At 42.5% G+C, this 72,089-nt stretch overlaps 1 long non-coding RNA gene across 1 annotated transcript; it reads left to right on the plus strand.

The window, feature by feature from the left end:
• Positions 1-27,038: 27,038 nt before the first annotated feature.
• On the plus strand, positions 27,039-27,890 carry LOC142379463 (uncharacterized). The gene is made up of 3 exons (XR_012769693.1): positions 27,039-27,430; positions 27,550-27,602; positions 27,703-27,890. It is a non-coding gene; the product is annotated as an uncharacterized LOC142379463 (long non-coding RNA).
• Positions 27,891-72,089: the final 44,199 nt, after the last annotated feature.

A 72,089-nucleotide genomic window follows, 5' to 3' on the forward strand; every position in this document is an offset into this window, starting at 1 on the left:
TTGCATTACTTAATTTTTAAAACAGCAAGTACATTTTCAAGGTAAATCTAACCTTTTCTCTTCTTTTTTTTTTTTTTTTTACCAGGATAGAAACTATTTAAGATAAAACAAGGTCTCTTATAAAAAAAATTCTTAAACAGCAGTCCATATACATATGAAAAATGTTTAACTTTATATACATTGATTGTACAAAAACAATGTTGTGCATTGTAAAGCATTTACTGAGATGCTATTAAAAAAAAAAAAAAAAAAAAACACTGCTGTCCATCTGGACAAGACAGAAGGTGATTGGAAAAATGAAAAACAAGGACTTTTTGGAGTAAAGTTACAATGTGCAAAATTTAGCACAGTCCTTTGGCAGAAATTAAATGTAGTATTCAGAAATTCAGTATCTTTATACAAGTGTATAATTGTTATGTGAAAATAGCAGTAGCTCATAAGAGACAAACCCACAGTGGCTGTTACACGTGTTTTACGGTTTCCCTCAGCCATCATAGTTTGGGGATAAATCAGAGGTATGCAGTTTGATCCAAATGTAGTTTGATTCAAGCAAATATTGCTACATCCTACATGCTGTAATTAGAATGCTACACAAGTGTTGAGTGTTATATCTCAACGAAGACTCTTCATTCCAGCATTAGAACACCATGTGTGAAACATTGCAGTGGGTCTGACATGGTTTCCACTTGTACTTGCACTTTCTGCATAAGGGCCAGGTTGACTTGTATCTTAAGTGAAGCATGGGTTGAAGGTTTCCAGAAAGAATGGGCTGACATACCTTCATTAAGGATGAACAGGACTGATCTACAAATGTCTGTTTTGATTTAATACTTAAGCAGATAGTGTAACCAAAGGTTCAGATGCTTCTGTAGGATCAGTCTCTGTCTGTAAATGATAACAAAAGGGCAGTGTTCATTTCTTTATTTGGGTTACTTTTCGAAAATCTAAAAATCTGTAAAAAAAAAATCATAAAAATATAGTGGGTCAAATTTGAGTAAATTGCACACACACACAAAGACAAAAAGATAAATATGATTAAAGGCAATAAGTTGCAATAACCGTGTTCTACATCCAGGGCTGTACATACTGTGTAATTATATCTCAATCATGGCCTAGAATGCTAATAAATGTTCAGATATATTTAGAAATGCAACATATTTAGACTTCAATTGAGACGGACTTTATTGTCATTCAAAAGAACATTCACAATGTACATTTGAGCGAGATTACATTTAATTACTTTTAACATTAAAGAGGATTAAAACATTTTTGAATGAAATGAATTTTTTTTTGCACATGGTTCAAATTAATATAGTTAAAAAACAAAACATCTTTCTTTGACAAACATTTTGCTGTTCACATAAGTCATTGTGCATGAGCATTTTCTGTTTGCAACACAAGTTTCTAAATGTCTTTGCTATGAGACACAAGAAATTTGAACGTGCGTGTGCTTGCATGCATGTATGAGTGACCGTTTGTTTTCCCTCTGTCCTGAGTTCGGGGAGTAATCATTAAAATGACATGAAGCTAGGTTGCTGCTTCTAGATTTGTCCCTACTCTAACCTGTCACTCAACTGTGTGTGTGTGTGTGTGTGCGTGCGTGCGCAGGGTTGTGTTGTGTTTAGATCTGGGTAGTATGGCAATTTTTCAAAAGCAAGGCATATACTTTGTTTTCATGTAAATTTGTACACATGCATGTTTGAATATTTGTTTGAAAATAAAGATTAAATAAAGACCTATATTCATCAGAATATTAGTGATCATTAAGCAGAATCATCTGTTTCAGGATACTGATGGTAGGAGTTATTATTTACACAATACAATTTATTCAGCACCTTAAGAACCCTTGAGCCAGTTGATTGTTTTTTGATTAAACTTGTCAAACATGCTGTAACGCTGAATGTGTCATTACAAATGGCACTAATTCAATTAAAAGATGTAAACATCCTCACTTTGCTAGACAAACATGTCAAGCCATTTTTAGAATAATAAAGCTTCAACCACTTATCATTTTAATCACTCTCCCCACAGTATTTAGTCTCCCGGTTTTTCCTTAGCATTTGTCAGATCCCCTTGTAACTTTCCGAGAGTCTAGTCAGTCTGAAGTTTTTGTTTTCCCTAGTTGTTTTTTTTTGTAGTTTGTAGTTCATAAATAGTTTTCCATTTGGGCTGCACGGTGGTGTGGTGGTTAGCACCGTCGCCTCACAGCGAGAGGGTTCCAGGTTCAACTCCCAGCTGGTTCTTTCTGTGTGGAGTCTGCATGTTCTCCCCGTGTATGTGAGGGTTCTCCTGGGTACTCTGGCTTCCTCCCACTGTCCAAAAACATGCATGTTAGGTTAACTGGTGACTCTAAATTGTCCCTAGGAGTGAGTGTGGTTGTTTGTCTGGTTTGTCTCTGTGTGGCCCTTTGATGGACTGGCAGCCTGTCCAGGGTGTACCCCGCCTCTCGCCCGATGACAGCTGGGATAGACTCCAGCCCCCCCGCGACCCGACCGACGAATTAAGCAGGTATAGAAAATGGATGGATAGATAGTTTTCAAATCATTTTTGCCTCCTGGCTCCTGCTCTGTGTCTAAACCTGGGTCCTCTTTCCTCGCCTCCACAACCGAACCGTGACACATGTAATATGACAGTATGATTTTCTTATCCAGCTCTTTTCACTTCCAAAAATCAAATAATATTCTTTACAAATAGTATTTTTTTTTTTACTCTTTTTAAAGTCACCCACCCCCTTACAACTTTTGGAGTGCATTGTGCCCCCTGATCGCCACCATAGCCTGGACCTGAACACCTGAAAACACTTGTGCACAGGGAGCTGTGCAATGTTTAATAAATTCCCTTAAATAATGAAAGCACCACTTTGTTCTGAAGACTATGATTGAGAAATGTTTAATTTATGTGGCGTTCGAATAGTTGCTTTAGAGACCAGTATAACCTGCTCCTCATCTCCTCTTCACAGTTGCAGCTTCCCCTCTGAATGAATTGTCAGCAATGAAGTTGCATTCTTGGAGGAGGTGTAGTTCTGCATGTCAGCAGGCATGCCCACCTCTGGGCTGAGTGATTTACTAAAATCTTACTACAGAAGAGCAAGATTGCAGTAAGTCATATACCATTCCAGATATTTAAGTCTGGAGCTTCAGTGAGGCAACATTAATATTCCAAAGATAATATAAAGAAAGCTCAATATAGTCCTACAATTCTATCCCTAACATACCTTTTTTTTCAGTGGAGCTGGAGCAAAGAAACCCTTTCTCCAGACCAGCAACTGTTATCCCAATCGACCACCATCTTAATGTCTGTAAAATTATTCACAAGAACTGCAAACATGGTTTATTTTCACTATTTCTGTTTTGATATTTGAATCCAGGGAGGCTTAACAAATCTAAAACTTTTAGAGCTGTAAAACTCATAGCCTAAAGGCTCTAGCATGGTTGCTGCGTCTGCTCGCGCCACGAGTTCGTGCCCGCCATAGGACCCTATATAGTGGCGCAAGTCATTGCGCCAGTAGTTGCAATTTTCTCCATCACAGAGGTGTCGTTGCTACGTGAAGATTACCGCTACTCTACAACGAAAAAAGTCAAGAAGAAAATGCCAATAACACCAACAGGACTACTGACATCCATGATACTGCTGCAGTATCTAGAAGATGAAATTAGAGATGAAATGCCGGCGAAAAGAAGACGACGAAAGAGAACATGGGATGTTCGCCCTCTGCATGAGGACCGACGTAACGGGGTGAATTTACAGTACTCGTTAAACCGATGCGTTTGTTAGACGAAGAGAAACACTTTGTTTACTTTAGGATGTCTTTACACCGGTTTGACGAGTTGCTCCGTCGTGTCAAGCCCTATATTCTTCAAAAAAGAAACCATCGACAACCTGTTAGTTCGGAAGAGAGACTTGCAGTCACACTGAGGGTCCTGGCGTCCGGCAGCACCCAGACATCGGTCGCTGCAAGTTATAAATTAGGAATCTCAACCGTCTCTAAAATCGTCTCCGCTACCTGCAGAGCAATCTGGCTGGCACTGAGAGAGGAATACGTTTCATTTCCCAAAGCAGATGAATGGGAAAACATCAGTAAAGACTTTTGGGATGGCTGGAACTTTCCCAATTGTCTGGGGTGCATCGATGGGAAACATGTCACTATTAAAGGCCCACCAAATGCTGGAAGCGACTATTTTAATTACAAACGCACGCATTCGATTGTGCTAATGGCGGAATGCGACGCAAGGTACCATTTCACCATGGTGGACGTTGGTGCCTATGGTCGTAAGAGTGATGGAGGGATTTTCCAAAGCAGCCGCTTCGGGTCAGGTCTTCTGGAGAGGACCCTCCACCTGCCACAGCCTGCAAACCTGCCTGGGACCACCACTCCTTTGCTGCATGTGTTCTTGGGAGATGCTGCCTTTCCTCTCCATAGGAACCTCATGCGACCTTATCCAGGTACAGAAATCAAGCATAATATTCTATTTCTTAATGTTTTGCTACAATTGTATGCATGGCCATGAACTTAGGATATAGTTCAGTACAGTGTGGAACAGTTTAGCATTATTAAAACTGTTTTTTGTTTTCAGGAGCTAACCTGGAGGATGACAAGGCCACATATAATTACCGGCATTCAAGAGCTCGCAGGATCATCGAGAACAGCTTTGGCATCCTGGCTGCACGCTGGAGGATTCTTGGGAGGCCCATGGAATTCCACCCAGACAAAGTTGTGGATGTCGTGAGGGAGTGTGTTGCTCTTCACAACATGCTTTTAGAGACAGATGCTGTCTCTAGACACCAACTTGTAGCTACATCCCGCCCAACTTTGCTGATGGAGAGTCGGCATCAGGTGATGTTGTGCCAGGAGAATGGCGGGCACATGTTGCTGGGGACAGTAACTTGTGCAATGCTGGGAGACTGAGTGTGGCACGTGCTTCCTGTGAAGCAATTTCTGTTAGAAATGACCTCAAGGACTTTTTCAAAAGACCGGAAGGACTTGTCCCCTGGCAGGTGTAGCGTTATGCACTTATTAATTAATACGGGGCACCACCTCTCTGTTGTTTTAACTTGTTTTAAGTTACAGTCCAAGGAGGAAAACTGTTAAGACAATAAAATGAGAAATCTCATGAGTCCTGTGATTGAAGTGACAACCGGCTTAATAACTGTCCGTGACGCTATGATGAATTACTTACAAATATTTATTCAACATTCCACAAGTATATGAACAGTTGACTCAACTCATTGGATTAGGCATTGCAATAATGGAAACATTATAACATACAGGGTAAATTCAGTTCCTAATTACTTGGCTGACATAGTGAAAAGTGTCCGTCATCCATGTCCTCTGGGTGGCGCTGTGGTTCCACCGGAGAATTCCTATAAAATCATGTTTTATTATAATTCCTTGAATATTACATGCAGAAGAATGGAAAAAGTCTTGAAATGACCTGTGGATTTGTCCAGTAACGATTTTCACACTTTTAGTCCAAGAAAACCGAGGGTTATGGTGAAACTTTCACTCTCTGGGAAATGGAGATTTGAACATTCCTTTCGTAACATGCCAGGCCAAAGACGCAAGCCTGGTCTGTTTCTTTATCCTGAAGGTGTCGAGTTTTAATTTATTATGCATAGATGGCATGGGGGAGAGAACTCTTAGGCTGCGGCTACACGGAAACGTTTTTCACTGTAAACGATACTTTTTCTTATCGTTTCACTGTCGCGGCCACACGGAGCCGGCGTTCCCACTACCCCAAAACGATAGTTTTTGAAAACGGGTTCCAGAGTGGGAAAGTTTGAAAACGGCCTCGTTTCGTTTCCATTGTTACAGCTAAAACGTTTTTGCGTCAGTCACACGTTGACGCTGGGAGCCAATTTTAACACTTCTCTATTGTCTCACAGCGTGGCGTGACACAGTGGCGTGTGTACTGCCTCGTTTCATCGTTTTCGTCTGGACAGCAGCGCGTTTCCGTGTGGTCGCAAGAATTTTCGAACCCGTTTTCAAAAAAAACCTCGTTTCGTTTTCGTGTAGCCGTAGCCTTAGACAAAGGACCCCATTTGGCTAGATTCACATCTGGCACCGTTATCTTCTTTGAGTTAATCCGTTGAAAGGGTCGTAAAAAGGGGAATGTCTCTTGATGTCAAGAAAGGTTGGATCTTAATGTAAACATTCTCCTTCTCTCTCTGGGAGCACGCTACACAGGAAACTGTCATCCGCAGAGGTTTTCTGCACTGATCCACAGTGTTTTTTTATTTTGTAATAACTACTTTTTTTTTTTTTAAATAAAACTTCCTTGTATATGCAATGGTTTCGGTGCTTTTATTCCTTTATTCCTCAAAAATCAAAGTCAAAATTTCATGTGGTCTGATTTTCATGGTAAGTTGAAATCTCTATAGGTATGCTGATGTCCAGCTGCACCCCAAATGCCAAGGCATTCTCACCTGTAATTACATAATGGCTGAGGCTTATATGATGATTATATTGCTGTTTTCATTCGCTTCCAGTGAAAGAAACAACGAATTCCAAACGACATTTTCCAAACCTTTATTTTCAAATAATGTACATAACATAGTCACTCCTCTGGACGAAAATTTGAAACAAAGTCCAACAACCCGCATTTGAGTTGGTCGTGGTGGTCAACAGGAACCACATGCGTTGCTATGTCAGCCAACGAGAGAAAGAAGGACTGCATCGGCGTGTGGTTTGACTGCTGCAGGTTCTCCTTTAGCATGACCATAAGCTGCTGTCTATGTTCAACAGCAGCAGGGTCACCTATGTTCCTTTTCCTCTTGCGAGGTGGCGAGTGCAAGGACACGCTAGATGTGCTAGGTGCCGAGGGTGCGGGAAGGCATGCCGATGTGGATGCCGTTGCAGGTGGCTGGTCCTCGGGTGTCAGGAAGGACGGCGGACTTCTTGGCGCAATGGGGGACACACACACGGACAGCCTCGGTGGAGTTCTGTGTGGTGTATCAATCTGGGTGCTGTTCATCTGCGTTTCCTGGAGAGTCTACATTAAACAAACATAAAAGAGACGTTTTTAACATACGAGTCAGATAAAGTTGATATAGCTACCAATTGATTGTTTTGCTTTTAAGAAAGGGGACACAAAGTAGCTTTTTACTCACCATATTTGTTTCGGTGTCTCAGTGTTTCACGACTCATTTAGACAATTCGCCTAAAAGAGGTGACGTCTGTAGCCCCCGGCATCACCACTTCGAGCCTCTGCCCTTTTCTTCGCCTTCACCAGTCGGTCCCGTAGCTTCTTCCACACACTCTTGCATATATCTCCCTCTTTCCCCAAAGTTTTGCCGATCTCAGTCCAAGAGTTTTGGGCGTTTTATGTGGTCCCTGTGCTGTTTGAGAGAAGTGTCGTACAGGTGTCTGTACAAACGCACTTCCTCACTGAGCCTGGTCTCGAAATGGTCCATCCGGTTTGGCGCCGCCAAGTTACAAAAATTGACTGGTGCACTACAACGCGCAGCGCCGTCTTTTCAAGGGAAGCTCCAGGCCTGAAACGTCATTTTGATGTCACGGTGCGACACCGCCGTGACAGACGCGTCAACCATGCTAGCGCCTTAAAGGCTCCAGCATGGCTGCTGCGTCTGCTCGCGCGAGCGGTGTTGATGACGTCACGAGTTCGTGCCTGCCATATATAGTGGCGCAAGTCGTTGCGCCAGTAGTTGCAATTTTCTCCGTCACAGAGGTGGCGCTGCTACGAGAAGGTTACCGCTACTCTACAACCACGAAAGTGAAGAAGAAAACAATGAAGAGCAGGAACACTGTCATTAATGATACTGCTGCAGTATTTGGATAATTTAAATTTTTTAATTCAGTTAAAAGAGGTGAAGGTCTGAAGCCCCCGGCATCAACAGAGTCTTTGCCCTCTTCTTTGCCTTCACGTATCTGTCCCGTAGCTTCTTCCACACATTCTTACAGAACTCTCCCTCTTTCCCCAAAGTTCTGCCAATCTCTGTGCACCAGTTTTGGGAGTTTACGTGCTCCCTGTGCTGTTTCACTGCAGTTTCTTACAGCTGCTGTACAAACAGACCTCCTGACTGAGCCTGGTCTCACATCGGTCCATCCGGTTTTTCGTTGGTGGCGCCGCCAAGTTACAAAAATCGACTGGTGCACGACAACGCGCTGCGCCGTCTTTTCAAGGGAAGCGCCAGGCCTGAAACGTCATTTTGACGTCACGGTCCGCCACCGCCGTGACAGACGCGTCAACCATAAGCGCCTTAAGTGTAAACATGCAGGCCAGGTGCATAAAAAGCATAGCAGAAGATATCTCCCCTCCCACAGTGAACATGCATGACATTTTATCCAAGTTAGTTATGTATCCTTAATTTAACAAGTAGTTTTACATTTTTACTTTAAAGATATATAAGCATTGTTTTTCTTTTCATTACAGAACACATCCAAATACATCAAAGCACTTTGTCAACAAGAGAAAACATTGCAGTGATAAATATTTGGTAGATGGATATCACAAAGAGGATAATACACTAGACAAGACAATGTAAACCACCACAGCATTGTCAGAGGGAAGGATGCATGTAGTACAGACACATACTTGCCTGGCTCTGGTGATGTAATTGTTGATTTATTGTCAACGACATAGCCAAAATTTTATTATGAAAAATTCTGAGATATTTTCTCCTTCAAGCTTCATTGCTTTAAAAGCAATTTACTGGATATGAATGTCAGTATGTGGAAACAAGTCTTTAGAATCCAAATGTCAAAAAGTCTTGCTGAGATGGAGAAAATAGAGATTTGCAGGGGACAGACAGTCGTTGTTTTTGAGCTTCCCCTTTGAGCCTTTGATAGTTGAACAACAGACTGTTTGACAGAATAATAAGGAAATTATGACTCGTGAGTGTTTCCACATTAGAGAAGATGTCATTCTCAAGCTTTTCATTGTGAAGCCACAAATCCTCTTAATTAGGAAGGGGGTGTGGGGTGAAGTGAGTAAGACAAACATGTTCCGTTGATCACACTTTACTAAAACACTTTTACAACTTGCTGGTTGGACTTGGGCAATAACAATACTTGGTTAGGATTAGGTTAGGCCTATAATACATTCTTCTTACAATGCAGTTGTCACCCACATAGGATTAGGGTTAGGCCATTTTTCTGGTAATCTTGATTACACGTAAACAAAACATGTTAAATTTAATTTTCTGGTTAGCTTTAGAAAATACACTAGGGTTGGAAAATTAGGGTTAGAAAATATCCTTTTTACAAAGCAGCAGTATTACCATGGGTGCCATTCTTACCCCTCAAATGCAGTTAATCTCACAACCATTACACATTTTTGGAATGTTAATTATTTTCTATTTCTGCCTGAATGAATAAAAGCCATATGGGCGCGTTTTGTGAAGGAGGATAGTCTCCTCTCTTTCTTGCTCTCAATCTCCCGATCTCTGTCTGTTATCTCCCACATACACACACAGCTTCATGCTGCAATCTGGCGTCTGCAGTTCATTGCCTGCCTGATGACAGTGCTGACATCTTGCTCCATACCCCCTACACACCACTACTGCATTAGCCATGACAGGTGTGTGTGCAAGAGTGTGTGTGAGTGTGACTGAGAAAGAGAGAGCAGGACATATAAAAGGCTTGACTATTTACCACTTCAGCTAATGTGTGCTCAGGTTGCATTCTCTTCCTCATAATCTCTTCGTATATCTTGCACATACTGTTGCATACACCTTGTAAAAGAATGTATATATGCTATGTATATTTTAATTGTGTGTTCAGTCTGGTATGGGCGAGCTCTGACACTATCCCTCGTACAGTTCCATTGGCCCTCTTCCCTGTCCTGACAACTGTAAGTTGCTTCTTCTCAGCGTATGAATGAAACATGACAAAAGAAGAGATTTTTTTATTTTCTTTAGTAAGCAATGCATAGAATGACCTGAAGTTATTATATCTAATATATAAGTATATCTTAAAGGAAGGAGAAAACAGTACTTCTGGTCAGTGTTGTTTAAAAAAAAAAGAAGTAAATACTGCAAATTCTTCTAACTTAATAGAGAAGTTTAAAAAGTCGTTTTGAAAATATCTGTATATTTTAAATGAATTTTGTCTAAACCCTTTTATTTCTTTTCGCGGGGGTAAGGCTGCACAGAAAGGAATATTGTTTTATGTTTTATCTCCCAGAGCTTCTGGCAGCATCCATGATTGTATGCTTAATAGTTTTTTACACAGACCAGGGACAATGCCATGAACCTTTTAACCACATTTTCATACCACTGCCTGGATTTTCCTCTGTATATTTAATTTGATTAAAAATTCAAAGTTCCAATATATAAACTCAGAAAACCACGGGGTGTCATATAAATATATGGCACACCCAAAACATATTCACATACATATATATAGTTGCAAAATTGTTGCACCAATATCTAGCCTGTAGGGCTGTCTTTGTTTATTGTCTTTTTTAAATGATTATAGAACAATGTTTGTTCAAGTAAATGCCAATAAAAATCAACCATTAAAACACTCATTGTAAATGTATTATATTAATTGCATAAGCAGCTTTTAACAAACTAAATAAAATGCATGCTCATTGTTGCAAAAGCCATTTTTACAAAACTAAAATATGACAATGATCTGACCAGGTACATGAGTATGGTATACCGCTGGCCTATATATTATCAAAATAAAACACCTAAATTTTATTTGATTTTTTTTTTACATATATTTTGTTACATACATTTATTCACCTTCTTTTTCACTTGCCTTGGCATTAATACAACAAACAATAAATATTGTTGTATTTATATGTGAGGAAAATATTTGAATCATCACGTGGTTCATCATGTCACAATCTCCTGTCCCCCCTGGCAGTGCCTGAAGTTTGACACCTTAGTCTGCTATTCTTGTTGAAGAGAAGACATCAGCAGGAGGTTAGCCTGCTGTCAGACCTGTCAGTGTTAAGCACCTGACGGCAAGAGAACTCAACTGAGGCCATCCAATGCAGAGAGCAAGGAAGTGGTGGCCTGCTTTTCGTCTCACAATTGGCAAGCACTGAGTAGGACGAGGCTCTCACACTGAATGACACACATGTCAGGCCTGTAACAGAAAATAACTGATTTGAATGTAGAAGTGTAATTATAAACAAAACCACAGTGATTAGATGCTTAAACTACGATCGCCATTAACCATTGCTGTAAGTTTGATTCACTCATTATGAAGCCTAATTCACCAAGGACCACAAATCGGGAGAATTAATGTTATGTAGAAACTAACCTCCCACATCTATGTTTGAACAGGATGACCAAAGACAGTGTTTTACAAAGATATAGACAATGGGCCTCATGCAGCAACCGTTCGTACGCACAGATTTGTTCTTAAGTCGTGCGTACGAGTGATTTAAGAGAATTTGCGCATTCACCAATCTTTTCGTATTTTACGTTTTCTTTCAGGTACGAACAGAATTTACGAGTGATCCAGACCTGTCGTAGGAGTTTCCTAAAATAGTCCGCTGTTATTCCAATCAAGTTTGCTTGACTAATGGATTGTATATTTAATTACTTTGAAGCAATCATAAATAGATATATACATTATACCCCATAATGATGCTGACATTATTCTGTTTGACTTCAATTATGCACTAATTGAAGGTTAATTTGACTCTGTATATAAAAAGGTCAATGGGAAGTGTAACCAGCGGCTGACTTGCTACTTTTGGATGCCTTAGCGCGTCAGGCTCTTGGAAGAGAGCGTGTGTTCCGAGACCGCGTAGATATCCTTGTGGAGACAGACGAATTGCTGTCATCGCGATTAAGATTCCCAAGGACTGTGCTGCTACAAATATGCAGCTCGCTGGAGCCACAACTCCAGAGAAAAGCACGCCGATCAAACCCAATTCCACCACACGTCCAGGTCCTCACCACCCTTGGATTTTTGGCCACTGGAACCTTTCAGAGGGAGATTGGAGACAGATCGGGGGTGTCCCAGTTCTCTGTGAGTCGTGCGCTCCCCTTGGTCATCAAAGCTCTCATCAGTTTATCACCCATTGTACATCAGATTCCCATACACCTCTGTCCAACAAGTACAAATTAAGAGGGACTTTCATGCCGTGGCTGGACTGACAAACATAATCGGAGCAATAGACTGCACACATATACGCATCAAAGCACCCGTGCTGTTGTGGAGCGCACTGAGCTGAAGGCCAGGTGGGTGTGTCTCCATACAGTGAGGGGGCAAACTGCTCTATAGCCCAGAGAAGGCATGCCAGATTTGCACAATATTGCCATGAATGAGGGTCTCCTACTTCCTGAACCAGCCCAGGCAGACCAGAAGGTGTGGTGCCAGAAGACCCCCCTCATGGACTGCGCCATCAAAGTGCCATCATGATGAGGCAACAACTGATTGCACAACTTTAGTTACAGTCATCGAGCACATTTTTAAGCCATTTTCATATCAAACCATTTCTTCTTTATTTCGGTGACATTACGAACTTACAGGTGACACGGAATTAACAGCACTCGTAATAACTTCCCATTTCTTGGCTTTAGCAGGTCCCGTAATTCCACTGCTGACTGTTAAAAATGACAGATTTTCCTTTCTGGATCTCTGAAAGCAGAACTTCAATCTCAGAGCCCCTAAAGTTGTTCTTTTTGCGCCTTGATGCCATTCTCATGACTCAACTTTTCCTGGCACAGGAGAGAGGAAGCTTGGCATTGATCATTTACGCAGGTCGTTGACACAATTTTCCGAAGTTAAGAGCGTTTGTTGAATCTGACGTGGCGTGTTCGTACGAGACTTTTGTAAGAAAAAAGTGAGACAAATTGATAATAAAAATATGAAAATGTTCTTGAATGAGTTTCCATTGTTCTTCGCTTTGAGAAGGGTGAATCCAGAGCCATGGCCTGTTCAAGTTGTAATTTTGGAAGGTTGATGTTACTAAGAAAATGATCAATGTTACTGTCTGGTGGATCATGTGGTGTTGAGTATAAAGTTTTATAGAAGTCCCTAAAAGTGGTGTTGATAACATCAGAGTCATGGGTGATATTTCTGAGTCCCTAACAGAAGAGATTGTTGTTTTCTCTTTGTTTATCATTAATTGATTTGCTAGGAACCTTCCAGATTGATTGCCATGCTCAAAGTTCTCCAAGCAAAGTCTTTTTATCAGGAACTGTGTTTGTTTATAAATTTAATTTAACATGAGTTTAGCTTTCTTTTTTTTCTTTTTTACCCTTGTCCTGTCCAGCATTATGGCAGCAGAATTGTAATCTGAATACCGTTTATGCTAAACACATTTGCTATGCCAAGGGAAGCTTTATGAATGTAAAGCTCCCCTTGATGCCCATCAACTCCTCATTTGTATTTATTTATTTTTGTTACAATATTTAACATGATATGATAATAGTGCCGAACCGGACCAGGGGACAGAGAGAGAGAGGGAGAGCGAAGAAGAGAAAAAAGGAACAGAAACATGAAGAGACAAACATAAAAAACAATGAAAAATCAGACAACCAGCTACACCTGTAAAAACAAAACTGAAGACGATTCACGGCTTTTGTGGGGAATCCAGCCTTAGAAGCACCAGGAGCACCTGTAAGCAGACAAGCAGAGAACAAACAAATAAAAAAACACAAGCAGCAGCAATCTCATATAATACACAGATGACCTTAAACCACAGGACAGCACAACAACTGCTTAGTGAGCATGCTACTGGGCTAATGAATGTGTGTGTGTGCGTGCATGAACATGCAATACACATAGATGGTCCCACATAATAACCATGCTTAAATATCAGTGTATAGGGCCACAATCCCCCCCCCCCCCCCCCCCCCAGCAATCAGAAGCAGGCTGAGAGGGCCCCCAGACCCAGGCCACCAACAGCCCCCAAGGAGCACAGAACCCGGGAAGCCCACCATAGGGACAACCACACATTCCCCCAGAAGACAGCAGAGGAAGCTCCCGGACAAAGCCCCCACAAGCATCCAAAGCCCCCCCGGCGACCAGAGGCGGCAGCCTACCAGCCCCGCCAGGCCCCCGCCACCCAGACATGGGCCGCGCGCCGGAACCGGCCCCCGCGAGCCCGAGCACCACCAAGAGGCCCCTCCCAACACCCGAGAGGGCCAGGCGCCCCAGACATGAAAATTAATAATATAATTTTCATACGCACGAAAAGTCCTTGAAAATAAAGAATTGTGCGTATACTTACCGTATTGAACCTATGAATAGCTTATGGTCAGCGTATTGACAGCGAATGTTAGCAAATGTCAGCGTATGGCCAGCGTATGTCAGGGTATGAACAACGTATAACCAGCGTACTCTGCGTATGACTAGCGTATGAGTAGCATATGAACTGCGCATGCCCAGCGTACGTTTCAACGCGCCTATATCAGCAGCCTTTCCACATTGCTCCATTATTGCAGTAGACAACGCGCTATCAACATCTCTCGAGACATTCATCTCGATCATGCCTCCCAAGAAGCAATCGTCGTTTGCCCGGGCCCTGGGCCGAGGTCGAGGAAAAGGCAAAAAAACACAAGAATCATTCTCACCCAAACCTGCTGAAATGCCTGATGCACCTGCGGCTGATGAGTTACATGCTTCTGAGCGATCAAGATCCCCAACTCCTCCTCCTGACCGCTCCCGTGAATCGTCGGTTGCCTCAGATATGTCAGTTGCCACCTCCATCTCCGCCCGTCTGGCTGATGACAAGGGGAAAAAGAAGACCTTCATGCCAACGTATGGCAACTTATGTCCAGCGTTCTCGACCTATCAGTAACGTACCTATATCGTACCTCTAGCGTATTCAGCGTATGCCTAGCGTATGCTTAGCGTATTAACCATACGCTCGCATACGCACAAAAGTTTTGAGCATGTTCAAAAATTTATTTCTGCCTCAGCGTATGCCAACGTATGCCAGCGTGCTTGAAACGTATACAACCTATGCCTAACGTTCCCCTAGCGTATACCAGCGTATGAGTGATAATTTTCATACGCTGGCATACACTAGTGCCATATGCAACAGTGTGACAGGGCCATTACATGTGTTACTCAAATCTCCTTCTGTGCCGTGCATGTTAATATTAATATGACATACTGAGGTGGAAATGCAGCAGGTTGGGGAAGAGAGAAAGAAGAGAAAAACAGTGCAAAAGAGTAGAAGTGTGAGATAGAAAAAAAGCCCAAAACAAACCCAAATAGACGCAACAACAACAACGAAAAAGAATATGGAGGTGATGAGGGGTGAAATGTTCACAGCCATAAAGCAGTGACCTACCTTTGTGCGGCTATGTGTATTATGTATACTAGTGTTACCTATATATGCATAGTCCTAAGTTTTATTTCAAGCCAGTATGCGTAAGTGTTCGTGGTTACTGTTCAGTGTGGTTACCTGACAAGATGTTATATCGGCGGAGAAAGTAGTATGCTTAATAAAGCCAGGGGGTGATGTTTGGGTCTCTGAAGAGTTGACCGTTCACATAGAGTTTATCCACGGCGATGACAGCTCGGGAGTTTTCTTCGATGAACTTCTTCCTCAGCGGGAACAGACGTCTACGACGATCCAGGATCTCCTTCGGGAACTGATCGTTGACGCTAAAGTCCGTTCCACGCAGCTCTCGTCTTCGGCTCTTCACCAGTTCCTTCTGCTTGAAGTGTTCGAATTTGGCGACGATCGGCCTGGGTCCCTGGTGGTCCGGTCTCCTCCCTCCGAGGCGATGAACCCGGTGGAAGGTGATCGTGTCCACGGCTTCTTTCGGGAGCTTCAGCTGTTTGTGAAGGAAGATTTTGATGGTGGTCTCCGGGTTCTCCTCCTCACGTTCCGGAAGCCCGGCAAAAACCAGGTTGTCTCGCATGCTATGGGCCTGAATGTCGAGAAGGGACTCCTTTATTTGTTTGTTTTCCTTGTTGAGGCTTGTCATCCCCTCGGAAAGTTGCTTTACCTTTCAATGTTTTGTTTTCTTCGGTTAGCATGGTTAGCTGATTCTGGCTAAACTCCAGGGATTCACGCAGGGACTGGAATTCCCTGTGGAGGATCTCCACCAGAGCAAGCCTGGCATCAAAGCTCGCCAATCGCTCGTTTATGGAGTCTAGGATGGCCACAAACTCCTTCTGTGGCGAGGCGGCAGCTGTCGGGGACTCGGCTTCGCGGCTGCGTTTGGTCGCCTGCGATGGCTTCCCCATGACGACACGTTGGAAGCTCTCCTCCACAAAATCCTGAAGTGACTCGATCGTCTCTTCCAGGGTGGACGATATGTTGAGCAGTCCACGTAGAGGTTTCAGACCTATATTTTTAGGTTTTGGGTCTCGTTATCTGGCGTTTGTTGTGGATATTAGCGCTGTTTTTAGAGCTAGATGGAGGACGCCATGTTGGATTCCGCACTGGGCTCGCGAGAGTTCACAGCATCACACGCGATCTCACCTGCTCACCTGTGTATGGTGTGTATATATGAGTTTAGCTTTCCTTAATTCATTCATTTTAATTCCAATATTCTTGAACTTTCCTTCTTTTTCTTATTTGATTAAAAAGAGATTATTTTGTCTCGCATTACTGCTTTTCTTGCTTCCCAAAGAACACAAGCTGACATTCCTGGCAGGTCATTATTTTCTAGATGTATAGCTCATTCAGTTTTGAAATAATTAATTAAATCAGGGTCTTTTAGTAATGATGTATTAAATCTTGAATTTCTAGCTGGTGGTATAACTGTTATTTGTTAGCTTCCTCTCAAACGCTTCTTCCAAGTGGTCTTGCCATGGAACTGTCAGCTCCAGTAGCACGACTTGCTTGGTTGACTCAGACTCAGACACTTCAGCTGCTGTTCGAGGTCCACCAACAGCAGCCAGTCTCGAGCAGAGGTCAGAATGCCTGCCTGCTCCCCAGCCCTGATGAAGACGATGGAGATTCTTGGAGAGACGGACCTGCTTTGCCCACACAAGTCCAATGCTAATAGCTTCAGCGATGGGCTTGGCCATTGCCTCCAGCTGTGCAGCAGCTGAGGATGTGCTATAAATCAGAATCAGAATTACTTTATTAATCCCTTGCTGGAAATTCCTTTGTTGCAGTGCTCTCATTACAGGAAAAAGAAAAGATTAATAAGAATAAGATGGGGAAAAAATAAAAATAAAAATCTCAATATGTACAAAAATACAATAAACAGTCTTTACAATGCTACTCAGTAGCTAATTATTAATGTTATTGCACATGACTGGGTTATTGCACATGGTGAAGTAATGTCAGACACTGGAATTGTACAGTTTGATGGCCACAGGCAGGAATGACTTCCTGTGGCGCTCTGTGGTGCAGCGTGGTGCAGCGTGGTGCAGCGTGTTGCAATCAGTCTCTGGCTGACCAACACATTGTGAAGAGGATGTGCAGGATTGTCCAGCATGGATTTTATCCTGGACAGCATCCTTCTGTCTGACACTGCTGTCAGAGAGTCCAGCTCCTCTCCGACAACGTGGCTGGCTTTGCGGATGAGTTTCCTCAGTCTGTTGGCGTCCTTCACCTTCAGTCTGCTGCCCCAGCATGCAACAGCGTAGAGGATGGCACTGGCCACCACAGACTCGTAGAACATCCGCAGCATTGTCCGACAGATGTTGTAGGACCTAAGCCGCCTCAGAAAATAGAGACGGCTCTGGCCCTTCCTGTAGAGGGCGTTTGTGTTTTTAGTCCAGTCCAAGTGCATATGTCGGTGTTTCTGCTATGCCCCATGTGTGCAGGTTAGATAGGGTTGGGAGCACATCATACACTGCCTGGATGTGGAACTTAATACGGTGAGGCTCGGCTTTCCAGATCTCAGACCAGGTCACCTTCCTCTCAACAGCGTTCTCCCATCTTGTCCAAGCCCCCTGTGGCCTCATTCCCACTGCCTTGCATGATCTTGTCTCCTCCAAGGCTGCTCTCACCTCTTGAACAAGGCACTGCCTCTCCTTCCCTCTGGTGTTCAGTTGGGGAGTTGGAAAGCATCCCAATCCGGCTCTGCCTCTTGTGACCTCCAGGCTGGAGAGTATTGTCCATTATACACACTTGTAGTAATTCGGAATTCAGTATTCGGAAGCAGGCAGGTAGGTGCAAACACAAAGAGAGAAGCAATTAGACAGTAAGTGCTGTAGTCACTCTGTAATATATTACTCTGTTTGGATGTTGAGCAGAGAATAGCATTAGCATACTTTACTCAACTCACATCTTTGAATTGTTGACAGCCAGTCATTACCTGTTCTATTTTACACACAGTGACACACACAAAGTCAAACAATGATATACTGTATAAAGACAGCACATTTACCTACACACGTTTAATAATCACAGTTCATTTAGGCGCAGGAATTCGGTTTACTTGGACAATAAATTATAATTATTCATCTTATTGTCACAAATACCTCGACATATGATGCGTAACAGAACTGCACAAGGTGTCTTTTTTTCATTATAAAAATGAATTGTGGGAGTTTTTCTTCTTTCGCACAGAAGACGCACAACATTTTGAACTATGAGAACCCACCATATGTGTTTGAAGCAGAATTGGATCATTAATATCAAAGTCAGCAGCAAAAGAAACCATCACTTCATAGACTAACGTAGGACGTAGCTGTTTAGTAAATATACTCAGTACCTGCAATTGTGCTGTCATCTTGTCTCTGCTTTTGTCCTCCATTCATTGTTGGCCTACATTGCCCTTGACATGTGCAGTCACTAGAGTGAGGAACTCCATGTTTCTGAGTGGTTGTAGGAGTATCAAATGGCTAATTTCAGCGCAAATAAAAAAAAAAGTAAAAAAGGTGTATTGAAAAGAAAAAGTCTTGCAAATGACTACTGGATAAAACAAGATCCTTCTGCATGGACATACAAAAACATAGGTCCTCTTTTTTTTAAGCTTTGAGTAATGTTTAAGTTGATAATACATCATTTTAGAACTGCAGACAAGCCAAAAAACATGAGAAAAGCATGCCATGGAAACAGGCCATGTTCCTGATATTTCGTTTTAGCTCTACCATTAAGCAGAATTTCACACTTTTGTACTTTTTGGAAGTGCAAGCACCACATTTATACATGTTTGCTGTACCTCTGGAGATGGAAGGACTGTCCATGATTAAATTCATAAGCCATTAAATTTTTGACCGATCAAAGGTTTGACAATTTGGTTTGTTACAGGTATGTAATAACGATATGGAAAATTAGACTGGATTAGTCTTTTAATAAGTGCATGCACTTCGTTACCACCACTCACCATGTCATCACTTCAGAAGAAACATAGCTCCCGAGTTTGAACCCTGCCTTTCACCCAATGGCAGCTGTAATAGGCCCCAGCACTGTTAGGGTTTGTGGATTTTTGGACTTTGGTTTACTTTTTTCATATCTTGTTTTATCTGTTTTGTTTCTATTTAGTTTTCTTGTCAATCAGTTAGTCTTTGATCGTTATAAGGATTTAATGTTATTTGTGCATTGACTACTCCTTTTCTTGCTCGTGTCTTTGTTAGTTTTTACATTGTGTTTCAGTGAGTGTTGTCTTGCTCAGTTCAGTTTTGTTCGTTCCTACCTTCAGTAATTATCCTCAGTTTCCCTGTTTTGGTTTTGTTTCATTATTTTCTGTTTTCTTGTTTGTGGTTAAGTGATTGGTTTTTATTATGTTTTGTTCTCGTCATTAGGCTAGTCTTGTCTTGCTTCAGTTATGTTAGTTCTCTCACTCATATTTACCTCAATTTCCATGTCCTGTTCATTAGTTCCACTCATTTCACCTGTGTTCAATCGTCTCAGCTGCTACCATTCACTAATCACTTCTCCTTGGTACTTAAGCTCTCGGTCTTCTCAGAGTCTTTAGCTGTTTTCACACTGAGATCCGCTACCTTAGCGGGTCCAAATTGCCACTTCATCCCGCGTCGAGCAATGTGAAAGCTTGGCGTGTTAGGTGATCCGTGTCGCCTGAAGCCGAGTTCCGGGGGGGTTGCCTAGTGGCAAGATGGTCACACGAAACACATAAAATGCTGGGCATGTACAATGACGTAGGCACAACCCATGCGTCGGAGGTAGGGTTAAATACACCTGTCTGCATCAAATTTTTCAAACCAACGATGGCGGGACACCTTGAGGACTTGTTTTTGCAATTGTATATGCAGTTCATGGAGAGGTTATTTTACGGGGTGTGGATGGTCACAACGTGGGATGCCGCCGAAGAACATATGCAGAGAATACAAGAGCACTATAATGTCCAAGTTGAGGAAATTCATCGACAATTTGAAGCAGAAGAACGCGAACAGCGTCAACGAAGACGTTTAGCTGTCATGGCTCTGAACACACATGTGTATGCAAGAAGAGTGTGGAAGATGGCAAGACCACAAGGGTTGGTGTTTTGGTCCAATGCTCTGAACAGTTTTAACGACGACGAGTGGAGAAAGCATTTTCGGATGTCGTGGCAAACCTTCGACTTTGTTGTGGAACTTGTTGAGCCGCATGTGAGGCGCAAGGTAACAAACTTTCGACAACCACTGGAACCACGTTTAAAACTTGCAATTGCTTTGTGGTGGTATGCCACCCATGTGAATACAGATCGGTGAACTGCATTTTTGGAGTTGGTATATCCACTGTGTGCACAATAGTGCGCGAAGTTAGTGCAGTGCTGAAGACGTTTCTTCGTCGGTTTGTTTGCATGCCGAGTGATGTACGTCTTCGGGAAACTATCGATGGATTTGCGGCATGGGGTTATCCAATGTGTGCAGGTGCTATAGATGGCACACATATCCCTATCATTACACTCAGGAATGACCCATCGGCCTACTACAACCGCAAGGGCTGGCACCACAACTTCTGGTAAGGCTTACATAGCAAATATGTTGTGTTATCTGAAATGGTATAGTTTTTATAGCGACGTGATTCTTGAGCAGTTTACTGATTTCTCTCTCTGTATTTTCAGCTTCACAGACTTGTATGTGGGTTGGCCTGGACGCACGCATGATGCCCGGATTTTTGCTAACTCCTACATCTTTACTCCAGATTCAAATATCGTTTTTTTTTTTTTTTTTTTTAAAAGCAACACTCACACACAAAATAACAAAAATTAGAAAAATACTGTAAATCGTCACATTAGAAAAACACTACATTTACAAACTATTTACAAGTGCAAAATATCAAAATAAGTGTGAGTTCAGTCCAGCTGTTGCAAGAAGGAAGATGCCTGTCTGTGCGACTCGTCCTCTGCGAGGAGGCTGGGGAAAGGTGGCGGCGGAGAATAGTGCAGCAGGTGGACGATAGTGGTGTGGAGTGCTGTGATGTAGCGCATTAGCATGGCCCATCATGTCCCGCAGAATAGCAGAGTGGGACTGCATGTCCTGAAACATGTTGGTGAACGCAGACATCTGTTCTGCCCGCTCCCGTCTGTAGGCCTCCTGCGCCGCTGTCTGCGCTTCGTCTCTCTTTCTCCGAATCTCATCTTCGCGTGCCATCCTCGCCTCCCAACGCATCATTTCCCTCTCATCGTCCTCACAACTCGTCATCTGGATCAGCTCACGGGTCTCGTCAGCCATCATCTGCTGCTTTGTCTTTCGCCTCTTTGGTGGTGGCGCTTGTTCTAAAAAAGAAAATAATTCAAATAAGTCATGTTTGTCCTGGCAATGGAGCGGTCAATATAATATATATTTATATGTATATTTCATACACACGCAAATACTAAAGTAACAATGTAGACCTACCGAGCTGATTGTCCGAGCAGTTTTCACTGGTCCCGCTGGCTGTTTCGATCTCGGCGGAGCTGACAGATGCTGTGCTGGGGACAGGAGACGGTGGAGTGGGAAGAGGAGCGGGTGCGAGCTCCATGCTGCCCTGAATGGCAATGGGGTTGGCAGAGTGGCTTCCTCCCCACATGGCGTGGCACATGTCGAAATATGGCCAGTCCAATCGCCCTCTGCCACTCCTGCCATTGTGGTCATTAACAGCATGGAATTTTTTCCTCATGGCTTTCAGTTTGTTAGTCACCTGCGTCTTGCTGCGTGGGAAACCGCGCTCTCCCATCTTTCTCGCCAGCCCTTCCAGCAGAGGTCCATCTTTCACCGTCCCCGACATGTGGCGGTAAATAACGTCCTCTGCTCGGAGGCTGAGGAGCTCGCGGACCTCCTTGTCTCCCCAGTTGGCCATCTTGCAAAATGTCTCGAACTTGCAGAGTAGAACTTGAAGTGAAACTTGTCCTCACCTGTCGCTGTTGTTCTGATCAGCTGTCCATTCTGTCTTTTAAACTCCTCACGTCACACCACGCCCACTTCCATCCCGCATCAATTGCTTTCACATCAAACTCGGCTCGGCAAAAAGACTAGGGTCCGACGCGGGTCGAATGGCGAATCGAGTTGACACGGCAGCCCGGGTTGGCAGTGTGAAAGGAACAGCGGACACGCTAAATTCGCGAATTAAACGCGGGTTCTTCCTCAGTGTGAAAGGGGCTTATGTCAGATCCTCGCCGTTACAATCTCAAGGGTCGTTGGTCTGTTGTTGTTATTTTGGTCAGTCTAGTCCTTTCAAGTTCACTTAGGAGAATAACCTAGGTAATGGTTAAATAGGAATAATGTTTTGGAATGTCCTGAATTTAATCCAATAGATTGTATGCAAGGACTGTAAAGAGCAGTTAATGTGATGAAGCTGTTCCTTTTTTTTTTTTTTTTGGTACTCCTCTGTCAACTTCTTAAAAATCTGCATTTGTTTTAGGTGATATTTTTATGCTAAAATATACAAAATTCTAAAGCGTTTAACAAATTTCAAGCACTCCAGTGTTCATCCTTTTTAGTTCATGAAGTCTGTTTCTCCTGGCATTTAATTTAATAGCGCCCACTTGATATCCTTTCTATTTGGTTTTCTTTGGACTTCACACCCCAAATGCTGCACCGCTTCTCCTGCTATTTCTTCATAAACATGTGCTTCAAAATAGCTCCCTTGGTGATAGATGCAGATAAACAGCGTGATGAGATCATCAAGATCATATTTGCTTTGTTGATATGGTGCTTCCTGATCTCGGCAACATAGTCGGAGTGGCTTTATGTCCATCGAGCCAATGTTGGGTCAAACGTAGGAAAGGCTTCTAAATGAACTGTTGTGAGCATATTTAAGTTGACAAGCGTGTAGACATCCAGTTCAGGGCTTATCATCTCAGTCACAGCATTCTTCCTTCCATAGTGTTTTCAATTTCTACAGCTTTTTCTGTTACTAATCAAGCTTGAGGGGGACAAAAACCTCCCAATGCCAGATGGGCTAAGAGGATAAGTCCTAGACTTAATCAAATTTTGAAGGTTATATTTAACATGTCTAAATATTTCTTTACGTTACCTATTCTATTTGACGTGATCTAAAACTGTGAATTTACTTTTACTTAAACCTGATACTGTGAATAGTGTAACAATTATTTATCATTTTAATTGCACAATTCATTCAGTGAAAACAGCTGGAAAGCTTGTAATGTCTCCCATCATTATGCCTTCTGGAAAACACTGACCTTTAGCTGCAGCCAAATGTTCACACTTATCCTGAACAAGAATAGATAATCACTTTATTTCGATCTATAACTTACACAATTTTGCATAGTTAAACTCTATAGCTTACCGTTCTGTTCTAACACACTCCTACAGATCTTTAATCTTTATTCTCACTTTTTAGCGGTGTGTCTGGTTCTCTAGCGTAGCATGGCTACCGGTTCTCTTCCTCCTTCTCCTGCTTTCACCTGCTCCGTGTGTCAGATGTTTAGTTACTCCTCTGCCTCCTTTAGCGATAATGGTACATGTAACAAATGTAGTCTTTTTGTAGTTTTGGAGGCGAGGTTATCTGAATTGGAAGCTCGGCTCTGCACTGTTGAAAATCAACCGATAGCGAGCCAGGCCCCTTTTGCCAGTGTGGAGCCACCTAGCGTACCTAGCTCCATTAGCCGCCCCCAGGCAGAACCCGAGCAGCCGGGATTACATCGTGGCTGGGTGACTGTCAGGAAGAGGCATAGCTCTAAAGTCAAGCCCGTTGTTCACCATCGACCTGTCCACGCTTCAAACAGATTTTCCCCACTCAGCGACACACCCGCTGAGGACAAAACCCTGGTAATTGGCAGCTCTATAGTCAGAAACGTGGCATTAGAGACACCAGCGGCCATAGTCAAATGCATTCCAGGGGCCAGAGCGGGCGACATAGAATCCTATTTAAAACTGCTGGCTAAGGATAAACGTAAATATGGTAAAATAGTTATTCACGTCGGCGTTAATGACACCCGGTTACGCCAATCGGAGGTCACTAAAATTAATGTTGCATCGGTGTGTGATTTTGCCAAAACAATGTCGGACTCCGTAGTTTTCTCTGGACCCCTGCCAAATCTGACCAGTGATGACATGTTTAGCCGCATGTCGTCCTACAATCGCTGGTTGTCTAGATGGTGTCCAGCAAACAACGTGGGCTACAGAGATAATTGGCAATCTTTCTGGAGAAAACCTGGTCTGATGAGGAGAGACGGCATCCATCCCACTTTGGAAGGAGCAGCTCTCATTTCTAGAAATATGGATGAATTTATTTGCCACCCTAAAACATGACAACCCAGGGCTCAGACCAGGATGCAGAGTTGTAGTCTTACACACTTCTCTGCAGCTTCCCACCTGCTGCTACCCACCCAATCGATTAACACAAAAGGAGCAAATCCTCTTGTGCAAAAAGAAATTATTAAAACAAAAACTTTAACTGAACAAAAACATCAAACTATTAAATGTGGTTTGCTGAATATCAGATCTCTCCTTTCGAAGTCTCTGTTAGTGAATGAGTTGATTTGTGATCATCATATTGATATATTTTGTCTTACAGAAACCTGGCTGCAGCAGGAGGATCATGTTAGCATTAATGAAGCAACTCCCTCTGACTGTTTAAATGTTCACGTTCCTCGAACCACAGGCAGAGGAGGAGGAGTGGCAGCTATCTTCAGATCAGGGTTACTCATCAGTCCCAGACCCAAGATTAGTTTGAGCTCTTTTGAATATCTGATTCTCAGTTTTTCCCACGCAAAGTGGAAATCCCAGAAACCTCTTGTGTTTGTTGTTGTGTATCGTCCACCTGGCCCTTATTCTGAGTTTCTGTCTGAATTCTCAGAGTTTTTATCCCAGTTAGTGCTGAGTACAGATAAAGTCATTGTAGTGGGTGACTTTAATATTCATGTAGATGTTGAAAATGACAGCCTGAATATGAACTTTAATTCTATATTAGACTCTATTGGATTTTCTCAGAGTGTTCACGGACCGACTCACTGCCTTAATCACACCCTTGATCTTGTTCTGACTTATGGCATTGAGAGTGAACAGTTAACAGTGTTCCCTCATAACCCTGTCTTATCTGACCATTTTCTGATAACCTTTGAGTTTACATTACTTGACTATACAGTTTCTGAGAAGAAATTTACGTATAGAAGGTGTCTATCAGAGGATGCTGTAACCAGATTTAAAGAATTAATTCCATCATCCTTTTCTTCACTGCCATGTGCAGATATGACAGAGGACGACTACATAAACTTTACTCCAGCAGCACTTGACTCTCTTGTTGACAGCACTATAGTTTCAATGCGTACAGCACTGGACAATGTTGCCCCTCTGAAAAGGAAGGTAATCAGTCAGAAGAGGCTGGCTCCTTGGTATAATTCACAGCTGCGTGCTTTAAAGCAGACTGCAAGAAAGCTGGAGAGACAGTGGCGTTCCTCTAATTTAGAAGAGTCTCAGTTAGTCTGGAAAGATAGTTTAACAATGTATAAGAAAGCCCTTCGTAAAGCTAGAACTGCTTATTATTCATCATTGATAGAAGAGAATAAGAACAATCCCAGGTTTCTTTTCAGCACTGTAGCCAGTCTGACTAAGAGTCCGAGCTCTGCTGAGCCAGTTATTCCTTTAACTCTCAGCAGTGATGATTTCATGAGCTTCTTTATTAATAAAATTGTTTCTATCAGAGAGAAGATTGATGGAGTCCTTCCCACTATTATTAGTGATGTATCATCAAGTACAGCAGCTTTAGAAGTATCTTTAGAACCTGATTTGTATTTAGACGGCTTCTGCCCAGTTGATCTCTCTGAACTAACAACAGCAATCACTGCATGAAAAGAGGGATTTGTGGATGTATGTGGCCCCTTACATGTCCGCATACGTTGAGCCCCTGCATTTGCGGTGGTAAAAGTGAAAACTTGGCCCAAATTGTCGCAAATTGACCTGGCAACTGCTCCCCCATGCCCCCCTCCCCTCCCCTACTTAGGAGAGCCTTTAATATGTAAATGCCAGTGATCAGGTCAGGAGCTGCCACAGTCATTTTCAAGTGGGGTGGGGTGAGGTGAGGTGGGGGGTGGGCAGGCCTGTTTCTACACGTTCCTGACCATCACCTCCAACTCCAGCCAAGTTTGTTGCTGTGTTGTCTTGAAAAAGAAGAGGTGCACGCTGTCTGCTGGTGACAGGTGATGCATATCTGTTTTTTTTTCCAAACACCTCTTTTGTAACCGCTTTTTGTGGGCAAAATTCAAGGATTCAAGGTTTCAAAGGTTTATTGTCATATGTGCAGTTAGAAACGTGTTTCCCTGAACAATGAAATTATTTTCTTTGTTGCCCGCACTGGATGTCCAAATGTATAATAATAAAGATAAGATAAAGATAAAATAAGCATGCAACAGCAATATTCTAAAAGGTTTCTTAAATAAAATAGAAATATAGAAATAAAAATATAGAAATCTGGCCTGTATACATAATGTGCAGTAGTGCGCTCAGTGTTTTATTGTGTATGGCTTAATTCGGTGTCACAATGGTCACAATATCGCCGAGGTCTTTTCTTTGTCCTTGCAGAGTCCATTTTTGTGTCAACACAGTGCAAATTGCCAGCTGTGGTCAGACAACATTAAATAGCAAAAGGACGGGAGGTTGTCTCGCGAGTATTCCGTGTAATGACGTATACGCATATGATTGGTGGAGCTTAACGGCTCGCATAAGCTCTCGTTCAATCACGTATGAGAAACATTGTGTCGTGCAGTGTAAACAAAAAGTTTAAGGAGCAGATCTGGCGGCAGAAAGACAGACAGAGTCCCGTACTGTGAAAACTGCCCTGGTTTGTGGCTGGAAGACGACTAGCTTTCAACTCCCCAGCAACTCTCTGCGGGTCTACAGGTTTGTGTGTTTTTTTCTACTTGCACATGACCATTTGATTGTTTAATTTTAGTCTTGTTGACACTGTACAGCACTTGGGACAGTTCTCGCTGATTTTAAATGTGCTGTATATTAAACTTACTTACTCACTTGCTTACAGGCAGATAAAATGAAAGTCCTGTTGAATGCTATGACCGGGATGTCTCGTATGGTGGCCAGCACTGTGGATACGGTCGTGGAGAGGGTTCTGGAGGGAATCGACCAGAGATTCGCTAGGTTGGAGGTAAGATGGCCGTCGAGAACGGACTGAAGTTACATTCCAGAGAAGTTGAAGAGCGCACCCCCAAGAGAAGGCGGATACAGAATCCGAAAATCGCGGTAAGAGTAGGTTATTGACTGTGGCTTTAGGCTAAACTCAACTTAATTGTGTCCATCACGTGAAAACCAGTGTGAGTTGCTTTATTTAAAAAAATGAATTTCGTGTTTTCAATTTATAGGAAGCAGTTCGCCGCCTGCATAACTCACCGTGGCATTATAATCCAGGTCAAGGGTAAGAATAAGTGAATGTTCTCCCAATATCTAGTTGAGTTGGACCCGATGTTACGTTAATGCAGTTTTTTTTATTAACCATAGGCCTGTTGTTTTTACAGGCTACTGTCACCTCACAATATGGATGTAACGAGTCGCTTGAAGGAGGCGGTGTCAAACAGTCCGAACTTCAGAGAGGCAGACGGGGACACTATCGAGGGTGAGCGGCGCTGGCTTTTACCACGGCTGGCACTGATACTTTTAAGCACTGGTCATTTTATTCATTCCTCTTGTTTGTTTTTTTCAGCTGCGTGACGGACCTGTGTGCTGTGCTACAGGCGCGTCTTGAAGCCAACCCGAAATACTCACAGTCTCACCACAGAAGAGTGAAAGAGAGTAAGAACATATACGCTGTCAATATGACTTTCGTTACTTTATAGACAAGTTGTCAATATGCTGTGCATGGATTATTTATTGGTTATTCCAACAGCTCCCAGAAACCAGCTTCTGATCCAGGATGAGGACGTCTGACAACTCCGCAGACTCTGCAGGGACCGGAGGAATGCGGATTCCAAACGGCGGCGTTTAGGCTTATTTTGTATATTGTAGGCTACAGCAGTGTGTGTGTATATAGTTTTCAATTCTTTATTATCAACATGGTTCTTATTACAATGTAAGCTATGTACATTGTGTGGTGTGGCAATAAAAGCGCTTTAAAAAAAAAAAAAAGTTTTCTTTTTCATTCTCAATAGAATCACGTCATTCATGCCTGCATTAGCCTAGTCATAGTGCAGCTTATAAGAATGGCGTGAATATATGAAGTACACAAACATCCCAGAAATATTAGTAATCATAATCACAATTATTAATCATAATTGCTGAATGATATGCCCATATAAAGTATGCATATATTAACCTTATTGGCCAATGGGCGGACAGCTTTACAGGAGCTTTTTTATGTAATCACGTGCCTTTTTCGTCCAATACCAGCGAGGCCAGTGAGAGATCCAGGCACTCTCACAGCGGGGTGCTAATCGCTGAGCCATTAGCACCCCGCTGTGAGAGCCCGCCGCGAGTCGGGTTCGTTTCCGACGATTTTCTCGCTCAACAAACTTAAAGTTTGTCTGCCTGCAAGCGCCCAGGTGCGTCCGAAAATTAGGCAAATTCGCGGAAGTTCACTGCCGTCCACAGTGACACAAATCCCTCTTTTCGTGCAGTGAATAGTCTCTTCTAAACCATCAACTTGTGTTTTAGACCCAATCCCAACCAGACTGTTCAAGGAGGTTTTCCCATTAATTGACACTTCCATATTGGATTTGATCAATCTGTCTTTGTTGACAGGATATGTACCTCAGACTTTTAAGGTTGCTGTAATTAAACCTTTACTTAAAAAACCTACTCTTGATTCAGAAGTGTTGGCTCATTATAGACCTATATCCAATCTCCCTTTTATGTCTAAAGTTCTTGAAAAAATAGTTGCAGCTCAGCTTTGTGATCATTTACACAGAAATAATTTGTTTGAAGAGTTTCAGTCAGGATTCAGAGTGCATCATAGCACAGAAACTGCACTGCTGAAAGTTACCAATGATCTCCTCTTAGCCTCTGATAGCGGACTTGTGTCTGTGCTTGTCCTGTTGGATCTCAGTGCTGCATTTGATACGGTCGATCACAGTATCTTATTACACAGACTTGAACATGTTATTGGGATTAAAGGAACTGCATTAGGCTGGTTTAAATCATATTTATCTGATAGATTTCAGTTTGTTCTTGTAAATGAAGAATCTTCCTCACACACCAGAGTAAGTCATGGAGTTCCTCAGGGTTCTGTGCTTGGACCGATTCTTTTTACTTTATACATGCTTCCATTAGGTAACATTATTAGACAGCATGGCATAAATTTCCATTGCTATGCTGATGATACTCAGCTGTACTTATCTATAAAACCAGATGAAACCAATAGGTTGGTCAGACTACAAGCATGTCTTAAAGACATAAAGACCTGGATGACTCAGAACTGTCTGCTGCTAAATTCAGACAAAACTGAAGTCGTTATCTTTGGACCTGAGCGTTTCAGGGAGAAATTGTCTAGCTATATAGTTACTCTAGATGGTATTTCCTTGGCTTCTAGTTCTACAGTGAGGAACCTTGGAGTTATTTTTGACCAGAACTTATCATTTGACTCGCATATAAAACAGGTTTCTAGGACTGCCTTCTTTCACCTTCGTAATATTGTTAAAATCAGGAACATCTTGTCTCAGAGTGATGCAGAAAAACTAATTCATGCATTTGTTACTTCAAGATTGGACTACTGTAATTCTTTATTATTGGGCTGTCCTACATATTCTCTGAAAAGCCTTCAGTTGATCCAAAATGCTGCAGCCAGAGTTCTGATGAGAACTAACAGGAGAGATCATATTTCTCCAGTTTTAGCTTCTCTTCATTGGCTCCCTGTTAAATTCAGAATAGAATTTAAGATTCTTCTCCTTACATATAAAGCTCTTAATGACCGAGCTCCATCATATCTTAAAGATCTCATTGTAAGATATTTTCCTAACAGAGCACTTTGTTCCCAAACTGCAGGTTTACTTGAGGTTCCCAGAGTTTCTAAAAGTAGAATGGGAGGCAGAGCCTTCAGTTATCAGGCCCCTCAATTGTGGAATAAGCTGCCAGTAAATGTCCGGGAAGCAGACACCCTTTCCACTTTTAAGACCAGGCTTAAAACTTTCCTTTTTTATAAAGCTTATAGTTAGGTCTGTTGAATCTGATAGTGTGTCTGCTAGTGTGTCTTGTTCTGCCTCCACCTCTGGCACCCTCTATACTTTCATTACCCCCTACCCGAACCAGGGTTTGAATCCCATTCCCGCTTCTCTTACCTCTTTTATTTCTCCCCCTACCCGAACCAGGGTTTGCATCCCCACCCCGCTGTGACTGGTGTGCAGTTGGTGAGAGGCTGAGGTAGCTTGTGGCTGTAAAAAGATGGTTGTTGTGCTGTGAGGAGCAGATCTATATAGGGAGTATAGGGAATTACTCACTGAGTCTGCTCCTTTACTTTATTTTATTATTTATTTTTTCGTTAGCACAAGTTTCTTGTGTTTACCTTGAATAGGGATGGCTCATGTGATCCTGAAACATCCCATAGTTAAGCTGCTATAGGCCTAGACTGCTGGGGGGCCTCATCTGACACACCTTTCCTCACTTTACTCTCTTTATGTATATGTGATATTATTGTGGTCATTAACTCGTGTTTCCCTGTTCCAACAGATATCCTTTGAATGGTGTTACAGTGCCGCCGTCGCGGTGGCCCCCTGCCCCCCTCCCCATCCCCCCCCCCCTTCCCCCCCCCCTTTTTCTGTCTTCTCAAACCCCAGCTGGTGGAGGCGGATGGCCACCCTTCCTGAGTCTGGTTCTGCCAGAGGTTTCTTCCTGTTAAAAGGGAGTCGTTTCTCTCCACAGTCGCCTCAGGCACGCCGCTCAGGCCGGGAGATTGGACCGAAAAACAAAAAGTTTTCAGTGCAATCTGTTGGTTTTCTTAGCTAGGAAATTGTTTTTGAATTGGCTCTATATGAACGAATTGGATTATTTTATGAATTATGATTATTATTAATTAATTGAATTCCAATTGGCTTGAATTGGACTTACTATCTAAGTGCCTTGAGATGACATTTGTTGTATTTGGCGCTATATAAATAAAAATGAATTGAATTGAATTGAAGAACTTCTCCACAGCTCTTGCAAATAACCATGTTTGAATAACCGCAATGTGACTGATGACTGATAAATTGTTGTGACTAATTCAAATTTGATCATTTCACTGGATTTAAAATCTCAGTTGACTGCACATAATATAATGGATTTAAGTCTTCAACACTCAAAACTCCCATCAGCCAAAGCTATATTGTATCATTTTCTATTGAACAATTTATTTGTCTTAATTGGAACTGGATTTTGACAAGCTCGGAAAAAAACTAATGACTTGTATTATTTAATTTGTGTACATTTCACTTTTACAGATTTCAATTAAACACTAAAGTTTAATCTGTCAGCTGACCAACACTGAATAAAATCATTGTATTTTGAGTCACAATAAGAAAGCGTGTGTATTAACATTTGTCTTGTTTGTAGGATTGCACAAATGGTAAACACAAATGAAAAAATACAACCACTAAAGTGCAGTCATTCCAGTGAGTACAGGGAAGACATTTTACTGTCCCAATGAAGAATGCTTTGCTAATATGACAGACATATTACCAGTAACGATCCACCAGACAAATGATGCAGCAGCCAATTCAATTTAACATCTACATTAGCCGTGTGATGTGATTTAGGGAATGCATGCACGCTCATTTTCCACCATGTAGAGAGACACACACACACACACAAGTCATCATCAGTGCAAATGCATGAACTTTTTAGGTCTCTATGCTCAGGAACACATAAAGTCCATGTTTTTTTAACTCCTCTCCTATACACAAAATATATACATGTGCGCCTACACAAACACTCGGACAGTCATGAATCTCCTTCAATTGTGTGTTGGAGGTCAAATAAAAGGATAACAGATTGTGAGAACTAGAAGATTTGTTGATGAAGATTCTCAGTGATACAGGTCATGGTAATCCAAAGAGCTTGATTTAAGGGCAACTGAACTTTTTTTGGGGGATCTTGAAGAGGTTTCACTTCTCATCCAAAAGGCTTCTTCAATTTTGAAATGGTCTCAATTCTATGCTATTTTTTGGTCTTCATCCAGCAACCTGCTTCCAGTGTGTCTGAAATGTTCAACTTTTGTAATAATTATTAAGCAGCGTATAGCAACTTCAAGCGTGAAAATAAAGCTGCAGAAAAATAAGTTACAGTCAAAGGACTCCAAATTCAGTTTTGTTCCATTTTTTTATGGTCGAAGAGGCTGTTACTCAAGTATAAAATAGGGGTGTTGTGATTGCCTGTAATGATAATAATCGTGATGTTAAAAGAATTGAATATTGAATCATGTTGATAATACACACGTGATTATAATAGTAATAATAATTTAAAATGATAAGCAGAAGATAAAATCATCATTTTATTGAATTTTTTTGTACAATTTTGTAAATTTGGCTTAACTAAATTCACTGAAATCCAATTTAATTTACCTTGGGCTATAAAGCAATTCAAATCTGTCATTTTGATTGAATGCATATAGTTATTGATGACATCGTGCAAATGTATTCATTTTTTAATCTGTTTTTTAAAGCAAATACGCTCTTAATAAAGAAACTTTTATTCTACCAGCAGACTCTTCCCATTTTACGAAGGATTAATTACTAATAGTATTTATTCAATGTTTGTTTAAATTAAAATAAAAAAGACACAATAAATGCATGCCAACAGAAGCTATTAGTTTATTTGGAATCTATTATCTTAATGTTGGTAATTGTTTTCAGTGTTTCATATTTGGAAATAGAGACAGTTAGGTGTCACTCTGTCCATCTCTTCAATTTGCCCAAGCAATGAACAGCTGAGCTGTATTCTGGCTTCTTAAACCTATCTCTGTTACCATCGGGTGAGAGGTGGGATACACCCTGGACAGGTCACCAGTCCATCACATGGACTACACAGAGAAAAACAACTATTTAGAATCACCACTTCACTGAACATGCATGTTTTTGGACAGTGAGAGTAACCACAAAGAACCCACACTTCAAATGGCACACAGAAAGGCCACAATTCAGACCAGGAACCCAGAAGGGGGCATATCAGGAGGTGCTGCATGGTCTGTGGTTCAGTGCCACAGTCACATACCACATCCCCATCATTCAGATGTCACCATTTGGCGAGAGTGGTTTTTGCACGTCCAACACCAGATTTTAGTCTGTTTAAGCATTTCCACATTGCGTAGTTGGTGTCTGCTCCGAGGGGCAGTGCCTCGCTCGCCTTTAGCTCCATTGTTGTTTCTGATGGGAGGTTGTCAAGTCTTTCTTCCCACCGAGTGACTCTGTCACTGCTCGTGCTCGGTGTTCCGAGGGGTGGGACACACTTCAGGAAACTTTTCCTGGACTTAAGGCTGCTTTTGGCTGGTACATGGCCGAAGAGAGGATGTCGTTGGTCAGTGGACTGTTGTTGCCGCTCTTTCTTACTTGCTGCCTGTCGTCGTATCTCTGGTGGGGCTATTACTGCTAGGATGTACAGGTGCTCTGTAGGTGTTGGTCTTACACCACATCCTGACTGAAAGCGAGCGAGCGAAACTAATGCGATACAACGCCGAAATTTCGCGAGGGTGTCCTGATATGCAGCGTGACGATTTTATCGGGAGTTATTCTATTGGTTCAGAAAGTACTCACTTGAAACGCCGAGTTCTCTGGCTCCCTTCGGTTCAGATCTTTGTGGTACGGGTCATAAACCATTGGGTGCTGTTCCACGGTAAAGATCAGCTTCTCCTCGTCCATTATTCCCTGAGTGATGCTGACCTGTTGCTAACTAGCTTGTCAACAGGAAGCAACGTGTTCATTTCAACCAATAAGAACCGGACGCCGCCGCGAAATGTCGTCCCAATAGAGACAGCGCGGGGGCGATTTTATAAGGGGTTGGCGTGATTGCTGGACGGAGCGACATCGCTTGCGGCCTGATTGAAAAGTACGCTTTCTGATCACTTTTTATCAATCGTTCGCTCGCTCGTGTTCAGTCAGGATGAGGTGTTAGGCAGCCAGTGATAAGACGGCAGGTAGCATTTAGGGCGGGGTCCAACTCGCTCCCACACTGGGCAGGCATACTCTGCAGCTGAGTAGCAGAGAGCAAGTGCGGTTGTGTTAAGGGTCTGTGGATTAGCACCCCATGTTGTGCCAGTGAGCTTGTGGATGATGTTGTTCCTTGCACTCACTTTACACTTAGTCTTCTCAAATTGGGTCTTAAAAGAGAGGCACCTATCCAGTTTTACCCCTAGGTAGACTGGGTGTTCAGTGTTCAAGGGAGGTTTCTGACCACCTGACATTCAGTTGGCGTTTAGCTTCACGATTTTGCAGGTGGAAGGCACACACCTGTGTCTTAGATGGGTTTGCGCGTAGGTGGTTCTCTTCATAGTAAGGTGTTAGCTCTGTCAGAGCGTTGGAGAGTCTGTCTTCCACGATTTTGAAGTCAGTGGCTTGTGCACCTATGCCAAGATCGTCTGCATAGAGGAGTGTCTGCACTTTTTGGTTGGTTGTTGGTGTAGAATGTAGATGTTGAAGAGAAGTGGTGCAAGCTCACTTCCCTGTGGGAGACCATTCTTGAGTATTTGCCACCTGCTTTTCTTTCCTCCAAGTTCAACAAAAAGTGCCTGTTTTCAAGCAAGCTTTCAATCAGCTCTGTCAGACGGATGTCTCTTGTGGTCTCCAGGATCTTGCTGAGGAGACGTCTGTGGTTGACTGTGTCATGAGCAGCTGAGAGGTCGACCAAACACCACACCAGTTACCATCTCCGATGTACTGAGTGAGGTTGAGTACTTGGCTAGTTGTCGACTTGCCTGGGCGGAAACCTGCTTGTTCAGGGATGAGGTGTTCGTCAACAAAGGTGCCAATTCTGTTGAGGATTAGACGTTCGAAGTGCTTATAGGTGTGACTCAAAAGTGAGAATGGTCTGAAGTTCTTGGGAGCGGATGGATCTTTCCCAGGTTTCAGCAGTGCTATAATGTGGGTTTTCTTCCAGATTTTCAGGAGCTTGTGTGTTGTTAGGCACTCATTGTAGAGCTGTAGGAGAGATGTCTTGGCCTTGTAACTGAAGTGCTTGATCTGTTCAGTTGCAATGTTATCCAGTCCAATTGCTTTTCCTGGTTTGAGGGTAGCGATTCCCCCTTCCAGCTCTTCCATAGTGAGCTGTCTTGTAAAAGTAGGGTCCTCGATGTATTTCTTGCGGTTCAGCTTGATCTTTTTCACGCTCTTTCCACACTTTCCATTTTCAAGCAATTGGTTGGCAACAACTTTTGGGTGCTGAGGAGCTGCTTTAGGATCACCCGTAGCTTGTGAATAAGTGTCCATACTTTCTTGCTGTTTTTTGACATGTCTGTGGACTCAATAAGAGCGTTCCAGGTCTTACTTCGCTCTTGGGCAATGCTTTTCATCACCTTCTTGCCCTGGGCAGTTGTTTCCTCTGAGAAGGGATCTGATTCAAATATGCTGACATAATTGTTATAGAGTCCTACACAGTCATTTGAAAGACCAGGTATATATTCAACTCTACAGCCACGAGGGATATGTTTCCGAGCAGTTTTCAGCACCAGGTTAGCAAATTGGTCATAGTTTGTGCTAACTGGTATTATATTTTTGATCTTGTCTTCCAGCTCGTTGGTGAAACCTTTCCAGTCAGCTTTCTTGTAGTTGAAACGCCTTTTAAAGGGCACGATGGTTGAGACTACAGCTGCATTGATTAGGATCGCAATGGGACGGTGTTGGCTTGATGGAAAAGGGTCCAGCACAGTCTTTTTACACAATCCAGCGATGTTATTTGTGACGATGGTGAGATCTAGATTATAGCCCCGTTTCCAGCGAGCACTGATGGAGTGTGGTAGTTTGGGGTCATGGATCAGACTTAGTTGGTTGGTATCTATCCATTCCTCTACTGCTTCTCCATCCTTGTTCGTTTCAGAGTATCCCCACTGGTTACTGTTGCTATTGAAGTCACCAGTGATGATTTGTGGTTTGCTGTGTACTTTGGGGATTGGCTGGGGAAATACAAAGTCTACAGGTGGTGGTTTATAGACAGATGTTACTACAGCACTGCTTAGCTCAACAGATAGGACTTCGGTATCATCGTCATCTGACATGTCTGTAGCTTCTATAGCTAAGCCTGTTTTTACAAATATGGCACTGCCATACTGCCTGTGAGGGCGCTCAATGGCCCGGACCATTCCTGGTATGGTGGGGTGATTGTTTTCACTCCCTCTGTTCGTCTCTTGCAAGCAGACCATGTCACAGTGTTGTTTGCTGCATAGATCGGCTAAGATGGTTTGTTTTGCAGAGGAGAACCCTTCAATGTTCACAGACACGGGCGGATCTAGAGGCGGGGCCAGAGGGGCCGAGGCCCCGCCTCTAATTTGATTGGCCCCTGAAGTGCCCCTGTCCTGTCAATCACCTGGCGAGAAAAACAAGTGGAGAATTAAATGATCACTGCTGCAGTTCCACCCCCAACCTGTGGGTGGTAGTGCGCTGGTTGTGTCAATACAACTGAATAGAAGAAGAAAAGTATTAAATCTTAAATGGTGCACTTAACTTCAGTGTTCATGTTTTAGTGTGCATGGCATATTAATTACTTGAATTCGAGCTGGAAGCTTAAGAAGGTGACTTTGTTATTTGGTGAGTCAAATCTTCTTGTTTGTTGTTAAGTTTAGGTTTATATTAAACTAAACTGTGACTACATAAAACGGTTGGCTTCTAAACTTGTTATCCACTGCTCTTGTGTCATAAGTTGCTATTTTGTTGGTAGGATAGCAATAGCTTTGACCTGCTTGTTCAACGCTTAACATTAAGATATGTGATTTTGTGTTTTGTGTAATATTAAGATTTTGGCAGAGATAGCAGCAGACAGCATGAAAAGAAAGTCAAAGGGAATTGAGCAGTTGTATACATGGTTTTTGCTACCTTGTTAGGACTAGCGACTATAAACAAACCTAAGAAGGAAAAGCTGCTATAAATATGTTTTGTTGTTGATGAAAGTACTAAAAGTGCAAAAACATTTGTTTACTGACAGGTTAGGGTTAGGGATTGTTTTGGTCAGGGTACAGTTCAGCATTCACTAATTTTGAATGCTAGTAAAATGCATTGGAGTCAATGGAAGGTGCTCACAAATATAGTAAGGTGTGTGTGTGTGTGTGTGTGTGGGAGGGAGGGAGGGAGAATGAGATTGAATATGTTGTTGTATATACAGTTAAAAGCTGTTATGTTTTATGTTTTGTGTGTTTTATGTGCCCTAATACACACTGAATTAAAAAAAAGAATTATTACAAACGTTACTGATTCATGATTTTTTTTATTTCAGTTTCAAAAGGGATACTGAATTATTCCTTTTTGTTTTTGGATAGTAAACTAGAAATAGATGTTCTTTACTGTCAGTATACTGTAGAAGAGTAAGTTTAAAAAAAAATTGCAATATGTAGGTATGATGTATTACAGTATGAAATACACTAAACAAAATATCCAAATCAGGTTGGTAGCCTATTTACCATGAGGCTATGATTGGTAAATTAATTGAGTAAGACTATGATGTTATTTTATTTACCACCTGCTGGATAATGTGTGTATTGCCTTGTCACCAATTGATGTTTATTTAAAGCAATACAATGTAACTTCTCAAAAAGCCCACTATGGAGCTCCCCCTACAGGCTTGGAGGTAATGTACAGTTACACTGTCGTAAATACAACACCAGCCGCGGCCGCTGTATTTGGGCAGGATGGGCAGAGCCCCGCCTTCCACACCCCCAACCTTTCTTTTATAGATAAAATATAGATAATTATAAATTATAGATAAAATATTTATTTCAACTTCAATCACAGTGGGAATCGTATTACACCATATTGTGGCTTGTGACGGACTTTGCGAGTGGAATCTGTTTTTATTTTCGCTGAAATATAGCCTACCTCCAGTGTGGCTGCTTAACGTTAGATCTATGGCCATTGGCCAGGGCAGATGCCTGGTCTGCCCTCAGCTAAGCCCGGCCCCGCCGAACTCTCGAGCACATTCTACCAATCAGAATCACTGTAGGCCCCTACGTAGCATAATGTCATGTTACATTTAGCGCGCCTGTATAGATGCTATTGGGGCAGGTGTATGATCTGCCCTGGACATGGAAAGGACTCAAAGAGTTTAAGAAATATATTACTCCGCCCATCTAGCCAGTGGGAACTTCAGTGCCGCCAAATTCCCCTACAAACTTGTTGGATAAAATGGATAACTATGTCGGATTTGATGATGGATATTGGCTGTTTAATCCGGATTCACGTTTGTGGTAGGTAAAGATTTTACTTTATAGTTGCTATCTTACAAAGTTTAAGTGATTGTGAACGAAGTCTTTGCAAAATGGGAAACTGGGAGTGATTTAATGAAATATCTTAGCTTGATGAGCAAAGCAATGTTGAGACAGTAAACAATGTGTTGACAGCTTCGTACATGTACAGTAGGTTACTTGTCTGCTAGCTTAGGTTTCCCCAAGACTAGCTAAAAACGTTGCTACACATTGTCCCGCCTACTGCTATATTACTCTGCACAAGCTCAGGAGCGAGTCAGTCTGATAGTAGGCTACAGTGAGTGAAGTTTTAACCATGGCTGCTAGCATCGAACCTGTACTCAATGGCGTTGAGTTTCTCTTGGAGAACTCATTTGAAAGACTAGATTTGGGAACAAAATTGGCTATTAAAAACCTCGGCCCCCATAAACCTGATATTAATATAGTTCAGCAAACAATGGATAAGGGTAGGTCTTTCAATTGGATGTTTTCCCGTGCGTGGTATGACAAAAAGCCCTGGCTCTCTGGTTGTTCCAATAGGAATAAAATGTTCTGTTTTCCCATGCTTGCTCTTCCAATCGCCTGGCACGGGGGGACAAGGGGATATGTGGAGCACTGTCGGTGTGTGTGACATGAAGCATTTTTCGGAAAAGGCAAAAAAACACGAGTCCAGCAAGGCGCATCTGAATTGTGCCATGAAATTAGCCATGCTAGGTAATGCTTTGCGACAAGTTTCCCTCTAATTGAAATGTAGGCAGTATTAATTCCTTTCACAAACTTTCTCTTCGCTCATTTTCATGGGGCTTTTGCGTTTGTTGTATGGCAGACTTTTATGCGAGTGCGCACATCTCCCCCTGCTTATGGTTGCATAGACTATTGGCCTATTGCGTATGCTCCATAAAAGCTTGCATTTTGATAACGCAGATCATCTGCCCCGCCTATTTTCCAGACCACGAGCCGCTACTGTACAACACCCTTTCGCTTTCACGTTTCACATTTGTTGACGAACCGGCGAGGAGTCAGAAGGTGCAAGCTATGTCGACCGAGAAGGTAAGAGTAATCAAATGTACCTGGGAGCGTGAGAGGGGTCTATTTGTTTTTCCGGTAGGTGTGCCAGAAAGCAAGTCGAAGTACTTCCGCTCAGCTCCCGGGCCGGTCCAGCAAAGTTACATAGCGCAGTTATTCCAACTCAGACCCCCGAAGGGCATAGGAGACAGGCCAATCGTAATATTAAAACTCATTCTAGCCGCACAATTTTTTTCAAGCTGTTATTTTAAGGTAGAAATGTTACATAGTATTGCTTTAAGCAGCGTCATCACTGGATATCAGATGGTGGTGACACTGTTGGCCCCTGAAGGTTACATTTGGCCCCATTGTGGCCCCTGTTTCAGAAAAATCCTAGAACCGCCACTGTTCACAGATATGACTGTCAATGCTGGTCGTGAGGAAGTTCCTCGTTTCCAAGATCAACATTTGTGTCCATCTTCAGGCATGATGTTTTCTGTTCTGTAGCTTTGTGGCTTGTTGCTTGCAGCTTTCAGCATAGCTTGTAGCGTGGCAAGGATTAGCAGTATCTAAAATCAGAATCAGAATTACTTTATTAATCCCTTGCGGGAAATTTGTTGCAGTGCTCTCATTACAGAAAAAAGAAAGATGAATAAGAATAAGATAGGGAAAATAAAAAATCTCAATATGTACAAAAATACAATAAACAGTCTTTACAATGCTACTTAGTAGCTAATTATTATTGTTATTGTTATTGCACATGACCGGGTTATTGCACATGGTGAAGTAATGTCAGACACTGGAATTGTACAGTTTGATGGCCACAGGCAGGAATGACTTCCTGTGGTGCATCGTGGTGCAATCAGTCTCTGGCTGAAGGTGCTTCTGTGGCTGACCAACACATCGTGAAGAGGATGTGCAGGATTGTCCAGCATCCCTCTGTCTGACACTGCTGTCAGAGAGTCCAGCTCCTCTCCGACAACGTGGCTGGCTTTGCGGATGAGTTTCCTCAGTCTGTTGGCGTCCTTCACCTTCATCTAGTCGATCTTGTCAATGCGGCGTGGACGCTCCTTTCTTGACCCCCAGTGGAAGCAGTATAGAGGAAGCAGCTGTAATGGTGGAGGTGGAGGGAGCAGCAGCAGAGGTGGAAAAAGCCACACTGTCAAACCTGTTGTAATAATGGTTGAAAGTATTGGCTCTGTCCACATCACCTTCTACAGACTGAGAGTTCTTCAGTCTGTATCCAGTGATGGTCCTCATGCCCCTCCACACTTCCTTGGTGTTATTGTTCTCCAGCTGTCTCTCCACCTTTTTCTTGTACTCCACCTTAGCTCGACGTAATGTCTTTTTAAGCTCCTGTTGTACACTCCTCCGCCTTTCTCCATCCCCATTCTGGAACGCCCTCTTTTTCTGCTTCAGGAGGTCTTTGATGTCACTAGTGATCCATGGTTTATTATTTGGATAGCACCTTACAGTCCTGACTGGAATCACAGCGTCCCTACAGAAGTTAATGTAGTCTGTGATGGTGCTGACCCTCCTGTCCATGTCAATGTCCATTTCATCTTCCTCCAGCAGTACAGCCCAGTCTGTGACATCAAAGCAGTCTCTCAATGCATCACTCGCCTCTGGTGACCACTTCCTGAAAGATCTGGTAGTAACAGGAAGTCTTTGTACACAAGGTCTGTATGTGGGTTGTAGATAGACCATGCTGTGATCAGATCTACCCAGTGGTGGAAGAGACACTGCCCTGTAAGCCTCCTTCACGTTAGCATAGAACAGATCTAATGTCCTTTCTCCACATACTGTACAAAGCCAGTCAGGCAGGAGGATAGAGAGACGTGGTTGAAATCCCCTGTGATTGCAATGAATGCCTCAGGATGCTGGGTCTGTATCCTAGCAACGGCGTCATGGATGACATCACATGCCGTTGTAGGTGCCGCCCTACAACAGCTGAACAGGTTGTGTGCGGGGTGGCTGGCATTGCTCACAATTGTGTCGGCTTTGCGGGTGAGGCGGGTGGTGTAAATGTCTTGTAGGGAGGGGAGTGGGGCACCAATGATCTTTCCTGATGTGTTTACTATGAGCTGCAGGGTTTTCCTGTTGTAATCGGTGCAGCTCCCGCCCCACAGTGATGCAGCTGAAGATGATGCTTTCCATGGTGCCTCTGTAGAATGTGCACATGATGGGTGGTGGTGCACTCACTCGCTTCAGTTTGTGCAGGAAGTAGAGGCGCCGTTGGGCTGTCTTCGCCATGCTGCAGTGTTGGTGTTCCAGGAGAGGTCCTCACTGATGTGCACCCCCAGGAATCTGGTGCTGCTCACTCTCCACAGCAGCACCATCGATGGTCAGTGGCAGGTGATGGGTGTGGCCTCTCTGGAAGTTGACAACAATCTCCTTGGTCTGGCTGACATTCAGTAGGAGACTGTTGTTTCTGCACCACGTGGTCAGAAGGTCGACCTCCTTCCTGTAGTGAGTCTCGTTGCTCTTGGTGATGAGACCCACCAGAGTTGTATCGTCCGCAAACTTCACTATGTGATTGGTGCTGAAGGATGTTGAGCAGTCGTGTGTCAGCAGGGGGCTGAGCACACAGCCTTGGGGGGGGGGGGCTGTGCTCAGTGTGATGCTGCTTGAGATGTTGTTGCCGACACGTACTGCTCGCGGCCTCTGAGTGAGGAAATCCAGCAGCCAGTTGCATAGTGAGGTGCTGAGCCCCAGATTGTCCAGTTTGTGGATGAGGTGTTGAGGGATTGTGGTGTTAAATGCTGAACTAAAGTCTATGAACAGCATTCTCACATATGAGTCTTTTTTGTCCAGGTGGGTGAGGGCTGGGTGGAGGGCAGAGCAGATTGCATCCTCTGTAGATCGTTTGGCTCGGTATGCAAACTGGTAGGGGTCCAGGGTGGGGAGGCGGATGGATGTGATGTGTGACATGACTAGCCGTTCGAAGCACTTCATGATCATGGGAGTCAGTGCCACAGGATGGAGCAGGTTTCTTCGGCACAGGTATGATGGTGGCGGCCTTGAAGCACGAAGGAACAACAGCTCGCCTCAGAGAAGTGTTAAAAATGTCTGTGAAGACATCCTTGAGCTCCTCTGCACAGTCCTTCAGCACTTGACCGGGGATGCTGTCTGGACCGATGGCCTTGCGGGTGTTGATAAAGGTGAGTGTCCTCTTTACGCTGGCAGCAGACAGGCGCAGGGTCTGATGGTGAGGAGGGGGAGGTGTCTTCTGTGGGCAAGTGTTGTTCTGTGCTTCAAAGCGTGCGAAGAAGCTGTTCAGGTTGTTGAGGAGAGAGGTGTTGCTATGGCAGCTCTGTGGCGCAGGCTTGTAGTCCGTGATGGCCTGAATGCCCTGCCATAGGCTCTGTCCTTGAACGCTGTTCATAGACTTTAGTTCAGCATTTAACACCATAATCCCACAACACCTCATCCACAATACTCTGCTGTCCCTGAAGTGGGAGGTTATTCTTTGTGTGTAGTCCTTTTTTGCTTTCCTGATGCCACTGGACAGGTTGGCTCTTGCTGTTCTCAGGCCAGATTGGTCCCCAGCTCTGAAGGCGTTGTCTCTGGTCCTCAGCAGCCTGTGAACGTCCCCTGACAGCCATGGCTTCCGGTTAGCCCGGGTAATGATGTTTTTTATGTGGGTCACATCATCGATGCATTTGCTGATTTAGGAGGTCATGGTGTCTGTGTACTCCTCAATATCTGTATGGTTGTTGTTGTCGGTAGCTGCCTGCTTAAACATTTCCCAATCTTGTGTCGAAGCAGTCGTGAAGAGCAGAGGAGGCCCCCTCTGGCCACACTCTGGCCTGCTTCTGAACAGGTTTGGTGACTTTCACTCTCTGTCTGTATGCTGGCATTAGCATAACAGTGATGTGGTCAGAGAGTCCGATGTGGGGGAGGGAGATGGCTTTGTGTGTGGTGTAAACTTGGTCCAGAATGTTGTCTCCCCTGGTTGGGAAATCGACATGCTGGTGAAGTTTTAGGTGGACAGTCTTGAGATCGGCGTGGTTGAAATCTCCAGCGAGGATGATGAAACCGTCTGGGTGTGCTGTCTGTTGTTCACTGATGGCCTGGTCCAGTTCACAAAGTGCCGAATTTCTATCACTGCTGTCGTTGGTGGGTGGGATGTAAACCGCGACCAGTAAAACTGCAGTAAACTCCCAGGGCAGATAGAAAGGACGACACCTCACGATCATAAACTCCCCCAGTTGTGAACAGTATTTGCATAAATCAAAATCAAAATCAAATCAAATTTATTTATATAGCACATTTCATGTACAAACAGTTCAAAGTGCTTTACATAAAATAAAAGCATTGCAGCAGGGAGTGCAAAAAGCATTAAAAATACATAAAAGAATATACAAAGAAACAAATAAAATCATTTAAATGAATTTAAAAACAGGCAACAGTCTAGATAAGTTAAAATATATTTCATGCATAGACACATGAGAACAGAAATGTCTTTAACCTGGATTTAAAAATGTCTCCATTTGGTGAAAGTTTAATCTCCACTGGCAGTTTGTTCCACTTGTTTGCAGCATAACAGCTAAATGCTGCTTCTCCATGTTTAGTCTGGACTCTGGACTGGACCAGCTGACCTGAGTCCTTGGATCTAAGAGCTCTGCTGGGTTTATATTCTCTGAACATATCACAGATGTATTTTGGGCCTAAACCGTTCTGGGATTTGTAAACCATCAGCAGGCTTTTAAAATCTATTCTGTGACTGACTGGAAGCCAGTGTAAAGATTTTAAAACTGGTGTGATGTGTTCAGATCTCTTAGTCCGGGTTAAAACTCTAGCAGCAGCGTTCTGGATGAGCTGCAGATGTTTAATGCTCTTTTTGGGAAGTCCAGTTAAAAGAGCATTACAGTAATGGAGTCTACTGGAGATGAATGCATGGATGAGTTTCTCCTGGTCTTTTTGGGAGAGGAAACCTTTAATTCTGTTGATGTTTCTGAGATGGTAAAAAGCTGCCTTGGTGACAGCTTTGATGTGGCTGCTGAAAGTCAGATCTGAGTCTATCAACACTCCGAGGTTACCAACTTGGTCAGTGATTGTAAGGTTCCGAGTCTCAAGATATTTACCAACGCTGACCCTCTTCTCTTTGCTACCAAACAGAATGATCTCAGTTTTGTCTTCATTTAATTGTAGAAAATTCTCTCTCATCCAGGTGTTTACTTCCTCCAGACACTGACACAGTACGTCTGCTGGGCTGCAGTCGTCCGGTGACAGAGACACATAAAGTTGTGTATCGTCTGCATAACTGTGATAATTGATGTTAAAATTCTGCAATATCTGACCCAAAGGGAGCATATACAAGTTAAACAGAAGAGGTCCAAGAATTGACCCCTGGGGGACTCCACAAGTCATGGCCACTCGCTCAGATTCATAGCTGCCAATTGTAACAAAATAACTCCGGCCTTCTAAGTAGGACCTGAACCAGTTAAGGACCGCTCCAGAAAGTCCAACCCAGTTTTCCATCCTGTGCAACAGGATTCTGTGATCTACAGTATCAAACGCAGCGCTGAGGTCCAACAGGACCAGGACTGAAACATTACCAGAATCAGTATTCAACCTGATGTCGTTTAACACTTTGACCAGAGCTGTTTCAGTGCTGTGATGACGTCTGAAGCCTGATTGAAAGTTATCAAGACTTCCACTTTCATTCAGAAAGTCGTTGAGCTGGTTAAATACAACTTTCTCAATAATCTTAGATATAAAAGAGAGATTAGAGACAGGTCTGTAGTTGTTCATCATAGAGGCGTCTAGAGTTCTCTTCTTTAGGAGTGGCTTAATGGCAGCTGTCTTTAGTGACTTGGGAAAAATGCCTGATGCCAGTGAGCTGTTAACTATTTGTAGGAGATCACTTTCTACTGAGGTAAAAACAGTTTTTAAAAAGTCGGATGGTATTATGTCCAGAGTGCAAGTTGTTGATTTCAGATGCCGAACTGTTTCCTCTAGGATTTTTAAATTAACAATATTAAATTGTGACATAACGTCAGAGTTATTTCTAGGTTTTAGACACAGATTACTTTTCTTGTTTGTCTGTGTTGCGTGAATGTTTTGTCTAATTGTTTTGATTTTTTGGCTAAAAAGTTGGCAAATTCGTTGCATTTCTCAGTGGAGAGGAGGTCTGGGTTTGACTGTTTGGGATGATTTGTGAGTTTTTCAACCATAGCAAACAGAGTTCGAGAATTGTTGACATTCTTATTAATCATTTCAGATAAATGCAGCTGTCTGGCCTTGCACAGCTCATTGTTATAACTACGCAGGCTTTCTTTGTACAGCTCATAGTGAATCTGAAGCTTTGTTTTCCTCCATTTACGTTCAGCTTTCCTGCATTCTCTTTTCAGGTTTTTGACCGTAGTGGTGTTTCTCCATGGGGTTTTCTGTTTGATCAAGGTGCTCTTGATTCTTATCGGTGCAACAGCTTCCATTACATTCAAAATTTTCAAGTTGAAATGATCCAGCATTCCTTCAACCGACTCTGCGCTGATTGTTGGTAACATAGCTATGGCCTCCCTAAACTGAGCACTTGTTTTCTCATTAATGTACCTCTTCTTAACTGAGAAGCTGGTTGTTTGAACATTCTGAGTAATATGTAAATCAAATAAAATACAAAAATGGTCAGACAAGGCCAAATCAATAACCACAACAGAAGAAATATCAACACCTTTAGAAATGAGCAGGTCCAGAATGTGACCTCGAAGGTGGGTAGGTTCTGTTACATGTTGCCACAAACCAAACATGTCCAGCACAGAAGAAAATTCTTTGGCATTACCATCCGTCATATTATCTATGTGAATGTTAAAATCCCCGGTCAAGATGAAATGGTTAAAATCAGTCGAAATAACAGACAATAATTCAGAAAAATCATCAATAAAACTTGCACAGTATCCTGGAGATCTGTAAATGATTAAGAACAGGATTTTAGGAACACCCTTTCAAAATAAAACCAAGATATTCAAAAGAAGTGAAATCGCCAAATGAGATCTCTTTACACTGGAATGTATCTTTAAATAAGGCAGCCCCCCCCCCCCCCACCTTTCCTCCCATTTCGGCATTTATCCATAAAACTAAAGTTTGGGGGGGCTGTTTCATTAAGAACAGTAGCACTTGTGCTCTCTATTAACCATGTTTCTGTCAGAAAAAGAAAATCTAAATTGTGTGAAATTATGAAGTCATTAACTAACAGTGACTTATTGGACAGAGATCTAATATTAAGTAAGGCTAGCTTTGTGGAGTTTACACTGGTCTCTGTTGTATTCTGAGTTGTACGTGGTATCGTTAACAGATTAGATAGATTCACCCAGCAGGTTGACTGTTTTCGATTCCTTCTTTTACTAACTAATACAGGAATCCTATTGGGTCCCAGCTTATTCTCAGAACAGCTGTCAGAAGTCGGACTTCTATAGCAGGGACCCTGAACACATCATGGCATGGTATCTTTGTTTTGAACAGTACTATCTTTGTTTTGAACTCTGGATGTTGTGCTGCTCCTTGAACATCCTGCACATCCCCCTGTGTCCTGCTCTGCCAGGACAGATGATGTAAGAGGAGGAGGAGGGGGTGCCCTGCGTTTCTCGGTTGATGGTGGTCGCTGGAGTCCTGGCTGGGATAGAGACATCCTTTGGAGACCTTGGGTGATGTGGAGTAAAGGGTCTTGTGAGGGGGGGGGCTGGGGGTTGTTTGCCTCGCTGCTGTGTCCTTCAGTCTAATCTGTACAGTCATGTTTGGGTTTGCCGTCCCAACAGCATGACGTAAATGTGCACCTAGTAATCTGCATCCAGTTCGATTCGGATGCACGCCATCAGGTCTGAAACGCTCCTTACAGTTCCAAAAGATATTAAAGTTATCAATGAACTTAATCCCATGGGCGATGCATGCATTTGACAACCATGTGTTCAGGCCAAGAAGTCTGCTGAAAAGTTCAATTCCTTTATCCACAGTAGGAATGGGGCCAGAAATGGAGAGCCGGTGTGCTCCATAGTGACACAGTCTCTCCAACAGCAGAGAAAAATCCTTCTTCAGGATCTCAGAGCCAGTCTTCCTTCTCAGAATATCAAAAGACCCTGTGTGGACAATGATCCTCGTGCCATCTGGATGAGTAGACAGAATGGTCGGCAAAATATCTCTCACTTCCCTGACTGATGTATCAGAAAAAGTTATATTTTCCGTCTTTGCCATTCTGACATGCTGTGTTATGGAGTCCCCGATCAGAATGGTGTCTATTGCTTTTTGTGTGGAGGTGTCGATCGCTTCTGTAGTCCTCACCTTGGTTGTGGGATTTGGGCTTCTCCTGATGATCTGGTTAGCCCTTGGCTGAGGTTTGGGGCCATTTCTCTTGTTTCTCTTCATGTTTGGGTTACATTCATCATCACACACTCTATTTGGAGTCAACGGATCGTATCTATTATGCAATGGAACTTCAGGTGGCGGAGTGAGTGCTGGAGGTTTAGGTTTGGTGCTGGATTTACCTCTGCGACGGACAACATGAGAACAGATCCTGGCTGGGGTTGATGATTTGGGTTTGGCACCAACACTGTTCCAGTGGGAGATATCAGTCGGACCGTCCGGTTTGGGAGCTTCACCAGATATTCCAGTGTCATTTGAACAGATCCAGGGAAGTGTGTCAGCCAGGTCTGCAGTGTGAGATTCCACATCAGCTGTGATCCCGTGTAGAAAATTTTTGAGTTAGTCCTTTGTCACATGAAGGCTCCACAGCCTGCGCAGGAGCTATCATAGAGTCAATAAATTCCTCGTCGTTACGAATGTCTTGCAGCGTTTCAATCCTCTTCTCGAGCTGTGCTACCTTCGCAAAGAGTAGCTCACACTGTGTGCAGCTCACTGATACTGCAGGGTTAGGAGACATTGTTCTGTCCGATTCTCTTTGTAAACAGGAGGGCTAATACCGTTTACAAATACACAATTAAAAGAAAAAGAATAAAAGACTAAAATTATATCCAAGACTTGTGGAAAGAAGTAGAATGATTTAAAAGTGAATAAAGCAATAAGCAGCAGGAGGAAGCAGGAGGAAGCAGAGACACGTCTGCACTCTTCAGAAGCAGGTAGTGAACCACCACAGCGCCCCGGCACCACGCATCACTGATGTAAACACAGACCCCGCCGCCACGAGTGCCCTGTCCGCTCGATAGCATGCTAGCTGCTCCAGTTGTACAGCAGAGTCGGGGATGTTGCCATTAAGCCAGGTTTCAGTGAAAACAAGCGCACAGCAGTCACTCACTGTCCGATTTGTTGACCTCAGCAGTCGTATATCATCCATTTTATTGTCCAGTGATCGTACATTCGCCAGGAGAATGGAAGGTATGGCTGGGCGAGTTGGGTTAGCTGCTAGCCTAGCTCGGATACCTCCGCCCTTGCCCCTCTTCCGCTTCCTCGCACACCACTTTCGATGCCTCCTTTCCAGGTGAGTAGCAGGCGTGTCCGTTGTGGTCGCATGGCGACAGAGTAATCCTAGCTCCTGTAGCGTCACTGTTGCATTTTCCAAAACATCGCAAAACTTGGTCTTGCAGACAACAGAGCCTGTCTGTTGTACACATAGACGGACGAAAACTTTGCGACAAAAACTTTTAAAAGCGAACAAAACACTGCACGGTTGGGACAGAGAGAGGTCGCTGCGTCTACACGCGCCGCCAGTTACCATGGTAAAAATTGTCACATGGTCACATTACGGGGTAATTCAGTTCCAGATAGATAGAGTTGGTGATTACATGCACATTTGATTCCAACTGAATGTCATCTTGTAGGCGTCGTGGACAGACACAGTACATTGGTATCCGTTATGAAGTTCTGGTTACCGGAGTATTTAAACACAGGGTGATTCTAATCCAGAAGTTCGTTCTCTTGTGTATATAACAGAGCATGTGAGCGGAGAGCAGCGCAATTCCCGCTCCCCGCTCAGGAGGATGTTCACTCATTCGCTCCCCGTTCATAGTCGCGCCAGGACGCCTAGAACTAGCACCTGAGCAGTCAGCTTAATTCAGACAATCAGAAAGGGGAATATGTCTTCACGGTACCTGACCTGTTCCGAGCGTTCCCGTGTCCCAAAACTCCAGACGAAATACACAATCCACGCTCGATAGCGTTTGTAGGCCCGACAGTTCGGGCGTTTCCCTGTTTATTATCCGCACTCTCTCTGCAACTAATGCTAGCTCCACCACACATAGAACACACCGTTGCGCCCTCGACTTGAATTGCTCACTTCCTCATTTACTACGGGTGACAAGCCCCGCGTGGCTGCTTGTCCCCAGCTGTGAACGTAACATCTCGCTCCATTCATGTTGCCCCGCGTTTCCTATTTAATTATTAATTTATTACACTAGACTACATTAAATCAAAAATGTTATTTTACAAATTTTATAATCCGACATTTTTAATTGACGTTGTGAGCGCATCGGAGCGAACTGGAGCGGAGCGAAATCCTCGCTCCGGCTTTTGAATTGAAAACCGCTCTGCGCTCTCACCATATTTCACCGCTCCGTTCCACCGTCCGCTCCGTTCACATGCTCTGGTATATAATAACGCTATAATAACACTTATGTGTGTTGTACATATGTGTTTTTAGTACCTCAAAGATTTACCCATGAAACAATAATAATTTAAAAACAATGTGAAAATTTTTGGTTTGTCATTAATATTTTCTTTGGACATTGTGCTTGGTGTAATAAAAAGTAGTTTTTGCACAGTAGAAGGGCTCAAATGGTTTCTTTTTTTTTTTTTTTTTTTTTTTTAGACAATTTCTCCAGCTTTGGAAAATACTCTTTCACAGGGAACAGAGGGGGCTGGTGTGACAAGGAACTGTCTGGCTAGGTGGTATAGGTTTGGATATACAGTTTTGTGCTGTGCCCAATATTTCAGTGGATCCTCTGATCGGTCCAGAGGAGGAGCAGATAAGTATTGCTGCACCTCCACTATTGCCTCTGCTGTTGCATTTTTCCATTTACTTGCATCCTCTGCATCATTGTTTAGAAGCTTCCACAGGTTAATACCTGGGGAGGAGGAGGGAGAAAAGGCACATTACAGAATATATTTTTAATTAAGTCAATGTGGCATGAGATTGTGTCTTACCTGTGGAAGCTTCAGCAGGTGCTGGCTGTGGTGCTGCCGATGTAGACGGTTCTGGTGTTGTTGCTTTCATCAAGGCCATTCCCCTTTCAGGCGTTTCACCGCAGTGTCACAGTTGTTGGGACTGTGAAATCCAAATGTTTTAAATCTGGGATCCAGCAATGTAGCCATAGAGTTGAGACTTGTCATCTCTGCACCAGAAAGCTTCTCAGTCATTATTCGGTTCAAATTTTGTCGCAGCTGTTTGGCCATATCAATTGTAGCCTCATTTAGCAACTGATTCAGTGTGTGCTTCAATATGCGTATTAGTGGAGCTACTTTGGAGCCTGATACTCTTCGCTCTTGGGAGAGCTCCACAGTCGCTGCCTGAAACGGTGACAACATTTTGATGCACTGAGCTGTCGCCTCGTATTCATTGGCTGTTAAAGGAGCCAAATCTGTAGATAGAGTAGCCAGAGCTGCTGCCGCTGCTTCTCTCTGATCATATATCCACTGAAGCATTTCAAAAGTGCTATTCCACCGGCTTTCGACTTCCTGCATCAATTCAATATTACGTGTAGAACGGGGACATTCAAAGCTCCGCCCATCAACTCGAAGCAGTCAGGTCACATAAAGCAAGCTCCGGCCCACTGCTTCACCATAACTACCCTGTCGAGTTTGAAGCGTGCTTCGAAGCTTCGGTGTTGGAGGTAACATCACTACTTGTCAGGTTTAATTTACACCTTGATTTAAAAAAAGGGGCTGTTTACGGGTTTCTCCACCGCTTTGGTGAACAGGGCTGAGCTTTTTTGTATTCCAAACAAGCCATTTTGAGGCACACAGATGGTACGCTTATCTTCAAGCCTCATGAAGGTGAAAAGGGTTTCACTGGAATATTTGTCTAAAGCTTTTCTCAGGTTGTAAATTAGGTGGTCTGTGTTTTTGAAGAGGGGAAAAAGAGACAAAGCGGGTTGAAGGGTCTCTTCCCTTATCAGGGTCCTGAGCACGCTACAATCCCCTACTTGATTCGAATTTGTCTTGAGAGAGCTCCGAATCACGGGAATAATCCTAGTAGTTCCAGGTTCAGAGGCTGAGGTCTTCTCTGTGATGGCTATGGTTGGCGTAGCTACGTAATTAACCCGTGACACTACTTGCATGCAAATAAAAATGCAAAGGATACCATAAAGGAGGCTACAATTACTTAACTTGATTGTAGTCGTAGTCCGAGTCTAATATCTAACCTAGGGCTGGGCGATTTGGCCTAAAAATAAAATCTCAATTTCTTTTCTAACTGATGGACGATTTTCGATTTAAACCTCGATTATTTTTCAGTTTTTTTCAGTTTTTCTCTTAACAAACCAGAACAAGGCAAAATTTAAATTCATATTTTCTTTATTGACACAATTGAGAACTAGAAAGCTGCAAGCAGCTGTATGCAGGACCGAGATGTACGCATGTTGGGGCATCCGCTGGACGTCGTCGTCATGCAGCTCTGCCCACATGCACGATACCCTCTGTGTACGTAGGAGCACATAATAACCCCAATGCGGAGGTGTTTTTGAAAATTTCTAGGGGGCGTCACTGAGCGATTTTGATCCGCCCACACACGATACCCTTTACATACGTACGAGGTCGACAGGGTGGACGTGTGTGCCAAGTTTCATGACTTTGTGATTTTAAAGCCTTATCATCATCGCAAACACCATCACATGATTTTCACCGCCTGGCCACGCCCACACCGCTCAGAGTTCGGAAAGGTTTTTCAATTAATCTTTCCCCCCATGTCTTAAGACTAACCTGGCCAAGATTGAAGCTTGTAGCATTAAATCTGTAGGAGGAGTTCAATCAAATGCGAGGTATGGAAAAAAAAAAAGACGTTTACAACCACCAGTAGGTGGCGCTAAAGGTGGATGTCACTATGTTATATGTGCGCATTCAGACTGGGTCCAGTATTTAACGTATGAAGTTTGGGACAGATTGTATAATTTATGTGGGAGTTATAAGCGACTTAATTTTTTGTGGCGAGTCATCAAACTTTGAGGCGTCGCTACTGCCACGCCCTTTAAATTTTGAAAAAGTTGCCCAATGATTCTTTTTCCCCCATGTCTTAAGAGTAACCTGGTCAAGTTTGAAGTCTGTAGCATTAAATCTGTAGGACAAGTTCGATCATATGCAAGGCGTGGAATTGGTCAAAAATGGCACGAAAACTCACTTTCCATCCAAAATGGGCGCCTTCCTGTGGACGTGGCACCATAGCAGCAAGAGACTTTTTTGTGCATCTGGGCATGATGAATGAGTTAACCGAATTCTGGCATCAGGACATGCTTTGTTCAGCAGGCGATTTAGCGTAGCCAAAAGGGCATCTGGTGAATGTGTACTGACGGCTAGTAAACGTGAAAGCCAACTTGTGTTGGTCCTCAGCGTGTACTGGAATGGTCCAGAATCTTGATGCCACGTATAGGGTGGAGAAGTATTTGGCATCTTTCACGCGAGGAAGTTCTTGTTCAAGCTGGGTCATTGGCCACCTCGAGAGAGGGACCTGTTGGTTGAGTTTGTGGTAATCGATTGTGAGTCTCCATTTTCCATTAGGTTTCACGACCGGCCAGAGAGGTGCCGAGTAAGTGCTGTTACAGGGCCGAATGATCCCGTTTTTCAATAGGTTGTCAATAATTTATTTTATAGGTTCCTGGGATGCTAGAGGAATCTTATACTGACGCACAAAGGTTGGTGGTGCGTCTGGTGGAGTAGGGATGCGCATTGAGTGGATTGTAGTTAAACCACAATCCGAAGAATCAAGTGAGAAAAAGTTCTGATATTTAAGAAGGATTGTCATTGACGAGAGCGTTAGCTTGTGCTACCACTTCTTCGATTCGATCAGTAACTGTTGGGCATGACCCTGTGGTTAGTTCTTACTGTGATTCAGGAGAGTCTGGGGTTGATGTAACCGCCAAGATGTCAACAGTATGGAGAGCCATCATGACTAAAGTCAATGCAACTAACTGAACTTTGTTCTCGAGTCATGACCGAGAAGAGTGCGATCGCCTTTGAGGGTTTTGTGTAGACAACGCGGGTTGTCTGATGTTCTGATAGTAGCGGAGGTGGGATTCGTCCCAGTATTGGGATGCCCAACTGAAAGTCATGGAAATCAGTACTGATAAGCCAGCCGAGTGGCGTGGCCTTTGGGATCAGTATGGCCTCCTCACTGGTGTTGCTTACTAACAAGAATGTGGTCCTAAACTCTAGGCCCAAAAGAGGTGTTGCTTCCAGGGACAGTCCAAGCTCAAAGAACAGTGGTGAGGGTTGAAATGGAGCTTGTGAATGATTAAGATTCTGGCCTGGTTGCATACATCGCTGAAGAGGGACATTTGCCGTGCATGCTGGTATTGTGGCATGTTGGGTGTTAGCTACTTGACATGACTCTGGGATTGCTTGTCCTGATATCAGGCAAATAAGAAACTATATGCAGTTGGTAGTGGTTCACCTCACACACTAGCTCAGTCTTTCCCTACCAGCCAGTTGATGTTCCATGTCCCTCAAGCCAATTTGTCACACCTGGAATTGGCACACCCAGGCTCTTGCCTGTGCCTGCCCCCAACCTTGAATTTTCTGCCAGCAGGTGATGCTGGGTTGCACCCTATGGCTTCTTCAGGCCCAGGAGCCAGGAAGCACTTTTTAAACCAATCAGTTGATCACTTAAAGTTGACTTGACCTTTTAGACAAGATGCATTTCCAGAAAAAGTCCCTTTATAAGGGTGTTAGAAGCATTTTTTAGTAAAAGTTGGGAACATAGTTTTCTAACACAATTAAAGTACCCTGAATTCAGCTAGCCCAGTATTTTGAGTGTTTGACCATGAAATGAGCAAAAAACAAAATGGCCGCCAAAATTCTTGATTTTGGGAAGAATATGTTAGAAAGTACCCCTTTTCCATGGAAATAAATGGTCCCATGTTTGCATTTTACATGTATTCCTACACCAAGAAATCAAATCAAAGGCAAAATGTCATGGCAAAAAGATTAAATGACTGTAATTATGCCTTTTTAATGTTGTGATATCCTCGTAAGCTGGCATTCAATAGCAATAGCCTCTGTAAAGCACATCATCATACACAATTGTCATTCAATAAGCTTTGGAAAGAGAAAGAGAGAGAAAGAAGATAGTATTATCTAAAAGACTGTAGATAAAACAACCCTAATCAAAGGCAGATGAAAATAAAGCATAAATTGAATGACCTGAATGACTTGAATGAAATAAATACCAACGAACTATGTACAAGATGGATTTCAAGGATCAAGAACACATTTAAAGCATTTTTTAATTAATTACAGTTGCTCGTAATTATTAGAGTACCGGTATAAGAACACCCCCACCCCCATCCCCCCAACCCCCCCAACACAGGTAGGCCTTAGGCCTATATGAACTGACTAGGCCAATAGGATAAGTGACAAATGCAAACAGAAAATGGGAAACCAGAACAGGCCAACAGAAGACAGACAGAATGCATCACACAACATAGATTAATAGGTTCTTTTTGTTCATGTTGTTTTTTATTTTTTTGCATTTTTTTGTATTTTTTTGTAGTTATGCATATACATATGACAAAGGTGTGCACATTATACTATACTATACTATGTTGAGAGAGAGAGAGAACTTTTAACTATCACTAAACTGTTGTATTCAGGCAGTGTGTCTGGTCATCAGTATGCTGTCTGCATGCACATATAGCTGTGCATTTTAACCCTGATTTGAGGCATCTACATTGTCTACTCCTGCATTGCTTCTGGCATTTATACGTTATCATCTCAAGGCAACTTTCTGGAATTGGACTCAATGACATTAATGTTGGCTGTAGTACTGACTCCTCATGTCTCCATCCCATTTCAGAGGGTGCAGGAAGCTCAGGTGTGGAGCAGTTGGCATTCCTCCAAATCATGGTTTGATAATGTGCCCTCATCACATGGAAACGGAATGAATCACTTGTTGGGGGCATGGCTTCTGGTTTCCCCTTTTTAAAGAACAGCAGATGACGAGCTTTGTCAACAGAATCTGTTGTATGCACATTGTACATTCTGCAGATAAATGTTTCAGAAGATTGGATGGTGTCCTCTGTCAGTTCACCAATGCCCATGTTCTTCAGCAATGCATGGTGCTCCTTGAAGATCTTCCATGATGACCGCTTGGTGTGATTAGCTATGTAAGAAGTGGTGTCACATCCAGTTAATGCATGGAAAGGTAGCAAGGATTCTGTTGAGCCTTTTGGCAAGTTGTCGAAAACATCCTTAATGGGTATGTATCGTTGTTTCTTAGACGTGCCTGACATCAACCAGAGATGCCTACATTGCATGTGTGGAAAGTGAGATACCAGAAGGAGGAGCACATCAGTGTCCCTGGAAGAGACAACGACCGTGTCAAACTGACAATAGATGGCATGCAGCACCAATCTTGTGTCTGCTTCTTCATGTGTGAATTTCAGAGGTGCCAAATCAGTCACACTCTTCGATGATTTTACCATACATTCCTCTCTGAATCCCCCAGCAACAACAACTTCTTTATCGTCAGGTGCCTGCAAACATAGTTCATCAGACAAAAGGTGTGCTAAGTCTGCTTTGTTCTCAGGTAGAGACATGAAATTCAACCAGTTTATCGGAAGGGGTACATTGCGACCTTCCACAACACGTCTGACAGGGCGTGCTCCTTTTCTGCGTCGTGCTCTGGTTGTGCTCTTAATTGTTTCTGCTCTGTATCTGTCAAAGACGACATCGATTCTTTGATAGCTAGAACCAGCTTTAAGCACAGCTTTAACATAAATGTCAACCAAGTCACCAAAGGTGACTGCTTCATCAGGCTTCCCAAGAGCCACCACCAATGCTTGCCCATCAATGATGAGGCAAGATGGTGTTTCATCAGGACAGTGAATGCCCTCTATTAACAAGTCAGTAAGCACAGACTTGTTTCCAGTGCGCAGTGTGCCATTTATTTCTGCAAGGGATACCGGCACTGGAAGAAGCTCATGCTTGAGAACAGAAGACAAATCAACTGGCCGACCAGCCGCTGCAAGACATTTCTGTCTGCTCTCAGGACAGTTCTCTTGGCCTTATCTTTTGTATGCAGCAATACTTGGTAAAATGCTCTGTCAAAAATCGCATATTTTGGCAGCCATTTTGTTTTTCAAATTTAACTGTCAAAAACTCAAAATCCAGCTTGGGAACTGGTCTAGTTGAATTCAGCACACTTAAATTATGTTAGGTACATAGCTTCCCAACTTTTACTAAAAAATGCTTCTAACATTCACAAATATCAAAAATGTGTCTAGACTATTTCAGACTATGAGGATGGGACCGGAGAATCATACAGCCATAGGTACTCACTTGTGCAAAAAGGGTCTGATCACTACTGTAAAAAACAAATAACATTCAGGATTTAAAATCATGTTTTGCGATAAAGTAAAATTTAATGTACATCTCATACCATTTCCAAAATAAAATCTGTGAATTTGAATGCCTAAAATGACTGTATATTTTTCACTTCTATGTTGCCTCATCAGCCCAGGCATGAATTAGTACTGCATTTACCCATCTTGTCTGTCTGACTCTGCTATTATTTGTCGGTCCGTCTCACACCACTGTCCCCCTGGACACTGTGCCTTCAAACATACAGTTCCCATGTGACAAACATTTCTTATCTCCCATACATGCAAGGATGGATTAAATTGGTCATGGTGGAATTCAGTCACATTGTTTAATTAACACCTGATGTCATTCTATAAGAGCAGCTCTGAGACATAAACATCCAGTGGTTCCCATTTGGTTCAGTGGAGTGACGTTGGAAGACAAAATGCAATATGGAAACCGTCTGGTGTGACAGAAACGAAGACAAAGAAAATAAGAGGGTCTTGAATAGTTGCTTAGTTTTATAAACTCGTTTATTTAAAAAAAAGAAAAATTATTTTAAATGTTCCTAATCATTATTTAAACCACATATACTTCTGTCCAACTATGTTTTGTGAGCTTTGAGATTTTCACCGTACCTTATTTGTGGAATCGTAATTTCAAAAAGCCATTCTGTGGTTCTTTGACTTCCATGGAAAATCACATATCCTTATGTGAAAGTGACAAATTAAAGGATCATTAAACAATTGTTCATGATTGTCTTGCTATTAAAGAATTACACATTAAAGTCCATGCTGACCATTGTGCTTTAAGTTTACGTAATTACTGGTACTTACTTGTTTTGTTTAACTCTGATTTGAAACTAGCTAAATTTTAAGATGAATTACATTTTATTATTTCTAGTTCCCATAGATTAGTGGTGGATCATTTCCCCCAGACTTTCGAACATGTACATTTGTTTTGCTTCTTTGACAGTAAGCTTAATTTTAGTTAAACTGTGATTAAAAAAAGGCAAATGATTTGACAGCCACAATCTTTATACTTGCCAAGAAGGAAGATGTCATTAGACAGCACCACTGCCTTTCTGAAAAGTGCCCATCCTACCCATGTGCATATTTCTCTAATGCAACATTTGAGTCAATATTAATATATCTTGTTGTGTGCTAGATTAATGAATATTATTTTCAAATAAACATTTCTTGAATTGGCATTTATTAAAGAATTTAGTTTTTTTGTAATGTCATATTTTTTTTTTGAGTGAGCAAAATTCAGTTCTATTCATTCTTTGCTGTGGACGTCGCATCTGCTCCTCCCCCGTTTCTCTTCATTAGGTCCTCATCTGGATGGACAGACTTCATTCACACCGTTTGAAGCCAAGAGACAGAGGAAAGCAGTTGGAAAAGAGGGGAGGACAAATACTACACATGAATCAAACCTCTAATGACCTGAGCTGCTTTTTAAAAGCAGACCACAGAAATAAGAGACTGCAAAGTAAGACAAGAAACTGTACAGAGTAGAGACAGGTGGGAAGGCAAGGAAAGAGAAGGTGTAGGGAGGGAGAAAGAGCAAATAAGTGAAAGAGGAAAACAGGGGAGAGCATGTTGACAAAGAGGATCCCTGGGGTTGTCTTACTTCAGTATGTGTGAGTATGTAATGAGCATAATGGGCTCATGGTGAATCCGAAGGGCAGAGAAAAGAAGTCGTTATGGACATAACACATTCAGTGCATATGTAGGCAAGCTCATAAGCACATGTGCATACATGCACCCCTTGTGACTCAGTGAGCTGAAACTGTCACAGTAAGGGAAGGTACCAGTGGGTTCCAAGTTATGTCCCTGTGGATTAGGAAAATGCTTGCAGCATTTGAAACACGCACGCACACATGCAGTCCTTAGCAGGACTGAGCAAAATCCATCTGCTACCTCTCCCCATCGCTCCACTTCCTAATTAGCTTGAAGTTCCTGCTATCATGTTTACATGTGCAGTAGTGTTGGCTTCTTGAGAGTACTTTTACGGTGTTGAGACATTTAACATGAAATAAAACAAGTTACTCAAGATAAACACTTTATTCCAATATTATTTATAAGAAAAGTAAATTAGTAAATTTGAATGGACATATTTATTTTTTTTCTTGTGTAACTTATCTGTCGAAGCACATTAGCCATTCACTACACATTATCGTAGCTGTGATTGACCATCAAGTTGTATCAATACCTGCTTATGGAAGGGTTTGTCAAGGTTGACGAGAAGGTTTAATAGCTTTCACAACCTGAGGATAAAAGCTGTCCCAGTCTGTTAGTCTTTGTTTTTAATTGTCTGAACCTCCTCTTACGCCGGATTTACAGTCGACGCGTCGCTCACGACGGTGGCGGACCGTGAGGTCAAAATGACGTATCAGGCCTGGCGCTTCCCTTGAAAAGACGGCGCAGCGCATTGTCGTGCACCAGTCGATTTTTGTAACTTGGCTGCGCCAACAACGACAGACCGGATGGACCATTTTGAGGCCAGGCTCAGTGAGGAAGTGCGTTTGTACAGGCAGCTGTACGACACTTCTGTGAACACTTCACAAATTTCGTGAAACACAGAGACACCGAAACAAATATGGTGAGTAAAAAGCTACTTTGTGTCCCCTTTCATAAAAGCAAAACAATCAATTGGTAGCTATATCAACTTTATCTGAATCGTATGTTAAAAAACTGAACAACATTTCTACAACATGTAGAAAACCGCAGACCTTCCACTCTCTAGCCACCTTCAGCAGCTCCTCAAAGGGGACATATGCTCGGGGCAACGGCGACTTCAACAAGTTGAACAGGCATCCCATATAAAGAGGCTGAAACTCCTCGATGCAGCTGTTCCTACCGGTTCAGGGCGCTTTGCTGCATATCCTTCCCCCCTCTCTCTGCCTTCATTTCCTGTTGAGCTACTTTCAAATAAAGGCCACAAGTGCCAAAGGCTCACTCTATTTCCCCTGTAGCCTTTTGCTGCTTTACTTTTCTCTCACAGCTCACCATGTGGTGAGATAATAAAGGGTTACCAAAGTCATCAGGCAATAATTCAGGGTCCTGCGTGAGTTGAGCAAATCTGTTCTCTTGTGGCACAGTTTGATAATGGCTCCTTGTATAATCCTTGTAATAGTTATCCATTGCTGGGTTCTTTCAGGCACAGGGGTGTTTTGCCTGGATGGTAGCACAGGCCAGCCGGTGGCATTATAAATCTCTGAGCTCTGGCTGTAACTCTTTTTTCCATTACTTGTGGAGATTTACCTTGGGTTTTACACCAAGAGAGTTCAGAGAAATACCACCAGTAGCAGATTTATTACCTGGCACACTTTTCTTTTGTTTCATTAGCTGGGGCTAATTAGCTGTGCATTAGCTTGCTCTCATTCATAATTTTGAGATAAAGGTAAAGTGACCTCATTCCCACACAGTCCTTTCACCTCTGAATTCACCCCATCACAATCTTCTGCTTAAGTATGTTGAGGTCTTTTGTGGAGAAATAAGGAATCCTTCTTTTAATTAGCTTTAGCTAAGTGCTAAGTTCTCAGTCACTAAGTCATGCAAGGTAGGCTTTGGCTGTGTGTATAAATACAGTATGAATATAAAGTATACAAAAAATAAGAGTTCAAGTTTCTGAACATGGGGCTGTTGGGAAGGTCAACAAAATTCAAGATACCCAATGTGTTGTGATCATAAATTTCTTCCAAGTCTCCCTCTCAGTTCAGCTCAGTGCTTCCTGCTTTGCAACAGGTTACCAACTGCTCCACCAGAGAAAATACAGTTGAAAGTATTCTATGCTAATGTAAATAATGCATCCAGCTAAATCTGCCCTGCCTCCACAAGGAAAATCGGATCACAATCTGGTTCTCCTCAACTCCAACTATACATTTATAATATAGAAGCAACCTGTGATCATTTGGATTATAAGAAAAACTTATTTCAATGTCATGAGTGTGTGTGAGAGAGACTACATAAACCTCAGTGCGTAAATTTAAATGTAGTCCTTTAAAATCACAATAATATTCAGGGGAAAACTGCTTGAATTGTAGCCTTTTCATTTATTTCATTTAGGTGCAATCCTGCGGGGGAGAAGCGCAGTAGGCAGCAGTTTAAGATGAAATATAAAAACATTGGGCCTCATGCAAGAACATTTTCGTATATTTTTATTGTAAATTTCTCTCACTTTTTTCGTACGCCACGTCAGATTCAACAAACACTCTTAACTTCAGAAAAAGTGTGTAAACGACCTGCGTAAATGATGAATGCAACCCGTGCATGAGGATAGTAGATTTGCATACTCCATGCCCAAAATAATACCATATAAGGCAACACTTGCTACATTACAGTACATTTGCTTATTTCTGCAATGAACATCAATTAACAGAACTTAATTCATGAGCTTCAGATGTTTGTAGTCCAAATATAGTATGATATAGTAATCATGGCTGCTACGATAAAGACATGTCTTCTGTTTGTGAGTTAGTGGTTATTGAAGTGAATGGAGCTGAATTTGGTTTAAATTATGACAAAGTCATCATGTGCTTTGACCACAGTAAGAATAAGCAAGTCAAGTGTCAACAATCACCGCTCTGATATCAATTGAACTGAAGAGCAAAACAATACAGCAGACAGTGGAATGTAGGCCACAGATGCAGAAAAACTGAATTTCTGTTTGTGAAAATGGATGGTCAGTTTTAAGAAAGTAAGAGGACTGGGCCTCATGCAAGAACATTTTCGTATTTTTATTCTAAATGTCTCTTACGAACACGCCACGTCAGATTCAACAAACGCTCTTAACTTGGGAAAAAGTGTGTAAACGACCTGCGTAAATGATGAATGCCACCCGTGCGTATTTAAGGGCACATGCACGAGGATAGTAGATTTGCATACTCCACGCCCAAAATTATACCATATAAGGATACGCTTCCTCTCTCCTGTGCCAGGAAGTGTTGAGTGTTGAGTCATGAGAATGGCATCAAGGCGCAAAAAGAACAACTTTATGGGCTCTGAGACTGAAGTTCTGCTTTCAGAGATCCAGAAAGGAAAATCTGTCATTTTTAGCAGTGTCAGCAATGGAATTACGGGACCTGCTAAAGCCAAGAAATGGGAAGTTATTACGAGTGCTGTTAATTCCGTGTCACCTGTAGTTCGTAATGTCACCGAAATAAAGAAGAAATGGTTTGATATGAAAATGACTTAAAGGATAAGACCGGTTTTTTGACATTGGGCCCTTGATTTCACATTATAACATGATGTTCTACTCACCCCTGCTTGTTGTTGAACATTTGGAGCTGTTCCGAAGATATTCGCGAGGCGTCTGGCTGCTCTCTTGAGATATTCGGCCATGAAACGGTTTCCTATGGGCAAGCTTATACAGGCACAAACTATGCTGTTTATAATTTATTAATTACTGTACATTAGCACTGATAACGTGGAGGTGCGTCGCTTACTTAAAAAAATCCGGGTTATTGTAATTTTGATTTTTTTTGTCGTAAAGTGGGTGTTACTGACTTCCTCGTCGTGCTACTGCCACAGACAGCCCACAGACCTGCTGCCTATTTATTCATTCGGCTAAAATTCAAAATTAGTAACCCGGATTTTTTTTAAGTAAGCGACGCACCTCCACGTTATCAGTGCTAGTGTACAGTAATTAATAAATTATAAACAGCATAGTTTGTGCCTGTATAAGCGTGCCCCTTTTATGGGGCGGTTAATGAGGGGGGGTTTCTGGCACCACACCTTCTGGTCTGCCTGGGCTTGTTCACTTGGTGGGAGACCCTCGTTCATGGCAATATTGTGCAAAATGCAGCGTGCCAGATTTCTCTGGGCTATAGAGCAGTTTGCCCCCTCACTGTATGGAGACACACCCACCCGGCCTTCAGCTCAGTGCGCTCCACAACAGCACGGGTGCTTTGATGCGTATATGTGTGCAGTCTATTGCTCCGATTATGTTTGTCAGTCCAGCCATGACATGAAAGTCCCTCTTAATTTGTACTTGTTTGATAGCGGTGTATGGGAATTTGATGTACAATGGGTGATAAACTGATGAGAGCTTTGATGACCAAGGGGAGCGCACGACTCCAATCTCCCTCTGATAGGTTCCAGTGGCCAAAAATCCAAGGGTGGTGAGGACCTGGACGTGTGGTGGAATTGGGTTTGAGTGGCGTGTTTTTCTGTGGAGTTGTGTAAATCTAAATCGCGATGTCAGCCATTCGTCTGTCTCCACATGGGTATCTACACGTCTCGGAACACACGCTCTCTTCCAAGAGCCCGACGCGCTAAGGCATCCAAAAGTAACAAGTCAGCCGCTGGTTACGCTTCCCATTGACCTTTTTATATACAGAGTCAGATTAACCTTCAATTAGTGCATAATTTAAGTCAAACAGAATAATTTCAGCATCATTATGGGGTATAATGTATATATTTATTTATGTTGGCTTCAAAGTAATTAAATATACAATCCATTAGTCAAGCAAACTTGATTTGAATAACAGCGGACTATTTTAGGAAACTCCTACGACAGGTCTGGATCACTCATAAATTCTGTTCGTACCTGAAAGAAAACTCAAAATACGAAAAGATTGGTGAATGTGCAAATTCTCTTAAATCACTCGTACGCACGACTTAAGAACAAATCTGTGCATACGAACGGTTGCTGCATGAGGCCCATTGTTCTAACAGGTTTACACTGTAAAATAAATATTAAGTGGCTATTTGACTGTGCAGTTGTTTTATCCCCAACATAATGCTGTTTTCACACACATAAATGTCTTCTCATCTATATCATGTTCTGTTAAATAATTAAGCCTATTTACACTAACACAGACTTCTACTCAGCCAACAGAAAGAAGGCAGATGCCCGTAAAACGGGTGGTGCCCAGCACCGCCACCTCTAACGGAGGCGGAGGAGCTGGCCCTAAGCAGAATATTGGAGGGCCAGTGGCTGAGGGAGTCCTCCCCCAAGACACAAGTGCCTTTATAAAATATAATAGGCCTATAGATATCTTTTTCAAGCCTATTCATACAAATATTTATTTGTCTTTTATGTCTTTTTTTCTTTTGTCCAAACAAAATTCTGATGGTGCCGCTCAAAAAGATAATTATCTGTAAATGCTAAAACATCTATGTTTGATGTCTGATAACCATCTCCTGACGAATATTTAATTTTCTGCGCAGTAATGCTGCACCTTCATCCACGGGATCGTTGTCAGAAGGACATGTTGGTGAAAAAAGTCGCCTCCTGCTGTGCCTAATGGACTTCTAGAAGTAGAAGAACTCGCTCTGTTACTACGGTCACTGGGCGAGAGGTTAAGTAACCTCTCTTTGTGAAACAGGCTTGAGTTACCCCTCTTTCTCGGGGTTGAGTTACCTCCCTTTGTGAAACGGAAAACTCAGAGTTTGCCTCATTTCAGGGTTAATAAACTCAGAGTTTTCACTAAACCTGCTTTGTGTTCGACCAAGAATGTGTCAGCAGAGTTCTTCCTGCATCATCTACACATAGACTGTTTGAAGGTGACCATGCCCAATACACCACAGTTTGTCACCTGTGCTCTTTGTGATGAAATCATTTTTTTGTCAGCCCATCCCAGTTCAAACTAACTTTCAGCCAATCAGCATTACTGTTACCGGCACTGTTAGCTTCCTGGAGGACTGCACGTCTGTTCATCATGCTTTGAAAATATACTTTTTCTGTGGAGACTGAGAGCAATCGGTCCCATTTTGTTTTATGGCTGCTTCAATAAAATTAAATAAAAAATATTGCAGTGAAGATACTTCTTAGATACATACCAGTGTTAATTTCGTCAACCAGGACGATGACGAAAATATTTCGTTAACGCCCCTTTTTCCCGTGACGATGACGCACAAAATTGCTTCCAGTAAATAAAAATACTGTATGACGAGAATAAAAAATGATTTTCGTTAACGAGACTAAGACAAGACGAAATTTACAAGCCATGGACGAATGGACATTAAAAAATGTAATTGTTTATAATTAATTTGTAATTGTTAATATAAATGTTTCTTGAACTTCAGAAGATTACGTGCTGTTGCCCTGTTTGTCCCTGCACGGCGCCTGTCCCAAGGTGCCTCGCGCGGCTCAATCAGTCAAGTAACGTAGCCGATAGCAAGCTATAACTTAACCATAGCTAGTTCAACTTTGCAGTACAGTCATGGCGTCGGGCTCGGATACCGGTATACGGTTTGTTGGAGCTGGGCGAAAACAACGCCTGGATGTATGGAGCCATTTCGTTTACAACGCGAAGGACAACAAAACAACCTGCATGATAATGATTGATCATGCCGCCGATGCCGGTGCTGGCCAAGATGAGAAGTTCTATTCTGCACAGTGTTATATAAATAAAATAGAGAAAAAGAGAAGCAGTGTGTGGAGAAGTTTTATTCTGTACAGTGTGATATATGTTAAAAAGAGAAGCAGTGTGTGGAGAAGTTCTATTATGTACAGTGTTGACTAAAATGACTAAAATTTGAAGAAGACTAAAATTGATTTTCGACATTGTGACTAAGACTTAGACTAAATTAAAAAAAGCTGACGAAATTAACACTGATACATACAAAGATACATCTTCTCTTGCAACTTTGTGTAATGAGTCAGTTTTTAAAGTGACAACACATCCATGTAAGAATCAGACTGGCTCTGAGAGGGGGGAAGAGCTAACAGGGATGAAAGGAAGACCAGAAGACTTCCCAGAAAATGTGGAGTTTATTCTCTTATGAACCCTTCAGCAGGAAGATGAGTGTAAAAATGTAAAATTAGATGGACAACTGATCAGTTTTCCATAACACAAGAATTTCAACCCTCCTGCCGTTAAACAATTAATGTGTCTTACTTTCATAGATTATAAATAAGAAGACACACAAACAGACTATACAATAATTCCAGGGTTATGATTTGAAAATAAATCATGTGTTTGTTCAAACCACATACCAGTGGATTGTAAGATGTATTTTTTTCTCTTGTTCTGCTGTCAGCATGTCAGCTAGGGTTCAGTGCTCATGGAGATTGTGTGTATGAAGCTATACTGCTGATCAGTCCATCTCGGGACACTCCAAGAACAAGACATTTCCTGCCCTTATCATACTGTAGAATAAACTTGGTTTACTCTACAAATACATGTGCAGGGGTGTTTGTGTATGTATGTTTTGAACTGAAAAGGTCACACAGTCATAAACACTTTGCCCAGACCACATCACCTTCAGTTGGTAGTGTATTGTTATAAAATATACTATTAAAATAATTTACATTTATCAGAAAGCATGCTCAAATAAGTTACCATGGGTCCAAACCTTATGTAAAATTATTGTTGTAAGGTACTGCTTTTAAACTAATAATATTTGTGAGCATCTTAAAACACACCACATTTATGAAGTGCTTTATTTTGTCAAGAAAAAATAAGCTACCTGGGTATTTGAATGCTGAATTGTTGAATCCTCAGATTAGATGGGCTAAGAAGTGCATCACTTGCAGAGCAAGATTTGAAACACTTTTATGTTTAGGCAGTGACAGATGTGTATTTGCTGACAACAATAATAACAATAATCTGAATGATAATAAATGTTTATTATGTTTATGCAAATGAAAAATACTTAGAAATTACATCAAAGCTACAATAAGCTACATAGAAGGAAACCACTAGTCAGAGTCTGTCAGAGGTGACAGTGTAAAGATAGTGTGCAGACATAGAGGGAAGTACAGAAAAATAAAGTGCAGTAGAGGCGGTAGGGAAGTACAGGGTAAGTGCTACGATCTGAAGAGCTGGGTCTTCAAGAGTTTCTTGAAGATGGACAGGGATTGTCTTCAGCGTGGTGTAGGCACTGCTAGACGACAATCCTGTGACGACGTGAGTGACCGAGTTGTGACAAGCCTTTGCAAGAGCATTTAAGTAGATGGGAGCCGTTCCATTAAGGACTTTGTAGGCTAACATCAGTGACTTGGATTTGATGCGGGCGGCTATCAGCCAGTGGAGCTCAATGAACAGAGCGGTGACGTGTGCTCTTTTCGGCTGATCGAAGACCAGGCGCCGCCACCGCGTTCTGGACCATCTGCAGCGGTTTCACAGCACAGGCTGGGAGAGCAGTTAGGAGAGCGTTGCAGTAGTCAAGGCAGAAGATGACCATGGCCTGCACCAGGAGCTGGGTGGCGTGTTGGGTTAGGTACGGCCTGATCTTTCTTATGTTTAGCAATGCGAAGCGGCACCATCGAAGCAACATGATCTTTAAAGGTTAGTTGGTCATCAATCATGACACCCAAGTTTCTAGCTGCCTTTGATGGAGCAAGAGATAGGGATTCAGTTTGGATGCAGATGCTGTGATGTATGGTTGGTTTGGCTGGAAAGACAAGCAGTTCAATTTTAGAGAGGTTTAGTTGGAGGTGATGGGCTTTCATCCATGCCAATATGTCAGAGAGACAGTCTGAGATTCGTGCTGAGACCAAAAGGAAGATGCAAGAGTTTCTATGCTCTCTTTGTTACGTGGGGTAGAAGAGGTCAAAGAGGAAAGATAAAGAAAGCATAGAAATACTATCCTCAATTTAAAATTCAGGGTCTGCATATAAAAGAGACAACCTGAGAGCAAGCAAGGAAACAATATGACATTCAGATAAACTGACGTGGCGTCAAAGAGGAAGGAGACAAGTCCTGCTGATATCTGACTGGCTCAGTCAACTTAGGGGGCGGAGTCTGACCATGGCTGAAACATGACTGGCTCTAAACAAAAGTTAGAAGAAATGATAACGACTATCTTGATATAACAATGCAGTAAAATGAAACAAAATAAGAATAATCAGAAGGATAGAAATAAGAGGCTCCCTGCCTGGAAGAAAATATGCATACTCCTGTGAGGGGAAATCTGTATCTGAAGTGGCACTCAAAACTAAAATCTAAACATTTATGAAGCGGCACACAAAACTCTTCTTATCTCACACACTTGCATCCAAAAAAACTTGTTTTTTTTATGACATACCCTGAGACTGTACAGTCACTGTCAAAATTCTTGGCACACCCGATTTTCAACTGTGTAATTTAGACGTTCTTCAGAAATAGATGTAAACATTTCCCAGTTTTGTGTAATCAGAATAGTCTACTTATAGCCAAGTTTGTTAAAATAAGGAAAAAAAGTACTTGCATGAAATATAACTCCGAAACAATTACACACGCTGCTCATTAATATTTATTGACTGAACTTTCTTTTCTTTTTTTTCTTCAATCATTTATCTTTGAATATAAAATACTGTTGGATGGAAACACTGATAATTCAGTACTAAAACGTGTTTGGTAGAAGGGGAAAACTGTTTGTGGAAAAAAGGTGAATATGATAAAATGCAATTGAAATATCAAATTACCTACAAATACACAAACAATGTTTAATAAAACTCTTTCAAGAGCTCATATTTGTGTTATTAAAGGGATAGTTCGCCTCTTCTGACATGAAGCTGTATGACATCCCATATCAGCAACATCATTTCTGAACATCTTCTTACCCCCTGCTGCGTCCTGTGAGCAGAGTTCCAGCCTCGTTTTGGTGTTGACGAAGGTAGTCCGGCTAGTTGGCTGGGGTTTAAAAAATAAAGCGTTTTGCTTCTCAAAACAATAATACATTTGCTTAGATAATACATTTATTATCTAAGTGCCTTGAGATGACATTTGTTGTATTTGGCGCTATATAAATAAAAATGAATTGAATTAAAAATTCAATTGAATTTGCATCACAAAATCGTCCCTCCAGAAAAAGTCAGACCTCACATCGCTTGGCGCTATTTTTGCCTCCCTTCATATCAACGCGTACAGCCACCTAGCGATAGCTGCACCTGTTACGGTGTTTCCTGCTCGGTCTGCACTTCGGTCTGCACAGTTTACACAGCCCATAGTGATATGAAGGGAGAGAGAAATAGCGCCAAGCGATTGTGAGGTCTGACTTTTTCTGGAGGGACGATTTTGTGATGCATATTGTTTTGAGAAGCAAGACGCTTTATTTTTGGGACCCTAGCAAACTAGCCGGACTAACTTCGTCAACGCCAAAACGAGGCTGGAACTCTGCTCACAGGACGCAGCAGGGGGTAAGAAAATGTTCATAAATGATATTGCTAATATGGGATGTTATACAGCTTCATGTCAAAAGAGGCGAACTATCCCTTTAATTGACCAAAGATGACTGTAAAGCTGTCATAATATTCCATCATGTCAGTTTCATTTCTATTAATTTCTTGTTATGCCATTGGCTTATTTCTAATAATTTCTGAAGATTTTTGATGTTATTTCTTGTAAAAAAAAAAGTTATAAATAAACTTGTAAAATGTAAAATCAGTTTTGTTGACTCAAATATAATAAATATAATCACCTTTCATTAAAAATTAAGGACATTTTTTAAATTCATTACAAAAACACATTGGTTCTAATTGGGGTCATTTTTGACCCCACTCATGGAAGAGTGTAGGTATCGGTCGTTCATGCATCCAAGGGTTAACTTGGTCAGCACAGCTCAAATCGCTCTCCAGAGACGAGCTTTTATCCTCGTCACCATATTTAATATTGTGGGAATATCCAAAATAAGACGGAACAACTTCATCTTCCAAGAACAAGTTTTATTATTGCACACTTAGTTACATGGCACGTTTACCTCCTGACGTAAGCTACATTTCCTGCCCCGAGCTAATCACACTTACTCTGCCTCCGCAAGCTCATTGCCTAACAATACAGTCCACCTAGTGGTCGTGAAATGCATTTACAGAGACCACTTCATAACAGATAGCTTATTTAGTGTTCAAAGTAACTGTAAAAGATAAAGTTGTTGTGGGTTTAATATTGATTTTGTCTCATTTGAGCCAAAGACAGCTGAATTTTCCTGAGTCAAAAGGCTGATAAATGACCATTGCTGCCTAGTCATCCCTCTCCTCCCTCTCATATATCACTTTCTTCCACATACATATCATGAAACCGAATTGGAGAAGAAATCCCTCCTAAAAGTTCCTCACGCACAATTTCCCCACTCATTTGCACTTTATCCTGCTGATTTAGCCTAAAATAAAGCAATGAAATGAATCCATCATTGAGCCGATAATGACAGGCGACAGAGACACTGCTTCCGGGACTTTAGTTAGTACATTTAGCCGAAAAATGACTCTGAACTGTCATAAAGTGAAATTCTCTGATGGAAGTGTGTGTGTGTGATTCCTATATCCCTCTGTGTGCGTGCATGCATGTACTGTATGTGTGTGAGTATGAATGACTTGAAGCTCCAGTCATCATGAATCATTGGTTTAAATGATCCTAGCATGCTAATTCCTGCTGATTTCTTTCCATGCTGTTATTATAAAAGTCAGCACAACAGTCATTAACAGCAGAAAACAGCTTAAAACTTTACCCATCTGACTCCTGAATGAACCCAGCGCAGCACGCCATGAAACATGACCCTGTGTGAGTGTGTTTGTATGTGTGTGTGTGCATGTGTGTGTGAGAGAGAGAGTGCATGTGAGCTTCCTAATCCAGGATTTATTGGCCATTAGTACAGCCTGAAAGTCATTACAGTTCATTTTGCTGCCGGCTTGACGTTTTATTAGGACAAATACAGGCTTTTTGGCAACATGCACGGGTGTTCATGCGTGTGTATAACTGTGTGTGTGTGTGTGTGTGTTCTAAAGTGTTTGCATGTGAGTGACATTTTATCAGGACAAATTTCCCCACAGGGATCATAGCCATGATTTCTGAGAGCAGGAAAAGACTAAAAAGCCTCAAGAAAGGAGAGATAGATAGATAATAGAGGGATTGACGGCTGGATACAGAGAGGAGAGAAGGACAGACTTGAGGTACAATGGATGGATGGTGTGAGAGACAGATTGATGGAGAAACAAAGATCAAATAATTGATGGACAGGAGGCATAATAGGAAAATAATGTTAGGACAGGGTGAGAGAAGATGTACAGAAAACTTGATGGATAAAATGAAGGTGAAGTATGTTGATGTATCAAAAGATGGGAATGAAGGATGGGGTTCAACTGAGCATTAACTTGTTACTGGGCTGAATTAAGTCCCATTACCTTTTGAAACTTCAGTCCCTTTCAGACATAAGTTCTGACTCTCAGTGCTTAAACTTTAGACAATGGAAATGTAAGTATTTGAGAAATAATTTGTATGTTTTTTTTTTATTTATTCATTTAGAAGTAGCCAACACTAACAGCTTAGGTAAAAAAGATGACGTACTCCAACTTCTAAAGAGTAACTGCTGTTACTCTGCTGTTACTGTGAAAGATGAACATTATTGTTTTGCATTAGGTTATTGTTAACCTAATGCTCTCAAATTGAATAACTATGATCAGTAATTCAGACAATCCGCAGCTGTGTGCATGAGGTGTGTGATTGGCATGACACTTGTCCTCTCCCCAGTCTCACTCTCACTGATCACTATGTACCACACCCAGTGTTTTAAGCATGTTTCTAAAGATGTTGGTCTCGAAATGCAATTTTTTAACTACAGTAATATATACAAAATGGTTAAACGCAGTAATCAATAGTACACATTCATTACTACAAGTTACAGTGTGTATATCTCCAGCTTGGTCCATTACTATTAATTAGAGAGCATTGTTCCCTCATATCTATAGATATAAATCCATCCATCCATCATCTTCCGCTTGTCCGGGGATCGGGTCGCGGGGGCAGCAGCTTGAGCAGAGAAACCCAGACGTCCCTGTCCCCGGCCACTTCCTCCAGCTCTTCTGGGGGGACCCGAGGCGTTCCCAGGCCAGCCGAGAAACATAGTCTCTCCAACGTGTCCTGGGTCTTCCCCGGGGCCTCCTCCCAGTGGGACGGGCCCGGAACACCTCACCAGGGAGGCGTCCAGGAGGCATTCTCACCAGATGCCCGAGCCACCTCATCTGACTCCTCTGGATGCGGAGGAGCAGCGGTTCTACTCCGAGCCCCTCCCGGATGACCGAGCTTCTCACCCTATCTCTAAGGGAGAGCCCAGACACCCTGCGGAGGAAACTCATTTCGGCCGCTTGTATCTCGTTCTTTCGGTCACTACCCACAGCTCGTGACCATAGGTGAGGGTAGGAACAGATTGACCGGTAAATTGACCGGTAGATTGACCGGTA

This window comes from Odontesthes bonariensis, chromosome 4 (genome assembly GCF_027942865.1).
Source record: "Odontesthes bonariensis isolate fOdoBon6 chromosome 4, fOdoBon6.hap1, whole genome shotgun sequence".
In the NCBI taxonomy this organism is placed as follows: Eukaryota; Metazoa; Chordata; class Actinopteri; order Atheriniformes; family Atherinopsidae; genus Odontesthes; species Odontesthes bonariensis.